This window comes from Lipomyces doorenjongii (genome assembly GCF_038497915.1).
Source record: "Lipomyces doorenjongii strain NRRL Y-27504 unplaced genomic scaffold V1508scaffold_50, whole genome shotgun sequence".
Lineage (NCBI taxonomy): Eukaryota > Fungi > Ascomycota > Lipomycetes > Lipomycetales > Lipomycetaceae > Lipomyces > Lipomyces doorenjongii.
In genome coordinates, this window is record NW_027118117.1 from 1 (window position 1) to 67,594 (window position 67,594).

The 67,594-nt window shown below is 47.3% G+C and overlaps 17 protein-coding genes across 17 annotated transcripts in view; 12 read left to right on the forward strand and 5 right to left on the reverse strand.

Moving 5' to 3' along the window:
- The first annotated feature begins 4,279 nt into the window (after nt 1-4,279).
- On the forward strand, nt 4,280-6,257 carry V1508DRAFT_224527 (aspartic peptidase domain-containing protein). Its single transcript, XM_066936276.1, has 2 exons — nt 4,280-5,609; nt 5,662-6,257. Exons 1-2 carry the CDS (start codon nt 4,385-4,387, stop codon nt 6,081-6,083), a joined length of 1,647 nt encoding a protein of 548 aa, XP_066794142.1. The 5' UTR covers nt 4,280-4,384; the 3' UTR covers nt 6,084-6,257.
- A 1,946-nt stretch (nt 6,258-8,203) lies between these two features.
- V1508DRAFT_434142 (Alpha/Beta hydrolase protein) lies at nt 8,204-9,430 on the forward strand (the record flags this gene model as incomplete). The annotated part of the gene is made up of 4 exons (XM_066942011.1): nt 8,204-8,270; nt 8,319-8,448; nt 8,502-9,240; nt 9,293-9,430. 4 exons carry the CDS (start codon nt 8,204-8,206, stop codon nt 9,428-9,430), a joined length of 1,074 nt encoding a protein of 357 aa, XP_066794143.1.
- Nucleotides 9,431-10,416: 986 nt separating this feature from the next.
- Nucleotides 10,417-11,312, forward strand: V1508DRAFT_422442 (uncharacterized protein). Its single transcript, XM_066941030.1, has one exon. It carries the CDS (start codon nt 10,523-10,525, stop codon nt 10,880-10,882), a length of 360 nt encoding a protein of 119 aa, XP_066794144.1. The 5' UTR covers nt 10,417-10,522; the 3' UTR covers nt 10,883-11,312.
- A 12-nt stretch (nt 11,313-11,324) lies between these two features.
- Nucleotides 11,325-13,176, forward strand: V1508DRAFT_422443 (P-loop containing nucleoside triphosphate hydrolase protein). Its single transcript, XM_066941031.1, has one exon. It carries the CDS (start codon nt 11,442-11,444, stop codon nt 12,942-12,944), a length of 1,503 nt encoding a protein of 500 aa, XP_066794145.1. The 5' UTR covers nt 11,325-11,441; the 3' UTR covers nt 12,945-13,176.
- Nucleotides 13,177-18,289: 5,113 nt separating this feature from the next.
- On the forward strand, nt 18,290-21,332 carry V1508DRAFT_422451 (phosphoenolpyruvate synthase). Its single transcript, XM_066941032.1, has one exon. It carries the CDS (start codon nt 18,564-18,566, stop codon nt 21,060-21,062), a length of 2,499 nt encoding a protein of 832 aa, XP_066794146.1. The 5' UTR covers nt 18,290-18,563; the 3' UTR covers nt 21,063-21,332.
- Nucleotides 21,333-22,172: 840 nt separating this feature from the next.
- V1508DRAFT_224592 (uncharacterized protein) lies at nt 22,173-23,802 on the reverse strand. The gene is made up of 2 exons (XM_066936277.1): nt 23,677-23,802; nt 22,173-23,616 (listed from the first exon to the last, which is right to left on the reverse strand). The coding sequence occupies exon 2, from the start codon at nt 23,571-23,573 to the stop codon at nt 22,554-22,556; it is 1,020 nt and encodes a 339-aa protein (XP_066794147.1). The 5' UTR covers nt 23,574-23,616; nt 23,677-23,802; the 3' UTR covers nt 22,173-22,553.
- Nucleotides 23,803-24,793: 991 nt separating this feature from the next.
- Nucleotides 24,794-26,955, reverse strand: V1508DRAFT_422455 (P-loop containing nucleoside triphosphate hydrolase protein). The gene has a single exon (XM_066941033.1). The coding sequence runs from the start codon at nt 26,776-26,778 to the stop codon at nt 24,916-24,918; it is 1,863 nt and encodes a 620-aa protein (XP_066794148.1). The 5' UTR covers nt 26,779-26,955; the 3' UTR covers nt 24,794-24,915.
- A 640-nt stretch (nt 26,956-27,595) lies between these two features.
- On the forward strand, nt 27,596-29,828 carry V1508DRAFT_434148 (uncharacterized protein; the record flags this gene model as incomplete). The annotated part of the gene is made up of 4 exons (XM_066942012.1): nt 27,596-27,796; nt 27,875-28,027; nt 28,079-28,192; nt 28,236-29,828. 4 exons carry the CDS (start codon nt 27,596-27,598, stop codon nt 29,826-29,828), a joined length of 2,061 nt encoding a protein of 686 aa, XP_066794149.1.
- A 1,463-nt stretch (nt 29,829-31,291) lies between these two features.
- V1508DRAFT_358465 (permease for cytosine/purines, uracil, thiamine, allantoin-domain-containing protein) lies at nt 31,292-33,022 on the forward strand (the record flags this gene model as incomplete). Its single annotated transcript, XM_066937063.1, has 2 exons — nt 31,292-31,505; nt 31,557-33,022. The coding sequence occupies 2 exons, from the start codon at nt 31,292-31,294 to the stop codon at nt 33,020-33,022; spliced, it is 1,680 nt and encodes a 559-aa protein (XP_066794150.1).
- Nucleotides 33,023-33,875: 853 nt separating this feature from the next.
- Nucleotides 33,876-35,491, forward strand: V1508DRAFT_405722 (uncharacterized protein; the record flags this gene model as incomplete). Its single annotated transcript, XM_066938715.1, has 10 exons — nt 33,876-33,926; nt 33,987-34,070; nt 34,108-34,228; nt 34,270-34,311; nt 34,378-34,506; nt 34,581-34,747; nt 34,790-34,931; nt 35,096-35,331; nt 35,373-35,404; nt 35,425-35,491. The coding sequence occupies 10 exons, from the start codon at nt 33,876-33,878 to the stop codon at nt 35,489-35,491; spliced, it is 1,071 nt and encodes a 356-aa protein (XP_066794151.1).
- A 2,948-nt stretch (nt 35,492-38,439) lies between these two features.
- On the forward strand, nt 38,440-40,487 carry V1508DRAFT_390098 (uncharacterized protein). Its single transcript, XM_066937909.1, has 2 exons — nt 38,440-39,304; nt 39,355-40,487. Exons 1-2 carry the CDS (start codon nt 38,747-38,749, stop codon nt 40,318-40,320), a joined length of 1,524 nt encoding a protein of 507 aa, XP_066794152.1. The 5' UTR covers nt 38,440-38,746; the 3' UTR covers nt 40,321-40,487.
- A 3,524-nt stretch (nt 40,488-44,011) lies between these two features.
- On the forward strand, nt 44,012-44,792 carry V1508DRAFT_224798 (uncharacterized protein; the record flags this gene model as incomplete). Its single annotated transcript, XM_066936278.1, has 3 exons — nt 44,012-44,085; nt 44,140-44,583; nt 44,654-44,792. Coding segments are annotated over 2 exons (363 nt in total), but the record flags the coding sequence as incomplete, so codon positions are not given.
- A 1,220-nt stretch (nt 44,793-46,012) lies between these two features.
- Nucleotides 46,013-47,178, forward strand: V1508DRAFT_450408 (uncharacterized protein; the record flags this gene model as incomplete). Its single annotated transcript, XM_066942486.1, has 4 exons — nt 46,013-46,158; nt 46,212-46,618; nt 46,648-46,823; nt 46,875-47,178. The coding sequence occupies 4 exons, from the start codon at nt 46,013-46,015 to the stop codon at nt 47,091-47,093; spliced, it is 948 nt and encodes a 315-aa protein (XP_066794154.1). The 3' UTR covers nt 47,094-47,178.
- Nucleotides 47,179-50,312: 3,134 nt separating this feature from the next.
- Nucleotides 50,313-53,357, reverse strand: V1508DRAFT_224829 (fungal-specific transcription factor domain-containing protein). Its single transcript, XM_066936279.1, has 2 exons — nt 52,760-53,357; nt 50,313-52,708 (listed from the first exon to the last, which is right to left on the reverse strand). The coding sequence occupies exons 1-2, from the start codon at nt 53,195-53,197 to the stop codon at nt 50,357-50,359; spliced, it is 2,790 nt and encodes a 929-aa protein (XP_066794155.1). The 5' UTR covers nt 53,198-53,357; the 3' UTR covers nt 50,313-50,356.
- A 317-nt stretch (nt 53,358-53,674) lies between these two features.
- V1508DRAFT_224854 (uncharacterized protein) lies at nt 53,675-55,915 on the reverse strand. The gene is made up of 3 exons (XM_066936280.1): nt 55,511-55,915; nt 55,022-55,462; nt 53,675-54,975 (listed from the first exon to the last, which is right to left on the reverse strand). Exons 1-3 carry the CDS (start codon nt 55,814-55,816, stop codon nt 53,785-53,787), a joined length of 1,938 nt encoding a protein of 645 aa, XP_066794156.1. The 5' UTR covers nt 55,817-55,915; the 3' UTR covers nt 53,675-53,784.
- A 6,189-nt stretch (nt 55,916-62,104) lies between these two features.
- Nucleotides 62,105-63,377, forward strand: V1508DRAFT_422492 (uncharacterized protein). Its single transcript, XM_066941034.1, has 2 exons — nt 62,105-62,598; nt 62,660-63,377. Exons 1-2 carry the CDS (start codon nt 62,148-62,150, stop codon nt 62,929-62,931), a joined length of 723 nt encoding a protein of 240 aa, XP_066794157.1. The 5' UTR covers nt 62,105-62,147; the 3' UTR covers nt 62,932-63,377.
- A 3,760-nt stretch (nt 63,378-67,137) lies between these two features.
- V1508DRAFT_422500 (uncharacterized protein) overlaps nt 67,138-67,594 on the reverse strand; it is a 492-nt gene continuing 35 nt past the window's right edge. The window contains exon 1 of the mRNA XM_066941035.1: nt 67,138-67,594. This exon is cut by the window's right edge and continues 35 nt beyond it. Coding sequence (XP_066794158.1) covers nt 67,188-67,370 — 183 coding nt within the window. The 5' untranslated portion in view covers nt 67,371-67,594 and the 3' untranslated portion in view covers nt 67,138-67,187.

A 67,594-nucleotide genomic window follows, 5' to 3' on the forward strand; every position in this document is an offset into this window, starting at 1 on the left:
AACGTAATGTATGGGGAACTGGGTCATATGGGGAACCTGGTCACCAAATACCCCACTCTACTTTGGGAACTCTATAACTTATAACATGGGCTATATCCAACCTTCTAAAAGCGATCAATCTGAAGAAAAGACCTAAAAGGCTATTGAGGCCTTAGAAAAGAATGAATTTTCGTCAATTAGAAGTGCTGCCCACCACTTTGAAGTTTGTAAGTCAACTCTCATCAATCGAATGGCTGGAGCTAAATCGCGTACTCAGTCTCACGAAACCTATCAGGTCCTCTCGAACGCAGAAGGAAAGACACTAGTACGATGAGTCACACGTCTAACGGCGACAGGATACCCTGCAACACCGGCGTTGTTGAAAGAAACGGCTGAAGAGATTCGTACTCGACGCGTTCAAGTCGCGTCGTGTCGAAATAACGAAGCTACCGATTCTACTCCTATTGGCCAGGAATGGCTCTACCGATTCCTAAATCGATATCCAAACTTGAAAGGAACTTACTGACGCCAATTGGAATCTGCACGGCATAAAGAAGCAACGTCAGGCAAGATTACAGCCTGGTTTGACGCGTTTCAACTACGACTCGAAGAACAGAAGTGCGGACCCTGCGATATATACAATATGGATGAGACAGGATTTGCAGTTGGCGACACTCAATCTAGGCGTATAATTGTCGATTCGACTCAGAAATCAAATTGGAAGGTTACTGCAGGGAAGCAAGAGTGGGTGACGGTGTTGGAATATGTCGACGGAGCCGGCGGCGGTTTACCACCAATGATTATTTTTAAGGCCCAGAACACCAACTCTGCATGGATTCCGCAGAATACTCCTACCGATTGGCGGTTCTCAACGAGTACTAGCGGCTGGACATCTAATAACCGTGGTTATGAGTGGTTACGAAAGTACTAGAGCCAGAGTCGCGCAAGAAGTCTAAAAATCGCCCCCAGTTACTGATTATGGATGGCCATTCTAGCCACATCACGGGCAATATGATTGCGCTATGTATGGAGAGTGGTATTGACCTTCTTATTTTACCTACCCATTGTTCGCATTTACTTCAGCCACTTGATGTTGGGGTGTATGGGCCATTAAGGAGATATCATGCGCAAGAAGTGGATCGGTAGGGCCGGTGTACAGCGAATAAAACGGTCTGATTGGATTGAACTTTTTCAGCGCATTAGAGAGAAAGCTCTTACACCTCAGAACTAAAGCACGCAAATTCGGTCCTTAATACAGCTCTAGCAAGCAATGAATCCCCTGCATCGCCAACTCGGCGATATGCGAAGCGAATGACCCAGCTGGTCGAAGTCAGAATGCTAACTAACGATTCTAGGGAAGGAGCTTCAAGAGTATAGGGAGTTGCTTCAGACCCCGTAAGAAACGAACAAAGGGCGAGAGGATCAAATTAGAGGGCGAATTTGTGTTTAGTACAGAGGAAGCGTTGAAAATCGTTCGCGAGGCGGAGGAGAAGCCTAAGGCAAAACGACGTAAGCGTCCAATTGTAGAAGAAGATAAAATGGAAGAAGAGGAAGAAGTAGAGAGTGGTTCGAGCGAGTCGGAGTTGGATTTGGTCAATTGCGTGGCGCGTAGGACAACGTCAAAGTCAGAAGTTCGAATTTTGTGACCAGGTTCCCCATATGACCCGGTTCCCCATACATTACGTTACTGATGATGTATATGTATAACGAGCGGCGCATCCAAACGAGTGGCGCACTTACCCACACAGTCTGGTCGAAGTTATAGATATCCGTATCCTGGATGCCATACTTCGCGATTATATTGCGTACAAGCTCAAACTAGCCCCGAATAATCACTGGATCTTCGCATTTGGCTCTCTGTTAGTCGTACTTACGCTGGAAACGCGTCCGGAGCAATGGGCGGTGCTTGACGAAGTCGAAGCCCAACGCGTCCCGTGCCGCGAGAAGTCGATTTGCCATATCTCCCACAATAGGAAGCCGAGGAGGAAATCCTTTGGCAGTCAAGTCGAGGATATATGGAACCAAGGACTGATTCTTCTATGTCGGTCAATTTCCGCAAATTGGCTGGAACATCGCGTCGTGGTTGTCGCCCCGCACGTCGGTGACGTAGTGTCGTTTCACTAATGCCATATATCTTTGCTGCCGCCCTAACGCTTATTTTTTGGATTTTTTGGAGTGCTTCTATGGCAAGGATGATCTTACTTTCATTAGAAGAAGATTCCATGTTTGGATATGGAGGGAAAAACTGTCAAGTAGGGAGGGGGGCGTCGCGTGGAAAATGCGCCGTACATGTACGTTACGTTAATTTTCATTAGATTTATAGATAGTTACCTTTCTTCATAACATAACTTATTTAATGACATAAGTAATGATAAATAATATTCGCCCGATCTGGTTCATTGCCTCGACAAATGCAGGACGCTCATTGATCGAATATGCGTCTGGGAAATTCCAAATTTTGTCGACTCATTATTATAAAAGAGAATAGCAACTCGTTCATCCACATCATAATGTCGGCGTTGAGTTGGGTATACTTTCTGAGCCTCCTATCTCCATGACTACTCCGATCAAAACCGTGCCTAATAGTGTAGGAGTCCGGCATCCGGAGTTTTTGTCGATCGTCTCTACCTTGGTCTTTCAAATACTGTAAGTAGATTCTCCGACGGCAACGACGCGTTCGAATCAACGTCAATATCGTATAGTTATGGCAACGCCTAATTTGAAATTAAGGCAATATTATCGCCAGGAATTTTCCTCTGGCAATATCGTATCGTATTATCGTTGCAGATACGATATGGCGATATCGCCTTATAGACGATATCGGGTCCAGCCCTAACGTAATAGCTATATATACGGATCTGTGCGGATAATATCCGGGCCAATCTTTTTCTTATCCGTATCCGTATCCGTACCGGTGGTATCCATATCTATCCAGCGCTATATAATATTATAAGAACGGAAAGTGTTTCGTCGACAAGCTCGATCAATCCATTTGAATCAGCTCGCGTTATTCAGTACTTAGTTACCGAATGCCTACATCTGATCTACTGATTTACATATCCTAAATCCTTCTTGTGAATGAATATATCCGTTATCTGTCTGTCCGTGCCGATCCTATGAAAAGGTCTACAAATTACGAAACTAACTTGGAATACTCGTGATACAAAATAATGGGACAATAAAATATCACGCCAACTGACTTGCTTCAACTTGACGGATAACCTTGCCTTGGTTGAGAAATATCGCAACAGTACGCTGCGGCCAGTCCAATTTGAAATGTGTGGCAGATAATAAACAGCTGTCTTTTTTTTCGCGTTCGCTTGATTATCTCAATCACCACATATTATCAAGATTAATTATTACGTCATGAATGCCGTATACGGAGGGTACGAACCGAAAGAAATTCAGAGGGAAGAGCCACGAGAACATCGGTTGGCCACGGTTCAGCAAAATCTCTCGAGATTGGTGGTGCCACACGCAAGATTAATCCCACCACCCCTCAGTTAGTTACTAAAAGCCTTAAATCCACTTGAGGAGCGCCGATGCCAGTTGTGGAGTCGACGTTTCAACAGCATGGCCTGGATGTGAACTACAACAGCGCACTTAACCTCCAGAAGAGTAACCCTCCGGAGCAGAGACTAGATTTAGCTACCTCATTCAAAGTATTTGCAACTAGAAAAAGCATTTTGAAATTATATCCGGAGTCCCTGGAACCTCGGTTTAATACACGATTGCATATTTTGTTTAGATATAGCTGACCGTTTTCGCTGTTCTAGGTACCCGTCGTTGTCATATGATATTTTCACGGAGACGGTGACTGTGGTGATGTATCCCGGTAATATCCATGAATCTGCAGCATGGGACATCAGTTGTGCAATCTGGGTACATTCGCTTGTGTGGCGCACTCGCCTATGACGTACACTAATAAATTTGTTCTGATATTTCCAATAATACTTCTCGCGTGCAGCCTAAAATTAAACCTTATCCAAGTCATGACTCCGGGTCGCGTATTCCGAACCGGCGAGTTTTAGCTTAAGCGATGGGCAAAACTCCGGGTTGTTCGACGACTGACAAATGGAAACCTGGTTATTCGAGGTCTTGGACAAAAGAACAGAACGCCAGACCAATGAGAATATTGAGTGGCAGAGAGTGCCCTCTGTCCAGTGATCCTGTACAAATGACGGTGCTGACTTAAGGTTTTAGTGTGCCTTAATAATAGAAAAATATCTTCGCAAGGCACCAAAATGCCCCTCCTTGGCTATACTCTGACTGTTTTCAGCGTCGCGCCTGATCTTAACCCTCTCTTTCAAATACGGTTGACGACATTGTACACTACATATATTATAGAGACAGCTTATCTTATACGTCCGACTTTTTTTGTTTTCACAACTGAACGGCAGGCTCAATGAAAGGCAGCACCATCCCCTCGCTCGTTGCTCTCGCCAGCAGTTTGGCCCTCCTACCTGTCGCTCATTCCTTTGTCGCTCCCGACCTTGAATCCCGCAATTATGGCAGCATGCTCCAGCTGGGCGTCGAACGAGTCAAGCACTCTGATGCCGACCTGATGCGCCGAGACCTCGTTCCTGTTGCGATCGATAACTACTACGGCGTTGCATACATCGCAACCATCAATCTTGGTAGCCCGGCCCAGACAGTCAAGGTACAGCTGGACACCGGATCGTCCGATTTGTGGGTGCAGGCCGCCACGAACCCTTTCTGCGCCGCGAAAAAGACTAATTGTGAGGAATCCGGCACTTTCGACGCAGCTAAATCGAGTACTTTCTCCCAGCTCCAGAATGATCCATTCAACATTTCCTACGTGGACACTACCGGTGCGGAAGGCATCTATGCAACAGACACTCTCGAGATTGGTAACGCGACAATCGACAACTTTGTCTTTGGCTACGCTGAAAACTCAAACTCAACGCTCGGAGTTCTCGGTGTCTCATTTACGCTCGGTGAGCAGTCCAACCAATCCTACCCGAATCTTCCCTATCGTCTCAAACAGGACAGCATCATTGATCTTGTTGCATACTCTCTCTGGCTTAACGATCTTGAAGCCAACGTTGGCTCGATCCTCTTTGGCGGTATCGACAAGGGCAAGTTCACTGGCGAACTGTCCGTCATTCCCATCTACCCCGAAGTGACTATACAGAATACTGAGTACTTTGCTGACTTCAACGTCACACTTACTGGCATCACCGTCAGTTCCAGCAGCGATGCCAACAATAAAAGCATCGTGTACGGCCCTTCCGATGCCCTAGTGACAGGCTACGATACGATCTACACCATTCTCGACTCTGGCACCTCTCTCGGCACATTCCCCCTTCCTATCATTACAGGGATTGTCGATGCGCTTGGGCTATCCGACGCCGCTCAATACCAGGACCAATACGCAGTATACCAAGTTGATTGCACCTTGATGACTTCTGACGCGCTGGTAGAGTTTGAGTTTGGTGGGAAAGCATCTGTTGTGGTGACCATGGACCAATTCATCCAAGTACTGACCACCGATGCTTTCGGTCAGGATCTTTGCGGGATTGCTATGCAGGCGTCTGAGTCACTCAACCCGTACTCTGAGTCGTATATAATTGGGGACACTGTTTTGCGGTCAGCTTATGTCGTTTACGGTATGTAATTTGTTCATATGGCTTGCTGATACGACCCACGCTAATGACACAGACTTGGAAAACCGAATGATTGGTCTAGCCCAGACGTCGTTCAATTCCTCTGTCACGGATCTGTATAGTCTTTCGAGCGCCGGCATTCCAAATGGCCTTACTGGCACAGGTACAAACAACTCTGAGAATGAGGACAACCCATCTTTCACCTTTGCTTCGACATTTACCGACACTGCGAGCGTGATCGGAACGGGAATCACTACGGACCCTGGTTCCCCCAGCCTAACGGCTGCCAGTGTCACGGCGTCGCTCACATCGCCGACTCCGCGCTCCCATGGCTCAACGACGACTAGCGCACGTACGACACAAAATACAAGTTCAGGATCGAACGCAAGCGGGGCCAGCACTCTTGCTTCTCACCCTGCTTCTGCGGCAGTGATAATAGTTGCGTTTGTGCTTGGTGTTGGCGCAATTTTGATGTAGATTAATTGCATGACGAGCGGAAGGTAATAAAATTGGGTCTTCAATGCGTGTATGTACTATCTGTATTTCTGGTCTCGGCATTTGCTACAGCTGAGCGTCTACGCTAATATTTTGGGAATATGAGAGAATCAAAAATTTTACGGACCTCGCAAAAAGGAGAGAAGTATCTGCAGGTAAGACTGGCTCCATATATGTCGATAGAAATATACAGTGTACATTTTTATACGTGCTTTATCAGGGCAACCAACCACCCGAGTCTGATATTTAACGACGTGAAACCAAGTGCATTGAATACTTCGGAAGCCTGCCGATAAACTAGCGAACAGCTACAGCGTTGAAATATTTCTATGAAGGCACAATATATCCTGAAATCAGCGGTGATTGTGCAAAAGTATACATATCTTTACCGAAGATCTCCTCATATCTCCAACTTGGGGATTCTCTCTAGGATCGTCACAGTAACGGCATTTACTTTGATGGCCATGAGAGAGAGGATGTGTCCACTATCGGCAACGTTGGCCTTATCGATCTCAGATGAGAGAATACGACGGCGAAGAATGCGAGGTTGTGATCCAGCCTACTCTGGCTCCTGGCAGCAGAGAGATTGTGCTTGTCACCCATGACGCGTGTTGCTTCAACAGTAACGATGACAAAGCCGGAACTTGGACAGAAACGGGCGAGTCAATAATCAAGAAAAAGGGACGAGGCCTTTGATTAATGGTCTCTGATTTCTATTGCGCTTGCCATGGACCATTGCGCTTCGAAGAAGAATTCTACAGACAGATTATTGAACCTGGCAAAATCGTGATGGATATTGGACATCCGATAATATGGTTAACCAACTCACAACTGCCTTAACCATTTTTGAGAAATTGCATCCCGGATGTGTCTGCCTCATTTGCTTTGAGCAGTCTTCGAACCATAAAGCTCTGCCATCTGATGCCCTGCTGACCTCGAAGCTAACAATGCGTGACAAGTCCAGTATCTCACCTATTGTTGATGGTTATTATGAGCGCGATGGCCAGATTGTTTATCAAGCCATCGTTCATCCTCACGATCATGTGAAAGCTGGACACCGGAAGGCCATGACGACCATATTGCAAGAACGAGGGCTTTGGAGAGACGGGTTGGCCATCAGATGCAAAGGGAAGTCCGGCACTGTTGACCTCTCGCAGCCCGTGTTGTGCTGTGCAACGCATATCCTCGCTTGGTAGCCGGACTTCGCATCCCAGTCATCGCGGCTTGGAAGAGGCGGTCCGTGCATCATGGCACTTCTTCGAAATATATCCCAAATTCTACTGCGAATGTAATTTCATCGAACGTGTCTGGGGAGATGCGAAGCAAGAGGCAGGGCTAAGTGCGATTATTCATACGCAGAGCTCAAAGTCCGCGTTCCCAAGATTCTAATACCAATCGGACGCTTGTGGAGGTTTGCGAGGCATGCATGGCGGCATACAGAAGCCTACGCACACAATTTAGATGGGAAAACTGCTATTTTCGTCGCGAAGAGGTACATGTCCCACCGAAGGCTTCCTCAGTTTCTCGACTAAGATTAATCGTGCACAAATTAACGATGGTGATTTACTTAAGTTATGTTACTGCAACCTGCTTTCTTATGTGTTTTATGACAATGCGCTCAGTTCTGTTTCCGATTTATGTACTTAGTCCGTCAGACGCGGTTAGGCATCTTGTTACAACGAACATATATTTGCCTATATATCCCCCCAAAAACAGAGAGGAGAGAAAAACCACTTATATACATGGGGGTTTGCCCCTGAACGCAATGCATCAAAAAGAACCAAAATAAACTTTTACCAATACCAGCTAAGCGTCTACTAAATATCCACGTGTAGTCCAAGCTTCGGTCCAACTGCGGTCCATGCTCAGAAATACGCTGGCGGTACAAATATTACCCTAAGGGTTAGGGATTATAGCCGCTCGGGTTGGGTCTAGCCTTTAAGCAGCATACGTGACGTTTAGACAATCTCTAAAGTTCGGGCACTGTGCGCATCTTAGCCACGCAGACGGTACAATACACATTTATATCTGCCTTGACAATCTTAAACAACCGATACAGATATCAACAAAAAAGGCATCCCAGCAATCAGAAATAGATGCCAATGGCTTCTGCAAGCAGGATTTCTTTTTGGCAGAAGTTAGACTTTTTACCCGCAATCTTCCAAATTGGTATGTTATCTATGCAGTCCTTCCAAAGCTCTGAGTAACCAAACTTAGGTTGCGAGACCCTCGCTGCTGCAATATGGTGGCCGTTGAGAGGAGAGAAGGCACCAAGAACGTTTAAGCGTCATATATTGTTGACGCTCATGCGTAAGACTTTCGCACGCTTGTCGACGGAGCAATTGCAGTAAGACTAACAGCTTGACATGCTTTGCAACGCGTGTTAACAGTGATCGTTAGGTTCATAGCCGGTTCTACCGAGTTAAATTATATTGCATGGACTCGGGCACAGAAGCTTCCCGTTCGAAGCATTGAAATATCACATCTCAACACGAAAGCCTTTTGGATCGGTGATGATCAAGCGGACACCGTCGTGCTGTACTTTCACGGTGGAGGGTATGCGATGCCTGGCTCCGAAGCACACTTCACGCTTCTTTCACAACTCATATCAAGCGCTACTCAGTTAGAAAGATCGGTCGCAGCTCTCGTCCTCCAATATGATCTCGCTCCAGCTGAGCAGTACCCGCGCCAAATCACGCAGTGTGTTGAGCTGCTCCGCTACGCCATCACAGACTTGCAAAAGTCGCCAGGGCAGATCCTGCTTGGAGGGGACTCTGCAGGTGGAACTATGGTCTTCAGCGTTCTCTCGCACATTCTGCACCCGCATCCATCCATAACGCCAATAAAGCTCTCAACTCCTCTCCGAGCGGTATTCGTGTCAAGTCCTGTTGTCAGATTCGGCTTCACTGCCGAGAGGTTTCGCCTTAACGAGATTTTCGAACCAGCACCAGTTAGCACGTTGAAAGAATGGATAGCCAATTATCTCGGTACAAGTGGGAAAGATGGGTGGAATGAGCCAGGGCAAAACGATGTAGAATGGTGGAAAGGACTGACAGATGTAGTGAAGGAGATATTGATAACCATCGCGACAGACGAAGTTATGGCAGACGATGTACAGGCGATGGCAAATAAGATCACTGTAAGCCAGCTGTCTCTGTGAAAGCAGAGATAAAGATGCTAATAATTTCTAGACGGTCTATCCTGAGCTTACCTTATTCTCGTCTAAGAATGACTTTCATGCCGAGCCGGGGATTGGTTTTGCAGTTGGCTTAGAAGAAAGTGAGTCTGCGCGGCTTATCAAATCTTGGGTGGTGGAGAGGTTACTGTAACGTACGGGTATGTACAAGTGGGATGCTGTAGACGGGTGTATTGTGGATTGGGTAGGATGCAGGCACTTGACAGAACGATGACAAATGTCATACGATGGATGGGTCGTTTACGGGGGAAGGATAGGGCAGGGGTTATTTGCCGTAAATTTGCCCTAAAAATGGTAACTACAATAATTGCACACAAACCCGCACCCTATTGGGTTCTTTTCCGGAGTTTCTATGTGGACTTTTCAGTTGTGCAATTATCGGGGGCTAGCTTGTCTGCCATTGTAATGCACTCACTCCTTGAGATACTGTACCTGTAATCTCAGTTGCCAAGGTCTGAAAGATGTGCATTTGTCATTTGTCATTTGTGGACTGCTAACGTCCGAAGAATGAGTCGGAGACTATCTAACTGGCTGTCCACTTCATACTGTTAGGATGTTCATGTATGAGTTCCGAATTGCGACCACGACTCTTCCACTACACTCAGCGATCTTAATACCGCCTCTTGCTTAAGAAGAATGACGGCGAGTCTCCATAGGGAGGAAGTCCCTCATTGCTCTGTGCATGCCTCACGTATTGTGCAAATCCATGCTAGCGTTGCAGACTGATAAAATCTAGAGCGTTCTTCGCTTGGTGTACGGTGCAAAAAGTCACTACTTCACTCTCACGGGTGGTGATCGATCTGCCCTTGGGAAGAGGACAATTGGTCCAGCGCATCCAATTTGTTGACTACCGCACTCTCAACCCCTATATATTCCACATCTATTTCATCCCCAATTACGTTGCAATCCCCCGCATCTACTTGATACCGTTTCCTTACATTTCTGCATTTCTAGAACGCTTAGATCGAGGAGGCATGCTGCAATATTAAAATCCCAAGTAGCGATGTTATTGTAAGAAGATAGCCCAGTTCTCGAACCCCATTCGAACGCAAACCAAGTGTTACAAAGTTGCGAGTCTTTGGCTGTCTCGCTTAGTGACGAACCAAAACCGCAAAAGAAGACGGCAATGGCTCACTTTGTGAGATTTCCCAAAGAGCAGCAGTCTGGGTATCGCCTATACGATCCGAAGCTCCGAAAGTTGATAGTATAAAGAAACGTCACTTCAATGAAAAGCGTTTGTATAAGGATTTACTTGGTTCTCATATTGAACAGCCTTCTAATTCACTATAAGTATACTCGTCAAAAGTCTGTAACACGCTCTACGGCTGAGGCAGAGTATGTAGCCCCCCTGCGAAAGTTTCTGGGGGAGCTGCGTTATTTACAGTCGGAGCCTACGAAAATATATGGGGATAACCAAAGCTGGATAGCTATGGTCACAAACCCTGTCCATCATGAACGCGTCCAGCCTAGCGCAAGTAGCCAAGAACGAGTTGAAGATAGAATACTGTCCGACGAAAGAGATGGTGGCAGACTTGTTAACAAAGCCACTGGCAAGACTGCGTTCGAACATTTAAGAAGTCAGTAAGTCTCTTGTTGGCGTTATGCCACAAGAAAATTGACCTTGGAACGCCAAACGCATTACACTATCTAGCAAGTATGTAGTTGTGGGGGAGCAACTATGTGATAATCACATGCGTATCTCATTGTTCACGATAGGGAACTGCAAGTGTAGCCAAAACTAAGGTAGACATTGTAAGACATGACGACAAGAAATGACTAACAGACGACATGCGCCACAGCGTCATGTCCATCGTCATCATGTCGACACCTCTTCGAAGTAGAGTATGAGTGATTTACTGAGAATATGACTCACTGTCTGATATTTCTACTCCTTGGAATACCCTCGTAAAGGGATGTGATGTCACAATGAGAGTCTCTATGTCTCAAACTGACCCTACGTCTGAATAGACTAGAGAATTAGGATGCAGAAACTCACGCATATAAGTAGACGTCGTAATCACCTTGGATACTATATCAATTGATTCAAGTCAACTGAATTCAGATATCCACCAACTCATTACTTCGACAAGTTCCAATCGAACTGTCATCTATCACTGCTATTAAATTCATCCATTTACAAACTTATGGCATATCCAAACATACAAGGCTTGTGGCAGTTTTTACTGTCGCTATCGGTTTTGCCTCTATTTTCACTCGCTGCTGCACCGCAGCCGCATTCAGAGGCGCCTTTCAATTGGATGGATGTGGCCCTTGACGATGCTTACGGTGGCCGATCGGTAAACACGCACTATCGGCTATTTGAGTTGGTGAAGAAGCGGCATCCTAACAGTCAGATACTTGCCCTTGAAGATCTAAATTTCGACTTGTCTGGATTCTTCGCCTCAAAGAATTTCACCGAAGATGTACTGATCGGAGCGCAGGCCCCAAAGCAGCATGTCATGCTGACTCGTAGTGACAATGCAAGGAACTTCAGGCGCTTCGGCCCCTTCCATGATGAGGAAGAGACGTACCAACGGCACACGATCGAGAAATCGCTCCGAAACGGCGTATTTGAAGTAGACTACGCCTCCACGCATTTCAATATCTACCTCTTTCATTGGACAGATTCTCATTCACCCATGAGAGCGATTTTTTTGGTGTTTGAAAGTGAAGACGAAACGGCTGGAACGCAACTCGTGCAAGATGTATATCACTGGATGGACAATTTAAAGAACGAAATCTGGGTGTTCGATCAAGGTTGGAGAAAAGACAAGGATATGTACGAAGTTATCCAAAGCGGAGATTGGAACGGCATTATCTTGGAGGCAGATGTGCTTCACAACCTACGCCGAGATACTTCCGTCTTTTTCGAGAGCGAAGACGCATACAAATCCCTGAACGTGGCGTGGAAGCGCGGAATTCTCTTGATCGGATCTCCCGGGAACGGTAAAACAGAAGCCATTAAGGCGATCATAAAAGGCGCGTCTGTCAGTTGTCTCTACGTGAAATCGTTCAGGTCGCCCAGAGGTCCCGAATACGGGATTCGGACTATTTTCAAAAAGGCGCGGCAATCGGCCCCGTGCATTCTCGTTCTCGAAGATCTTGATTCGCTCCTCGAGCCCATGAGCCGCTCATTTTTCCTCAATGAACTCGACGGCCTTGAGAGCAACCATGGCATCCTAACTGTGGCAACTACTAACCACCCTGAGAAAATTGATCAAGCCATCCTCAACCGGCCATCCCGATTCGATACAAAATATGTCTTTAATCTGCCTTCGCCATATCTGCGGAAGAAATACATCGATATGTGGCTCGTGAAACTCGAAAGTCTAGGAATAGTCGTCAATGGCGATCAGTACGCAAGTATAGAAGAATTTGGCCAGGAGCTTTCTTTACGGACAGAGGGATGGTCGTTCGCGTATCTCAAGGAGTTATTTGTGTCTTTTCAATTATCGCGTGCTGCATTGAAATATACGGGCGTTGCAGCTGGCGAGACCACCCAGGAGATCTTTCAACACGTAGAGACTCTCGGTAAACAGGTTGTCATGGGGGCGTCATCGTCAGCCGACGAGCCCGATACCGCGCTATCGGACGCATCATCATTGAGGGCTATGCGACTTTTGCATATGGGGCGTATGATGCATTAGATTGCACACTACACCTCAAAGTTGTGCCCCCGGAGTTTCCACAATGGACTGCATACTTGACAGCGCGGACTATATAGCTAAGCAATAGTCTACTGAAACTAGAAAATGTTTAATGGAAGAGCGGAGAGAAACCGATGAACAAATATACCTCGTATTAGCTTCAAGTTATTAATATTTAGTCAAAAAGAATGTAATTTTCCAACTGGTCGCAAATCTAAAAGTTAAAGGTCGAGACTGTCAGGCGTAGGTAAGGGGAGTGAGTACGACTGGTTGTCGACAAAATACGCCACAATATTCTACCGATCGAATGGCTGAGTTACACGTAAGAACTGGCAAGTTAAAAATGGAGATGATACAGTTGACATGACGCATCTCTCGTCAGAGAATACGATAGCGGACATAATTAACAGCTGTGGTTTGTAAACGTCATCCAAACTCTTTAAGTTGCGAAATTAGAGATGGGAACTTTCGAGTCGAAATTCACTCGAGTGGACTTCAAGTCGAGCCCAAACTCCATTTCACGGAGCTTAGTGAGGCAATCTTTGCCCCACTCGGGTTCTGTCCAAGTCGACTCGAGTGAAACTTCACGTCACTTAAGTTGCCACCAAAAAACTTTACCGCAAAAAAATTAGATGTATGGGAGGCAGACAATTCGGCCGAGAAGAAGCAAGGTAGATTAACAAGCAACTTGATCCACTGCTTTCTTTTCCAAAAAGCTCTCCCCTGCCGAAGTAAATTATGGCATTCATGATCGAGAGCTCCGATTGCTTTCATATATGGCGACATTATCTAGAGGCGCTACAGACCCCATTCTTATACTTACCGACGATAAGATTATTACCAGTAACCTTTCTTAACTGCCTCAGGCCCATTGATCTCTCTTCTCATTTAACCCCGGAATCCATGACAGTGAAATAGAACAGAGTATAGATCGGTTGAACGATCAGTAAAAGGACAGAAACGTGTTATATTGGGAAACTATGGAAACTCCTGCTAAAATAAATTGCACATTAACAAGTACACAATCACTAGAGGTTTATTTGATATCTTGAACCAATGAAGAAGAATTACAAATCCATCGGAAAGGGCGAAGCAGAGCCAAACGCGGATAAAGAAAGCGAGAAAATTAAGGCGAAATCGAACTAAAGCGAAATAGTGGAACGGAAGGATGAGCAACATAGAGAATCACGAAAAGTGAGGCTCTTCAAAAAATTGCGATCCTCCACTGAACTTCGGGTTGGAGCAGCTCTGTTCCGAATGGTCAAGGAGCGGGTCCTGCACAGAGCGTCAGTCGCTAGTTTTGTGGTTTGCGTCTTTCGTTTTGCGGTTTATGCCTCCGCCTTCATTTGCTTGTCGCTTTGTGCCTTAATGCCTTTGCTTCTTCTTGTGTTGGAACCGTAATAAAATATGAGCACTGCTTGTGATTTTCAGGGTTTCAGGGGTTGGGAATAAATATGCTCGCAATTTATTCATTGCGTGGACATCTTGCGAATAATATTTGTTATTCGCAACAATATTCGGAGCAGCCCTAGTTGGACGGGTCATTTATGGCCAGACTGACCCTCAAATTTAGTGTACACCATAAAACGCTTGGTCCGACGATTTGGAGATCCTTGGCAAGTCCACACTGAACTTCTATTTTATATTTCTTTCTTATCGCTTAACCCGTTGGCATAAGAATAGTGATCTAGAGGGGCCTACTAGATTCTAGAACGTTTGATGGACATGATCCGCAGGAGTTGGCTGCCAGGCAGCTACAGCTAATGTCATTTTTCAAGAGGTGGAAAGGACATCATTATTTTACAACCCATGAAGAAGAATTGAATGCACTGTAGTCATTGTTATGGGTCTTGCTAACGATTTAAGCAATTACTTCTTAGATTTGTTAGGACCAAAACTTTTCTGCAGCCCAATAGCAACGACGGGGACGTTCAGAGTCAGCAAGCACATTGTCGCCAAGAGAACATCGCTTTCGTTCTTCTGGGGTTACGTCTCAGCGGCTTGTCATGGAAGGGTCCACACAGTTCGCACTGGTTTTCGTCGCTCTGATGCTGCATAATCTGACGCTCGATGGCCAAGTAACCGCAGTCTGCCTCCCATGTCTTCACTGCTCGTCAAAGCGGTTGTAGCATTGGGCGTTGAAAAAGTAGCCTCTGTATTCAAACCAGTCCCTTACTTGGTGGAAGTGGAAGAACTGTCTCGATTTCAACAGGCCGCCTATTACCATAGGGGCCAGGTTAACAAAGGTCTACTCCAGGCAGGTGACGTAGTAACATCGGTTCGCAGGGAGACGGTTGAGAAAGCCCACAAATGGAGAGCACAACCAGACAGTCACTATATCCCCGGTCTGATATATCCTTCAGGTTGAATCGATAGACAGACTCGATATTTGGCCTGCCAGTCAGACTTTTCGGTAGGCGATTTGAGCTCGGCAGCATCTTTGATAGGGTTGGGCGTGTGCTCAATGAGAAAAGTATGTGTTCTGAATGCCAATTCCATCTCGATGCGCTTCTTGTCTGCGAACGCCTTCTCTATCTGGTTCTTACATATTTTCTCGGACATCTTGGCCAAGTCATCTCCGTCGGCGACAATGGGATCCTTACCACCGGAATCCGATGCGGGTGATTTTGATCTCATGTTTGCGAAGAGTCCATCACCCTTGTCTTGAGAGAGGTATCAGTGAGAGGTCGAGCAGAGCTTGCTTGGTGAGGTGAGGTACCGCACATATATAGAAAGTTGAGCACGATCGCTGTTGGGCAAAATCCTTAGTGAGTCACAACAATAATGTCATATATGCCAAAGACCTGGTCTGCCATTATTGTTTCCATTGAGGAAGGGGGATACAGGGGAGTCGTTGTCCTTCGGAATTGTAACGATGTCCAAAACATTTTATACAATATCCGGGTCGCTAGCTTCAACTGCATCAACTAAAGAATTTCCATGTAGACCTTTGGAGTCGCTGCCCCGCTGTTGAGGAGAAGATTAGAACTTCGATCACCTCACCCACCTAAGGATTTGCTCACCCTCCCTTATACTCACTCCACCTCACCCATCTACCAGACGGCAGAGGCGGTAACGTCCACATTCGCTTCCATCGACTCCTTATCCATCCTAGTTGGAATCCCATTGATACACTCAACTGCCGTTGTTTCATAGCACAATGCCGTCTTATAAAGTCCCATCGGAAGGCATCATACCACTACCATCCTCTGCTGTGTAATTCTTTAAGCGACTGTAGCGGCCATTATGCAAGCACGGCGCTGTCAAGACCGTTGACGTGCGGCTCGTGCGGCGGTGGCCAGGGACGAAGCCGATTCTTCTACATGTATTTTTAGAGTTTGCTTAGATACTGCCATGACGTACCAGTGCTCACTCTGTAGTCATTCACCATTCGATTCGCAATCGAAGTTGGACAACCACCTTTCCAGTAGCAACCGGAAGTCAACAGCGATGAATTCGATCGTCCGATCGCAGTGATGGCGCTTGTATTGTGCCCGCATCACACATCGGGGCTTCATTGCACATTCATACGGCTGGCCGAAACCCATCATCAACGAAAATGTGTAACGGCACAAGCCGAGGCGCAGGTGGTCCTGGTGCCTGTGCAACCAGTTGAATTGACCCAGCGTGTGAGGGTTAAGCAACTCGATGTTTTTGAGTCCGGCTTTGGAAAATTACCTGCATTTTCGTCGCAGTTCAAGACTTTTGTGGAATTGTCGAATTCCCAACGACCCCAGTACATTCTTGAAGAGCTACTTACATGGCGCAGCGTTCCTATGGGTTATCCCGATTTTCGACCAGCGGGAGCATTACGCGTAGTACGCTGATGATTTCGACCTTTTCCGGTCGGACTTCCAAAAGACATTTAGAGATCCGGACCAGGCAGGAACAGGCGAACAGCAGTCCGACGAATCGGCTGATTTATCCAGAAGACTTCCGTATCCGTATACAAGGAAAGATTTATGTCGCTCGGATTTCATCGATCCTGGAATGACAGTGCCTTGGGTGATCAGTAATATGAGGGACTCTAGGCCAATATGAATATTGACCTTGATCAAAACGACAAACCCCAGGACCTCGAATCTATGACGAATTTAGCTCTGGAACTAGACTCTCGCTACATCGAACGGGTAATGGAAAGTTCTCTATGCCGATAGACAGACGGAATGGACCGAAAGCAATCCAGCTGGATAGTATACTGACGAAATGATAAGTCTCAAGAGCGGAACAGTTGTGTCGTCGAAGGGGAATTATGGTGTCGTTGCGGCATGAAAGGTTATCTCGCAGTAGTAAGTCCGGACAAGAAGAATAAGCGACGGGGACTCAGTGATTTTGTACGGACAACTGAGTAGAGAATCGAAATCGCCCACAAATTGGTTTTGCCATCTGTGGCATTGAACAATCAGACCGGTCCAATGCCCAGCTAGACCACGGAGCAACAGATTCTTTCATTCTAAAGTTTCTCGTTGACGAAAAGGGGTTTACAGACCAAGGCAACGGAAACAACGCAAATCGAATTGGCAGACAAAACTGGAAATTTCGAGGATTGTGGTGGCTAGCGGATAAAGGAGCATGTCCACAAGTTGTAAATGATAGTTGCACAAATCAGGCACGCTGATTCGATCCTGGGAATGTCCTGGCGGACGAAGTATAACCCGAAGGGGACCGAGAGGATATTGGCTTTCCGGTCCTCGGCAGGCAGAGTGTATGCAATGGAGCCAATGGCTGAACTCCGCGATGTACCTATTGGGTACTATGACCTCAAAATCCATCTTCTTGAAGTCCAACGCTGATCACTTGTGGAAGTACGACCCGAACCGCCGAATTGGCATACATCGATCAAAACCTAGCAAGAGGTTCATTGGGCCTTTCACATCAGTTTTTGTCCCCAAGAAGGATCAGAGATTCTTTCTAGTTTTGATGATCGCGGGCTAAATAAGATCATAATCAGGGATTGATATCCTCTACCGCTCATCAGTGAACGTGGAATCCATCAACCTAAAGTAAAACGCGAGGGATTTCTGGGTCTTGCTTCACGTCGATATTCCCGTTGCGATCGGTAGTTCCATTTTCGTCAAAGTACCACTGCATTCACGATAATAGATATTTACCCGGAGATGCCGAGATGATATATAACTTTTTTCGTTAGTTTAATATCTTCCATTTATTTATTTCATTTTTTATATTTACTTATGGAATTTTTTGATCTTCCTTTATGCGCGCGCAGAATTATGTTCGGCGAGTATCACACAAAGGACGAACAGAGTACTGTGACATCAGCACAGCGATTGCCCTACAACCAAAGTGGACGTCAACGTCGCGTGCTAAAGCAACTGAACCCGTGACGCGTAATCCATTGCCTAGGGTTAAGAACACAGTTCGCAGTTGTAAATCCCGGAGGCGCCTTCGAACCGGTCATATGTTCTCCTCACAGCAGTTGGGCGGGAGTTTTGCACAGCGGGACTCCGCGGGGGGGCCTGGCTGAGTTTCCCCGTGGAACCACCAAAGGCATTTAACTGGTCTCGCGTAGATTGCCCTCGTCAGTCTTGCGCCTAATCCGGTCGGTCCACGCGGCTAAATCATGGCCCAGGGGGTTGCGTAAGTCGCGGTGTGAAGGAGATGACAACCTTGAACCCCACCAATGTGCATCGTGCCCTTCTTCCATCCAGACAAATTTCCAAACAATTCACAGTCTCAGCGCAGTATCCCTTCACTATGGCGGCGTCTTCTGACTTTCTTCGGTGGTTCAAGGATATTGGACTAGAGGATCTCCCTTTGGTTGGCGGAAAGAACGCTTCTCTTGGCGAGATGTACCGGACCCTGACGACGCAAGGCATACTCGTTCCCAACGGTTTCGTCTTGACCACGAATGTATATTACGACGCCCTGCAAGATGCATGTGCCTGGCCAGAACTGCATGAATTGTTAGATCGCCTCGATGTCACCGACGTGACCCTGCTGGAAAAGCAGGCGGCCAAGGCGCGCAAACTGGTATATGCCTCAACGGGGACGGAAAAACTACGCAGTCTGGTCGCCGACGCCTATCTCAGTCTCGAAGCGCAATATGGTCGAGGAGTAGCAGTCGCTGTCCGAAGTTCAGCTACCGCAGAAGATCTGCCCGGTGCCAGTTTCGCCGGTCAGCACGAATCGTACCTGAATATCACTGGCATCGACAATATCTTCGACGCATGCCGTCATTGCTTTGCATCGCTTTTCACAGACCGAGCCATAGTGTACCGTATCAATAATCGATTCGATCACTTCAAGGTTGGACTGTCGGTCGGAGTCATGAAACTAGTTCGATCCGATCGCGCAGCGAGCGGGGTAACTTTTACGCTTGATACAGAGTCAGGATTCCGCGACGTCGTCCTTACTACAGGAGCATATGGACTGGGAGAAAACATCGTCCAAGGCATTGTCGATCCGGACGAATTCTACGTACACAAGCCTACTTTCCGACAAGGGTACCGCACCGTATTGCGACGTGTCCTTGGTAAGAAGCAGCTAACGATGGCTCTCGGAAACAACAAAGACGGATCGACAACTCAGAATGAGCCAACACCAGAAGACCAGCAAATGCGCTTCTGCCTCAGCGACGAAGAGGTTCTACTCCTCACAGATCACGCTCTCTTGACTGAGGACCATTATTCGCAACTTGCGGGGCACCATATGCCAATGGATATCGAATGGGCAAAGGATGGCGATGACGGCCGACTCTATATCGTGCAAGCCCGTCCAGAAACTGTGGCCTCCCGCAAGAAGTCAGCCATGTTGGAGACCTACTCGCTGCACGGAAAAGGCACAGTCCTCACGCATGGACGGGCTGTTGGTGAAAAGATCAGCGGCGGTATTACGCACGTGATCTTGAGTCACGACGAGCTGGCACTTTTCCAGCCTGGCGAAGTTCTGGTGGCGCCGTCAACAAATCCGGATTGGGAGGCGGTAATGAAGATGGCTGCCGCGATCGTGACGGACCATGGGGGCCGCACCTGCCATGCAGCAATAATCGCGCGCGAACTGGGGGTGCCTGCAGTCATTGGAACCGAAACTGGTACACAAACTCTCAAGTCTGGCCAGTGTGTCACTGTCTCTTGTGCTGCAGGCGAGATTGGAACCGTATATGAGGGCGACATTCCATTTGAAGTCACCACTATCGACGCCGATCGTCTGCCGCACACGCGGACTCCGCTCATGGTCAATCTTGGCAATCCGGACCTGGCTTTCCATACGGCCATGATGCCCAGTGCTGGTGTGGGGCTGGCCCGTATAGAGTTCATTATCAGCGAGTATATCGGAATCCATCCTATGGCACTGGCACATCCTGAACGTCTGGCACTCGCAGATCGGCAACGAATAGCAGAGATCACGGCCGGCAACCCATCGCCGAGTGACTATTTTGTCCGTAACCTCTCGGAAGGGATCGGCACGATCGCAGCTGCCTTTTATCCCAAGCCAGTTATCGTTCGACTATCGGATTTCAAAACTAACGAATATGCGGCACTGATAGGGGGCACCACATTCGAACCACAAGAGGCGAACCCCATGATCGGTTTTCGGGGCGCATCACGTTATGCCCACCCGGCCTACGCAGACGGATTCGCATTGGAATGTGCGGCCCTGGCTCGAGCACGTGATGCAATGGGACTAACCAATATAATTGTCATGATTCCGTTCTGCCGTCGTGTGGAAGAAGCCGAACGTGTCGTCGCTGCAATGGGAAAAAACGGCCTGGTACGGGGAAAAAACGGTCTCGAAATCTATATGATGTGCGAGATCCCCAATAATGTTATCCAGATCGACGCGTTTGCGGCCAAGTTCGACGGGATTTCCATCGGATCTAACGATCTGACGCAACTCACACTGGGCGTAGATCGTGATTCCGACATCGTCTCGTTTGACTTTGATGAACGGGATAAGGGCATGCTCGAAATGCTGCGTCTTGCGGTCGCCGGTGCCAAGCGCAACGGTCGCAAGGTCGGCATCTGTGGCGAGGCGCCGGCGAATTATCCGGACATCGCCCGTTATCTTGTCAAACTTGGGATCGATTCTATCAGTGTGAATCCGTCAAGTTTGTTACGCACCATGGGTGCTGTACACGAGGCGGAGGGTTCTCACTGAATGTTGAACCCAGTCTGAATTTCATACATGCCTTCTGCCATACCGCCGCCGCGCAGGTCTTGACCTTCGATTTTGCGTAACGTTGGGACCTGCTGAGAGTGAGCATGCCGTCCTTTGAGGTTCGTTGACAATTTTCGGTTTCTCTTTGAGCCACACCGTCATCACTGTCATGCGAAGCAATGTGTGGAGAACCCTGTGCGGAGTTGTAACGAGGACGCACTGAACGAGACAAGACTTGAACGTACAATGCTATGTTGCAAAACACGAGACTTTGAGCTGAGGGAGCCGGCGGCTTGGCTTGTGCCAGGACCGGCTCCCGAAGAAAAACTATAGAACAAAGTAGAACCACAAGTAAAAAACTCGAACGAGCACACGGCACGACACACTCAAAGAAGCCCAAAGAATAAACCCCAACAATAGTGCAAGCAATGACGAGGCGGCGCCGGCGCCGACTTGCGCTCATGCCCGTTCGCGACACGCCGCGCAGCCTTAAGTCCCCTAACCGCATGGCGCCGTCGCCCGAGCTCCGACGTCCATTACCCCCCTCTTCCTTCACTCTCTCTTTTTTTTGTCTTTCTTTTAGGACAACTCTCCACAGAAATATCCCGGCCAATTTTGCTCCGCATCCGTATCCAGGTGAAATGTCTATATCCGTATCTGTATTCACATCCAGATATATTTGCTTTATCCGTATCCATATCCGCAGATTCTCTATCGTATCCGTATCCACGACGGATATCCACGAATATATCCGTTATCCGTCTATCAGTGCCGATCCCTAAGTCTGTTGCCTGATCCATAGCTACAGATCACAGTATCTAAACTTCTAGCCGCTATACTGAATTTCACTATAAATGATTCTGTCAGTGAATCACTGGGAAGAACAGCAGACATGTTTCCCAACATTATTAGCGCCACTTGAACAAACACGGGTATGCTCATGCTGCTGACAAGAAGGCAGGTATTGTTCTCAAACTTGCAACGGAATTTAGCTAGCAGGGAAATTATTGCGACGGCCATTTTGCCCTAACAATGTGGGATCTGGTGCAGTCACATCACGACAAAAGCCAATGAACCTCAGAATTCATTAACCTTCAATTATAAATAATAATAATATAACTAATTACTGTATATTTTGCACTAAAATACATGTATACTTTAAACACACTAACAAATACTGAAAACAATGATTATACGTACAACAATCTCTTTTGTCTATGACAATTACTGCTTAAACAACACCCAAAATACATAGTCACATACATAGCGTATAAATACAAATCAATAAGCGAGACTTTTTGCCTACAGGAAAAGTACACATAAAAAACAGAGGCAAGACAAAAACAACAACAACTACACCGAGGTCATAATGTATACGCGATCCTGTAAGTCTTACATAACATAACTAAAATTTCTTAATAGTTGTAGTGACGAACGAAAGCAAGTCTAACTTTTGTCAATTATTGTACTTAATCAGTCAAGTACTAGAGGTTATTCGAGAAATGACGATTCTGATGGGCGCATGCCTGTACTTGATTCCGACGCTGCAGACACCGGTACAGGCACCACAGGCACAGCTACTGGTACTGCTACCGGGACAGCGGTCTCCTTCTTTGTCCTGACTCGTCTGTCCGCGGACGAGCTGCCATCGGACGCCGTCTGCTCGGCAGCACTGACTGGCTGCTCCGCGCTCGCGCTCGCGATACTCAGCGCGCGTTTCTTACCGCCGCGTTTAGGCTGATAGTCGTCGGGGTGCAGCCGTCGGATGTGCTGTTGTTTGTGTGTAGACGATTTTGGCCCACGGAAGATGCGGCCGCAGATATGGCATTCCTCGCTCCGCAATTCTGGCGGGATGGCTGACGAAGATGAAGATGCTGGTGGAGTGTGTGACACGCTGGGCTTGGTACTTGAAGCAGTCGAGGCCGGCTTTTGTCGTTTTGACTGCGGTACTCGTTGTGGGGATTGTGACGCAGCAAAGAGCGCTTCAGACGGGAATAGAGAAGGAGGGGATGTAGTATACTCGCCCTTAACCTCTTCGGATTCTGCTCGAGATGAGCCATCTGAATCAGGCACCGCGATAGCGGGATCGATCGGAAGGAAGGCAGGGTCGATGGCCGGAGCCATGGATATCGGGGACTCACTCTCGCTCAGACCGTCCATGTCGAGACTGCTTAGATCACCGGCGGAAATATGGCGACGATGATGGTCCATTGGGAGCTTACTGATACTGCTCGCTGGTGGGCCACGGGGATGATGTGAGAGGTGGGAGTGATGGTGGTGGATGTGGCTCGAGTGGGAGGAATGGGAGTGTATGTGGTGAGCGTGGATATGGGCGTGGTGCGAGTGCGAGTGCGAGTGAGAGTGATGGTACGCAGTTCGGAGAGTCTTATGGGCCAGACCAGGAGGTGGAGGCGAAGGCGAAGCAGACGAGTTGGATGCAGAGGAGGCGGCTTCGACAGTTTCAATGGCGTCGCAGATGGCGAGCAGGCCCACGGCGTCGTAGTAGGACATGGGCAGGCAAACACGATTCAGCAGCGGGCGGCGGACATGGAGACTGGCAAGGAGTTAGCAAACAGCGGTACCAAAAGCGTCGATACAGATTGGGAGCGCATACTTCCACGGCCAAGGAGAACAGGTCGAGTCTGGGTGGGCAGGACGCGAGCGGCGATGGAGGAATTGCGCAAACGCGACTGGCCGATAGGACGGACAAAGCGCAAATATTGACTGTCAGCTGGCGATCTAGTCAGTTGAATGGTATCGGCTCACACACAGGTCGTTTATATCAGGAACAGCGTTGGAAGCTTTGCGAACCGGGTGGAGGCTAGTTGTGAGTCCAGGGGGGACTGTTAAGATGAGCTGAACTTGGAAGATAAGCAGTAGCAGCAGTGCAATGCGAGCGGTCAATAGTGATGGAGCGCGTAGACCGACAGAGACGTAGTAATTTGGAAGCAGGATCCGATCAGGAGAACAGGCGATGGGTGAAATGGATTATTGACCTGATGCTGTTAAGTGGAGCCCGACGGGGACGGGGCGCGAAATGGTACAGACAGTGCAGCTCCCACAGCCGTTGTTGTGGGGGCAGATTAGAGCAGACCCTAGGCCTGTCTTAGTTTTTCTAAGTGCGCCGAGTAGGGAGCACTTACGTAGAACGCGCCCCAGTTTAACGCGGGACGAAAGCGCTGGGAGTTGAACGCAGAGCTCATTGGGCCTTTTTGGTCCCAACTCCCAACGAACCCCACCTGAGATGGTCTGAAGCAGCAGCAGCCAGCAGAATCCACACGCACTATCTGCAACCAGTTCCGATGGTCAGTGTGCAATCCTGCCGAAGTGTGACTGCGGTGCGAATCGCATCCTCCATTACTAGTGCGGTAATAGCAATTGCATTGCGATCAGCGTTTCTATCATCGCTTGTCGGTTTCCACTACGTCATCAGACCTACGTCGCATGCAATACGGCCAATTCGCTATTGTAAACTGAGAGCACTACAGTATAGTGTACAATTGAATGTCTCCGCGTATTGCACGCCTAATTATATAATAATCGAATATAATTCATGCATCACTTGCGCCAACTTATTCTCTGTTGCTGTTCCGAGCCGGGTACTTTTGCCCGTTATGAGTTGTCATCTGCGCGTGTTGGGACATTTGCGTGACTGCTCTTTTCCCAACTCACCAAACTGATCGACGACACGATCACAGAGTAACCCTACGTCGTCTAGGGCCTAAATTTTAAGTAACAGACCCTTGCACTTACGTCACAAAATCAAAGTATATGCAATTTACAACCCAAACGATACAATACGATCATATAAATACACGATGCGCAACTTTTAACCCAATTTGATCAATTCATATTACTCCGTGCGAATCCTCTTGCCATTCCCACCGCGTCCATGCTGTCTATATTTCTTCCTCTCGCTCTTCTCCTTACCTTTCATTCCGGCCCCTACTAACAAGTTCACTCTCGGCGGCACTTTAAACCCAAATGCCCTGCCGACCTTTGCCAGATCAAGCTTGTCAACCTGGTAGACAGTCTTGAGATGATGACTCGCATACGCTTGCACATACGCACGGTACCCGTCCTTCGCGCTCTCATGCAGCCAGTGGTTCCCCGCAACAAGTTTCTCCAATTGGCCTTGCACGTTCGCGATCTTGTTCGTCGGGAACTCGTACTCATTCAATGGCACCTTCGCAGCTTTAAGGTATCTCAAGAACCCGAGCTCGGATGGGAGCAAGAACATAAGTGACTTACCCTTGCCCTGTGTCCCTCGCGCGGTTCGGCCCACACGGTGGATGTAGTCGCGCGGATCATCCGGCGGGTCGTATTGGATGATCCAATCGACAGCCGGAATATCGAGACCCCGTGCAGCAACGTCCGTGCAGATCAAAATACCCTGCTTGGCATTGCAAAACTCGAAAAACGTGTTAGTCCGCTTCTGCTGTTTCTGTTTGCCGTGGAGATCGAGAACGGGCAGGTCGATGTAATTTAGCAACTCGCCGAAATACTTGACGCAGTTGCAGGACGACAAAAACACAATGATTTTCTTCTTGACATTGCGTTTCAAGAACGAAAACAGAAGCAAGAACCGCTTGTCCGAGTCGCATACAACGTACCCCTGTTCCAAACCCTCTACCGTAGATGTCTCGCGCCCTTCGTCGACATTAATATACAGCGGGCCCGGACGCAGTGAAATGCGCGCCAAATCCTCAACCTTAGTCGTCTGCGTGGCGGAAAACAACATGCTCTGACGATCTTCCTTTGGTATGATTTTGATGATTTGCCGCATTTCATCCTCGAAACCGATTTCCAAAATCCGGTCAGCTTCATCGATAATAAGTGCTTTCAAGTTCCGGAAGACAAAACCTTGGGTGTTTTGCAAATGGTCGAGTAGTCGTCCAGGAGTCGCTATCAACAAATTGACACCCTTCGCCAGCTTGTCCGCTTCTGCACGTCGGTTTGCACCACCAATAACGATGCCAAATGTTTGGGAATGATGTTTCATTAATTCCCGGGCCACTCCGAATATCTGCAACGCGAGTTCTCGCGTTGGCGAAACAACTATCACACCCGTGCCGTTACGTGGCTTGAATCTGAGCGACCGGAGCATTTCGACGGCTGGGATCAAGAATGCGAGAGTCTTGCCCGATCCTGTTTGGGCAGCACCTAAAACGTCCCGGCCCGCAAGGAGGGGAGGGATTGTGCGTGCTTGCACACTCGTCATAGTTGTGAACTTCATGTCTTCTGTCAGTGCTTGTAGAGTTGGTTCCGAGAGCTTCAGGTCTGTAAATAGAGTTGGTGTGCTGTTCTCGGAGGGTGACGGAATAACGGTCGATCGGGAAGCAATTTCACTTGACTCTTTCTCTTGGTTATCCTCGTCGTCGCTCACTTCAGGCACGTTATCATCGTCGAACTCGTCCTCGCCACCCGCATTACCGTCCTCCTCATTATCCTCATCTTGCACACCTGCGTCCAGCACCTTCTCAATCTCGTCAAATTCAGCATCCAAATCCGCAACAAGCTTCTCATCAATATCATTATCAACCTCCTCATCTCCACTTTCCACAACAGGCCGCTTCTTATTCTTAACTCTCATGTCGTTAACTTGCTTGTGGCCGTTCTCCTTGGATCTCGAAATCTGGTTTGTCTTCGGTGATGGCTTTGACTTTGCTGGTTTTTCCGAATGTTTCCGTTTTCGGGAAAATCCTGCGTCCGGCATTTTCCTCTTTACTATAGCTATGGCTTTGTCGCGAAAGAATTTTCAAATCGGCTAGCAATTGTCAAAGAGATATGAGGGCGACAGGTGAGAAAAGTTTCTCAAACTTAGTGTGTTCGTTGGGAGCAAAAAACTTCGACAGGTTAAATCTGGTGGGTTAGGGGTGTGGTGCGGCGCTATCGGAGGTTTTAAATTATGTTGGGCTTAGGACTTGCAAAATGTCTGGAGCAAGTTGTAGTGGAGGACGTCGATCTTGTGTGCCCAAAACCGGTTGCAAGATTCGTTGTATCGAGGTGGTTATGAAGTGGTTTAACGGAAATTTCTTGGAATCATCACTTCGTATTAAATGTCTTCTCGTCATACTCACTTCAATAATAAGAGTATGTACGTAATAACCAAGTGCTAGCCGATCCAGAAACCACAACTATTAAAGAAGTGTAACCTTCTCCCAGAACGAACCAGTTCACTAGAGGGTAATAATTTGTCTCGTAGCAGTTAAACTAAAACAGCAAAATATGCTCTACTATTGTTAGATGTCTACCTTATCTTCAGAGTTAAGCTGACTTATCTGGAGCCGCTCTCACCTTTTGAATTTCATAACCTGTGTGTGCGTTGTTGATCGGAGTTGTGTGGCACGCGATGGCGGTTATATTGGGACCATGACCAACCAATCCACGTGAACACTCTTCACATTTGCACCGAATACTAATATGAGTCTGTGAATAATGATGTATAATACCGTTTGGTTCTTATAGAATTGGCTTTATGGCGCTACCGACCGTAGCCATCTTAACTACCCTGCCAGGCCGCCCTCGAAGCAATGACTGACACCACCGACCCGTTCGCGCCCATCGACGACTGGAACGAATACCTACACCACTCCGCAAGACAACTGCAATGGGAAACAGTTCACGACCTCGCTCTGGAACGTGGGTTCAATGCGACAACGTATATGGCGCTGGCCGAGTATGTTCTTGACAAGTTTTCATATTGCGAGAGTGCATATGGGCTTTTCACTCGTGTATGTTATATTATGCATGAAATGTGGATCCGGGAGCAATGTAGATGATGTGGAGAGAGGCTGATGGGACAGTTTCAGGCACTAGAATTAATGACGATAGATAATGGGCCATGGGGTCTTGAATTGGACATTCTCGCTCGGCGGTCGTCCGTGGCTGTGAAGTCTGGGCATTTACATCTCGCGCTACGGGACGCGATTGAGATGATTCGAACGTGGCCTAGTCGTGATTTGGTGCGTATATTTCAAGTCTTTGAGGAATGGAGTCAATGTTGACAGGTATAGGGATACGTTTGTGCGGCGAAGATTTGTGGAATTATGAAAGATCGGAATGCGTTGGAGTTTGTGCATCATTTTTATATGACAGTTGGGAAGGGGGATGATCCCGAGATGCAGAAGGTACGCAGTATTGCTCTCTCATTGACCTTGCTAACAAGTGCAGATCCTCAAGCCATCGTGGCCGCCACAAGAAACTGATGGTAATAGTTTTCCGAAAAGTGATCGAATCCACGATCCACTCACAAGACTGCCGCCAGAACTTGTTGACCATATTCTCGGGTATCTGCCGTACTTCCGTCTTTACCGTCTCAAGTCCGTGTCCAAATCGTGGCAAGATGTGGTAGCCGCATCACTCGCCCGCCGTGTGTCTGTCGATTTCACACAACTCAGCTGGCCGATCCCGTTCTTTCGCGCGCAAATTATTTTAAAGCAACTGCGCCGGGTGCGAAGCATAGTTCTCTGTAATATAATGTACTGGGGTGTCAACGACTGCGTGACGCATGTCCTTGGGCTCGACGGCGACTCACAACGGTATGCGTATCCGGACCTTGAAAAACTTGACATTCAAATGCGCACGTCCGTGTTTCGGAATACCGTCGGCGTCGAGATTCCAGTTTTCAAGAACCTCAAGTCGCTAGAAATTTGCATGGCAGATTCAGTGGAAGTCGTCCAGAGATTAGCAGATGGTGATCTTCCAATGCTCAAAATCTTATCTTTCTACAATCGGCATGATATCGTTGTGCCGGACAATGAGATTGTGTATTTAAACGACAGTAACGCATACGCGCCACATTCTAGCCTGCGCGTACTTTCCATCGGCACGTTTATATTCAATCCGGAGAATCCGGCGACCGACTACAGGTATCTTCAGGCACCGCAACGGCACCGTCTTTCGCCTCGAGGTTTGTCTAGGTTGTTACAAATTTTGCCGCATCTCTCGTCACTGTCATGCGTGATGGTGAATACTTCTGTGGGTGACAGCCATTTCGTGGGAGGAATCAACCAGCAGTGCAAGAAATTCGAATTTAGCAAGTGGACACCGAAACTCAAGATTATTAATTTCTTTCAATCAGTTATACCGCAAGCCCTACGGTTCACAAAATCCCTAAATTGGGTCGACGTGTCGTACTGCACACCGATTACATTGCCGACATGCGTGATGCAAAACGGCGTGTTGTCGTATGCCGACATGAATCCAGGCAACGATTTGGGACTAGTAGAGACTGATGAGTTGAGTTCTGTGTCGTCGATGCGATTGTCAGCTGTGAATCTCCGGGGTCCGAAGCTGATTGATTTCGTCGCGAGATTGAATCCGATGGTGTTGACGCATTTATACGTCAACAGCATCCCGCCGCTGAATTTCGGGGAGCAAATAGATCCGTCGGAAGCCGAGAACGGCGGATCGGATTTTCTTGCTCATCCAACGTCGTATAGACCGGGAAGTAATATTTCGTACGCCGGCCGCCCGCTGAAACTAATCGCACAACTCTGCCCGAACCTCAGACTTCTCAACATCTCCAACTCGCGCTCAATTACTGACAGCACAATCCGGGATCTCGAATCAATGAAGTCCTTAGAAAAAGTTTCTATATACCGCACCAGTGTCACCGCGGCTGGTGTGTCGTATTTACTGCGGACGTTGCCGAAATTGCTAAGAGTGGAGGCTAGTTTGAATGAGATTAATATGGACGATGTAGAATTACGGGAGGGTGTTGACATTGTGGACGGGGATACGGAGCTCGTATATTACCGTTGAATAGTAGACTTATATCTCGATCTATACTGTGGAAATGGACTTGCTATGTCATGTAATCACTATAATGCTCTAGCGCAACAATAATAATGACGGCACAGTATCATACTAAGTGAGACAAATTTCACTCTAGCTAATCTTAAATAAAAGTCCATATCTGGATTCCTTATGACTTATTGCCCGTGCAGCGTCTGTATATATTTAGATGTGCCACAGCTTGAACTATGATCAACTTGCTTTTCCCTGTGGGCCGGTAGTCTATCTTTCGATCGCGCCGCCACCAGCCACACGGAATACAGTGCGGAATCTAGAACTCAATGTGGTCACCTGTCTCTCTGACCACATTTAGCGCACAGAGTCACGTTTCTCTATATATGAGTTATTCTCACCTAATGGTTTAAGCTATCTCTCGATTGCTACGCCAGTAGCGGGACAGCAGAGTAGATCATGAGCCCAGGGGGGAATAAGGCATTTGGGGCTACAGTAACTGCACCCCGCTTAAGGCGATTCACTGTAAGTCGATAACCCCTGTCGTCGAATTGCATGATACTCCCTGCCAACTTCGGCCTATCCACTTCAACAAAACGTTAATCTCGATATGCCGCTGCGTAATATAATGGGGCTTGTACTGTATTGGCTTCGCAGATACTCTTGGACAAAGCTTAACTCGAAACCTTAAAGAGGAGAAGCATACGTTAAGCGAGTTTTGCGCAGCACATCACACACGCTATTTAGATTGCGTACCCTTTTCCTGCATCCAATCTGGCACTAGCTAGATAGCAGAAGATAATGATGAGTGATTGCACCTCAGATTAGGTGGACATAGAAGATAGATCTCTCACTGCATTCGCCATGTCCCAGTCCATTTCACCCTGTTCGGTTTGAGAGTCGTACGAACTGTATTGAAACCCAATAATGGTCATCGTGTTGTTTCGACCAATTGATTAGCTTCTAGAGAGTCGCGCTTTAAATCGCGAAATGGGTAACACTCGATTTCTCATCAAATCTTGCATGATATTTCTGATCAAGTTATTTCTGTGATAGTCGTGTATATCCAACAGTTTCCGTGACTGGGCGTGCGCCATATGCTTAGACCACTTATCGTAGTGCAGGGACCAAACGCAGTAAATTTTCTCGTCGATCCTATAAATTGACGCGATTTTGATAGTTTATCGCCATTGTTACGGCAAAACAGCAATTCGCCAAGCTTCTTATCACTGTTGTATACAGTTTCTGGCTCGGCATCTGCCAACTTGCCAACATATACTTATGAGTCGCCATTGAGCTTAGCGGGACTTGACTGTCAGCTTATCTCGGTCGCCACCATGTCCAAACACGCGGCTCGCCGAATCCAAGATTCCGTGCTGCCTCGTGGCACAGCCACGCGATAAGCAGATACTCCATCAACTCACTTATATTGCTTCACAAAGCTCTTTGTTCTTGTTAATCCCCAACAGGACAATCCGATGGACGCGAAGGGAAATTACGACGTGCACGTCAAAGCCGCAGACTACGACAGTAACGGCACGGTCGCGAGCGACGCCCAGCCTGTCGGGCCGGTCGGTTTCTGGACCAAGTTGGACAAATGGATTCAGCTCGACTCGGCTTCTGAAGGCCGGTACTCGAACCATGATCTTGATCCTGTGCCGGTTGAAGAGCGGACATGGCTTGGTCGACACTGTGAGACTATTCGGATCAATTGCCAATAATTCATACTGACGCATCATACAGACGCGCTCTTCTGGATCTCCGACCACTTATCAGTGTCCGGGTTCCGTACGGCTGCTTCGGTCATGGCCATCGGCTTGTCATGGAAACTCTCGCTTGTCTGCATTGCTCTCGCCAATATCATCCAAGGTGTTGTCATCACGGCCAATGGCATCGGCGGGACAAAGTTCCACATCCCTTTCTCGATCCAGAGCCGCGCGTCGTACGGGTACTATCTGTCGTATCTCATGATCGTCATGCGCATGATTGTCGGTATCTTCTGGTATGGCGTCCAGACATACACCGGCGCAGAGTGCGTGCAGTCCATGATCTACGCCATCTGGCCGTCCTTCCACAATGTCAAGAACACACTTCCCCTGTCTGCGAACATCACGACGCAGTTCATGATCTCATACGTCATCTACTTCATTAGCTGTCTACCCTTCCACTACGTCGGCGTACACAAAGTCAAGTGGCTCTTCCTTCTTAAGTCTATTACGACTCCCATTGTTGCCTTCGCAATCATGGGCTGGACCATCAAAGAAGCTGGTCTAGGTCAAACATCGCTGTTCAAGCAAGGCAACACTCTGTCCGGCACAGCGCTCGCGTGGGCATTCATGTCAGGGTTAAACTCCAACATCGGTGGCGGTACCACGCTCATGGTCAACGCGCCCGACTACTCCCGTTATGCCCGACGAAGAAGCGACACTTATGTAACCGCGGTCGCAATCCCGTTGACTGCCACAGTAATGACCTTTATTGGCGTCGTCGTCGCCTCAGGCTCGAAAATTCTCTACGGCAAAATCCTATGGGATCCCCTCCTCGTCATCAACCACTGGACCTCCAAAGGAGGCCGCGCGGCCGCGTTCTTCTGTGCTCTTTCATTCTACTTCTCCCAGCTCGGCCTCAACATCGCTGCAAACTCCCTAGCGTCGGCGAACGACATGAACTGTCTCCTCCCGAAATACATTAATATCCGCCGTGGACAATTTATATCGGCGGTCGTCGGAGCGTGGGTGTTGACGCCATGGAATATCCTCACTTCCGCACCAGCGTTCTTGAATTTTATGTCAGGCTACTCCGTGTGGCTCGGGCCACTTTGTGGAATCCTAGTCTCGGATTACTACTTCGTTCATAAACAAAAATACGATGTCTATGAACTCTACAACTTCAACGGCATATACAGATACAAATACGGAGTCAATTGGCGTGCATTCGCGGCGTTCACAATCGGATGGGTGCCGCTCTTGCCCGGATTCATCCCGACGGTGTCGTCAGCAAAAGCGACGACTGGGATGGTACATCTCTACAAAGTCGGCTTTCTCTATGGTTTCGGTGCAGCGGTGTTGTCGTATTTCGTGATATGTAAGCTTTGGCCTGCGAAGGAAACATATGTCGAACGTGCGGTTACTACTGACGATGAGACGAGTGACGTCGTCGACGTTGTTGAGAGTAGCGCATCGTTTGGAGAGAAGCGCCTATCGGTGTAGGAGATATATATTTTGTTTTCCTTTCTAATGAATTGTAGCTAATGTTTGAGTCTGTTGGCTTAACTTGAGCGCAGTATACATCGAGCACACGCATGACCAGGACTGAATTCCAGTTCATTAAAGAGTAACCCCGAGTAACAAGCAGAATTGTATTAAGAGTTCGTAAAGAGTGTTATACGTGTCATTAGATATCATTGAGAAACTGAGTAACGTAGCTGCACACTTCATAAGGAAAACATAAGCTTATCAACATGGTGACAAATAAGTCTGATCTCGGCTGACTTACATATGACATGCTCACATTCCACTTTCATCGCAATCGTCTGTTCCAACTCTGCTGTGTTATCAATGTAAAAATTTAACAACGTAGGGTACGGGGGGCCTTGACCCAGCTACCACCAGTATACTGCTACAATCCATTGTTTTTGCTAATAGAGCAATTCGTATCTGTTCTTCGCGATCACGGCTTTTTTGCTTCTGCGATATCCCATTGCTGGAGAAGAATATGTTGTAGTTGGAAGACCGGTATTAGCTGGATCAAGCTCGATATGATGAGGCAAACGCCCATGCCATACTTTATATTTGCATTTTCTGTTCCAATCTACATGTGACCAGGCTCTAGTAGAGATATTCTGCCTTAATTTTGTGCAGCTGGGAGGGAAACTACGCTTACCCTTGCCTTGACATGTACTTGTGGACGGTACCGTATCAGTCTTCAATATTACACTATTCCGCCGCTTCACGAGCTTCAGCAAATGTACTCCGGCATGAACGGCCGCGTTTTCAAGACCTGCAAAAAAATGTCATGACAGAGTGCGTCGAGGAAATAATTTTGATAGTTCGGGAGTAGGCAATGGCTGGTAATAGGTTGTTGCAGAAAACGTCGAAGGAGGACAGGTGTAACGTGAAGCCTTCCGGGATTGGTCTTGATGGGTGCTACCACACACATGAAGAATTTGTGGAGGCTGTGACTTCATTTCTAGAACAGCATGACAGCCACGTGTTCGATTCTTCTCTTCCATCTCTGAGAACAAAGGCGACGCTTACCGTCAACCTTCCTTATCGACAACGACATCTCAGTGAAGACTTGCACTCAAACCTCTGATCAAGTCCTACAAAAACGCGCAGCGGTACTTCTTCGGAATGTCATGTTTGACTGCACTGGTTACTTCTTTCACATGCGACGCGTCAATGTGAAACCTGAGGGTCAATTACTTTTACATTGACTTGTTCACGATCTAGTGAAGCAAAACTTGAGCGGGATCCTTTTCGCGTTCAGCGGTACACAGGTAAGACTTTTTACGTATCACAATAATTGAATCCTCCGTTTATCGCTGACATTATATCCCCTTTAGTCCCAACGGAAGTTTTTGACTGTCAGGGAGATCTTCATATCACAATGTCTAAGGTGTACGAATCTAGAACGATGGTTTCAGAACACAAGTGCCATATGGAAACCGATAAGTTCCCATATGACCGAAGAGGTAAGAAACTATATCACTTGCCCCACGGCATATATACCAAAATTTAATACAAATGGCAAACGACTCGGAATTAGAAAAGACAGACCTGCACACTATCACAAGGCAACAAGTGTATAATTTCTGGCTTTCTATTACAAAATCCGAGTGGGAAAGAGATGCCGCCAACGATTTTAGATCTGCCCAGCTCGTCGTGCGTGAACAGGGTGGATTCCAACTTATTGAGGGACTCCAAGAACCAGGAGTCTAGTTGGCCTTCGTGACCCTATGTTTTATTAATCACGAGAAGTATAGCCGCGCCAAAATGACAGAAGTCTTCGTGGACTCCACATTTGGTACAAACAAACACGGATACGAGCTCTACTGCGTGCTCACCGAGTACGACTTAGTATCTCCACCCCTATCCTACCTTCTATTGGACACGCGCAGTCTCCATGAAGAAGCAAGAGGGGACGCAGACTGACGAAGTGTTTCACGGCATTGCGAAATGCAGGCTTGACGCCAAATACTGTTCATACCGACAAAAATTTCGCAGGTACTGCATAATTTCATAGGGATACTTTACCGATTTGAAACTCACAGTTGGTGATAGAAGTGACAGCGGCCAGTATCGCGTTCCGAACCAACAACAGTAAGTATAATCATCACCTCTGTCTGTGGCAGAGCTTGCGAGCTATCGATCAGTATATAACAGGGAAAGCCCGAGGCAGAGGTCTTGATTCAGCCGATACTGTTAGAACCTCTACGCGCTCGACAGTTTCCCCATCCTATCTGCACTTTTTGACGGAAAAATCCAATTGGATGCTTTCAAAAGGAGAGACAAAAAATGTACTGCAGATCAGGCGCGAATCCTTCGCAGCATGATCAAGCGCCATCTTCTCAGGCACCCATTGTTGCGAAGGTTGTCTGCGACAAGAACAGCGTGCCGGCGAGTCTCGTGTACGAGTCTTATGATGAAATTAATGCGTCGTCGGATAAAGATGCTTGAATACTGCATATTCATTGGCCATTCGAGACTCTTCGGTTATTTCTGGGCCAACTGTACAGGCCTAGTTGTGGCAATGTTGGCTCTCGGTGGAAGATCGCCTCCCTCTCTGGCAGGCCAGGATCGTCTGATGCTATACCAATTTCACGTACTACCATGCGATTGGAAAGCCATTGGCGAATCCTGAAATGGGACTACGCTTCGCGTCTGATTAGACCAAGGCTTGATGTACTGACTTACATCATTTGCACTGGTCTAGTTCCGTCTCGCATCGACCTGTACTTCTGCTTTCAACAGTAATAACTACTGTAGAACGCACACCATAGGGTACGCATTATCAGCTTCAATGACACTACTCTTTAGCTGATCGCATTGATATTGGCTCCAACATGTATCTATAATGCGTAGAATGTCTTGGTCAAACCTGCGTACGCAAAACTCTTCTGGATCTCATTTGTCATTCGCTACAATAGCACAAACTTCTAAAACTGTTCACCCACCTCCTCTTACAGTCATAGAACAACGGTTCGTAGTACAGGTGGCCTAGTATCCATTCCTCCTCAACGGTGCAATCCCACCGATATGCTCCATGACTACTATGACATGCCCCGCTATATCTTTTCTCTGACGTGTAAGATGAGCTAATGCTTGTAGTACTTGCTGTCTCATCTGCGTGGTTCGCGCGCACTCGTCGACTAAGTGCTGGACCAGATGCACGCCATAATACCTTGCAGGATGTAGTATCATATCTAATAATGCTTGCGAACAATTCGATATCGGCATGGTCGCGTTACTCCACGAGATCTGCCCATTGACTATTCGTTTGAGAAACGTCGATTCTGGATCGTAGCAGACTGCAATGCAACGCTGCCGCGACATCTCCCCTATTCAAAAATAATTGTACACGTCAATGCTGCTCTATCATGGGGTTCTCTGACGTGCCAATTTCAGGTCTGTAGTCAACGGTTCCTCCCTCGTTTCTGGGCATAAATGGATAGCCGAAGATCCCGTCAGGACAAGTGACGTCGTACGATTCCCCAGCCATAGACGCAGTAGTATTTGCAGACCTCGTTACTGTTTGTAGTGTCATGATCTCACACAACACACGCTGATCTATCATTAGCAAGATCAAAGCCACCCCTTAAACATTTTACTTATAGTACTTGGTGCAATATGACTGAGTTTCTGTGGCAAGTCCAAGATATTCGCCGGGTGCCTAACACGATTACATAATTTCGTGCCAAGCCAAACGCAAGCGCCAAATAATCAAGCCAGTACAAGGGATTATCAGATCGATATATATACACAGACATATCCTGATGCTTGCGTATTTATGTCTGTTAGCCATAACGTTGTGCAAATCGGCATGGCAATCGGGATCGTCGCACTTTATGTCTGCCGATGCTTATCGTCTATTATATCGGCCGACGATAGAAGCTTGACGACACGATATCGTCAAATCGTATCATCACCGATGATTAAATGTCTAGTAGTTGATACCCTGAACACGAACTTTCTTTGAGCACGACATTTGTAGTATTATGGTCCGTTTAACAATTAATGTCATATTGCCACAATGCCTCTCTTTGAGAGGATGACAACTCGCTGTAAGCCCCTAGACTACAGAGCCCCCACGATGCTCATGGGAGATATTACGAATGATTATGGTTGGGCACAACGCAATTGTGTATACATAGCAGATGCAGTGGTCGATCCAAAAATGTTACATAGTTATTCTGCCGATTTGCCGATATCGCGAGGTTTCTGCGATATAGTATCGGCGGACCAGGGCCTCGACGATAAATATCGTCAATCGGCAATCGTCAGACATTATGAATGCCGATATCGTATCGCCAAATATCGCAAACCGGCAACAGCCCTACGGTATCGGGCAATGTCACGGTGAGACTTTCTCGTGACTTAGATCCAGAAAAAAAAAGATCTGCTGGAGTCTGTGGCTGCATGACTTCGGCGAAAGCATGCGTCGAATCCGTTACCCTGATAATGCGTGAATTAAATTTCGTATTCGTCGTGTGTATTGCGACTGGCGCGCTACGCTAATGGACTTTAAGGCAACATTCGTAAATTACTGACGGGGCGTGCAATACTCCTTTAGAATTGACTTAATACATTATTTCCTGAGAATAGGAAACTGTAGACGGTGCAAAATCATGACACTGGCGTTGCCTTGACGAAAGAGAGTTGACAGAATTTTTTTTCTCAGCAAAGTGGGACGCGTTCAGTGTGATGCAGAAGTCACAGTTGAGCAATGGCGCATTTAAGATGATACTGTCAGAAAACTCCAATAGACTTGCGACGGCAGGATTGAATCGACAATCAGTTGATCGCTGCACAGACCTGCCCTCGACAGTCGACAGTGGTCACTAATTTGAGATGGGCGACAATGAATACAAAGTAACATAACTAAGCTGCTAGCGACCGTTGACACGCGAGAAAATATATCTTGACTCAGCGTTCGCGTTCGCGTGCTCAGTTCCCAATACCGATATTGAATGAGGAGGTCAAGCTGTCTGTTAGTGGACATGAGGAATATTTTGCTGTCCAAGCTAGATAAGGTCAAATTTGTCAGCGATCTCACAGTTTGCGCGGACTGAGGCGCTGCTTTTTGACTAACTATGTGCACCGCACTACCCGCTGATTAATTCATATAATCATAGCTAATGTTCGGCCAAAGTCAACTAATGGACGCAGCGTGGACCAATTGCAGCAGTTAGGTTGGACTAGTGCACCGCTGGCATATCTGGCAGCTAAGAGTACCGCGGAAACACGTGCTAACGCACGCTAATGCGGAAGGGCACCATGGCCGCCTGACCTAACCACCGGTCAATTAGACGCAGGTCAGAAAGACCCCCGGGGGCTCGACACGGTACCTTGCTTAAGGTTCAGGGCCTCTGCTCGCGCGTCCAGTTGCTGCTTCGACGAGATGTCATCAGCAAACGACGGAGCTGCTACAGCATGCTGAAGCGGTCGAAATGACTACGTACATACTCTTGCATTGCTAATACTCTGAGTTTCTCTGCTTGCCTGTCAGTTAAGTATACCTGGCAGGTGGCTGCGCGCAGTACACTGTGTCTAAATGAGCTTTGTGCTCTGCAACATGCAGGCGTAACTCCCTCTACATTCAATAGCCTCCTGTATGCTGGCCCTCGGGCACTGTGGTAACATGGGTATATATATAGTCCTCTATTTACTTGTGCCAATTCCCCCTCTGCCAATCTCCAATCAGTACTGATCACGATGTCCTCTGCCTACGCTCCTCCAGCTCCCTCCTCATCGCCTGGTAGACCAGTGAGCCCGGCCAGCGTAATCTCGCCTCCCCAATCACCGACGCCATCGATCACGATCCAGCTCCCGGCGTGGACGAACTCGCTTCCTACGTGGAAGACGCAGCTGCCGGCATGGAAACGACCTGTTGCTGTCTTGAGCAAGAACCAAAAGATACTTATCGGCATCCAAGTCTTTGTTGCTCTGTACCTCCTCTCGCTGCTCGCGAAATTCCACTACTACGGCATAATAGCTCATGGTCAATTGTTTTCGCTTGAGACGCCACTCAGCGAATCGATTGGATCTGGCAATGCGGTAACGACCGAGGATGCCTGGAAGAATAATTTGCCAATCAAGGGACATTCCGAATATCCCCTGAATGTTTTCTTGGTCAACACTCCCAACTATCATTTTGAGGTCTTCGTGCCAATTATTGAGACGTTTAAGCACATTGATAACATCAACATCACTCTTTTCTCGACTGAAGACGGCATGAGCAAGTGGGGTCTTCGCAATGCCATGGAGATTGAGGTGAGTCTTGCAAGGGTGCGTTGTTGTATGTGTCACTAATGCCACCCCAGCGCGACGGTTTAACTCTCCTCGATGCAGGAGTCACACCCGTCGACCGAACCGGAGTCAATCCAGAATTTATTTTCCTGACTACTTGCCCGGAGGACATGCGCACGCTTGGCAAGTCGCTCCATGTAGCGCTCGCGCATGGCGCCCACGTGATGTGCATCGTCCACCAAGCCCATCTCTGGGACTACCGCAATGTTAAGCAGTACGCCAACGAGATCGCGTTCATGCGACCGTGGGTCGAGCGCGGACAATGGCATTTTGCCGCGCTGTCGCAACACGTACATACCTACATCCGGTCCAATTTCCCACAATATCTGGAGACACCTGGGCGAGAGTACCGCCCGCTATTGTTCCATCCAGTGTTCAACTTTACCGCGCCGCAAAATCTCGACTTCAACTCTGCTGCACCGTTTGCCATTATTCCGGGGAAGTTTGAGGCCGAGCGACGCAACTATGAGTCCATCTTTGCAGAATACGGCAAACTCGATTGTGACATCAATCTCCGCCTTGTCGGTTCCGGCCTGATTCCACGAATTGCAGACGTTCTAAGCCATAAGATTGGATTTATTACCAACCTCAACTTTTTCGAGTTCTTCCAGGAGATGTCAAAGGGCGTTGCAATCATCCCGACCCTTGGCAACGAACATTATCTGAAGTCCCAGGCTTCGTCTACGGTCGCTACATCGATTATAGCCGGCACCCCTTTAATCGCGTCGCAGCAATTCATCGTTGCGCATTCGCAGATCCCAGTTGAAGCCGTCTGGCTTCAAGGCGAGCACGAGACCGAATTACAAGTGCTGCAGCGGGTCGGACATTTAAATTCATCGGAATGGCAGCAAAAGAAGGACACAGTCGAGCGGCTGCGGTGGAGTTTTATTCGTGATAACGTTGCGCGAGCTGAAAGCATGTTGAATGTAATTGGTGCCAAATATCAACCTGGCATATCAACGCATATTTCGTCATCTTAGAATTCGTCTTGTTTCTGTTTGCATCTTATTTTTGGTTGTGGGATGGAGTTGCAATTCTGGTAGAAAAAGTATCTTTTTGGGCTTTTTTTTCTGTATATTACATCAATACGGTTATTCATTTTACTTTATTAGAAGCACTAGATCTGCAATTGAAATTGGTTATCTCATTTGTTTGGAATTGCTGTCGCGCAGTCTTACCACTTTCAGACCTTGCTTTTACAGACGTTGGTGTATATGTGAAGTGTGTGTAGTCGATGTGCATAAGCGAATGTCTTTGGTCGCCTCGGACTACCCAAACGAAACTGACAGCTCCCACTTACCCTTCTCCGCTGTCTATATGCACTATGTACCAATAAGGTCACAGTCTATGACGGTTGTCCGAGAGACGGCGCAAACAAGGCTAGATTGCACTTACTGCTCCTAGGTAAGACCTCCCAGGTACAGGAACCTTATTTTTGAAAGAAAGGAACTTGTAATCTTGATCAATTGAGTTTGAAGATGCAGCACAGACATGAGTGCGCAAATCGAAACTATATGCCAGAGGCTAAGAATTCACTCCGACATCCAATTGGTCTTCTTTACCGGCAACGCTTAACGGGTCTGAAGGAAAATGACACTATTTTACCAAGCGAGTTTGTCCTAACCAGTTCGCCCGATGGGATCGCTCCGCGCCCCACCACACCCAAAGTGTAAATCGCAGCACACCCCGTAAGCAACAGTACATGCAAACGGCACTGGTAACGGCAGCTGCCAAACCATTTACTGCGACAGACATTCGTAAGTCATAGGAACTCGGTCAAATAATGAGCAGTATCTTACATTTAATAAATGTGAAATAAAGTGGTTGACTTCACCGCGGGACTTAATTCACTCCATTCCGTCCTCCGTTTGACCCCTACGCGGCCAATTGATGGACACGAAAAGTTTTCATATGTCGTCAAGCGATTGCGGCTGAGGCAATTACTTTGCAGAATACGGAAATCTTAAAGAAGCATGCACGGAACAACTAGGTGACCTCCAACTTCAAATATGACGAAGGTATCTGCGCTGTCGAGTGTCGTATGTCGAACTTTCAGTTTCAGGTCCGGGTAATGTCTCGCTCGGGAAGTCTAAGAAATGGCGGAGGACTCTGGACATGTGTCTTCAAACTTTATTTTCCACACGCTTCTTATTGCCAGTTTGCATCGTGGCAAGCCACTCACTTAACGCACAAGTGCTAACTACAAACTAGTATTTGCAAACTAAGCTTTTCTGCTATCTAACAGACGACTGTGCCCATGTTCCGGCCTTTCTGAGCATGTCAATGATAATGAGAACTCTTGTGCGTTTAGATTAGTCAATAGCACTCGAGCGTCTCGTTGAGCTCGTTTTGCTGCTAGAAGCTCTGTAGTCAGGTTACCAAAAAATGATATTGCAATCACGATCCTTAGTCACCAACAAAATTTTAGTTCAATCTGTCATGAAATACGCTGACGTAATTGTACTTATTCGGCACAATCCGTAAGCTACAGTACCATCAGCCCTACCCTACTACTGGTTGCCTATGTGCCTTTTTTTTCCACATTGAACTTTGTCTACAACACCGTCATGAGACGAGATAATTCATTTCCCGATTTTACATGTAAGTCCGCTTAGCGCGCGATCGGCTATCTTTGGACGTTCCAGCCTTTTGATGGGTCTCATCCACTTCCCTGTCTACTACTTGCCGCACAACCTAATTAGCAATGGTTTGATAGGCCATTCGCCCTGTATCCAATTTGTGTGAACATCAGAGCCGCAAGGAGTTCCCACTCAGGCCGCGTCTCCACTCTATTCGGTCAAATTACGGTCAAGAATGAAAATGATCCACCTGTCTGTATCTTCAAGGTTTTCTACACCTCACAGGTTTTTCCAAGATATACGTTGTCGGAATACTTAAACTATCGCTCGCCAAATTATGCCGAAATAGGTGTGCGTATAAGTAAGTCAAAAGAGGCGTTTTGAGAATGTTTGATTTTCACTAGTCGCTCTCTAAAACTTTTTTAGTCCATTTTCTGAATGGCGTGCAAATATAAATGGATTTTATGTAACATTTTATATTACGTTCACCAAATACCTTAACAAATTGTGACACTAAATTCTTATCATTGACGATTCACTCTTATCAATACGCAACTTGTGGGTTTGCATAGTCAAGACTTAATTAAAAGAACCCAGTGGGACTCACATGCTAACTGTATCACTGAATTATTCTCCTCCTCGCGAGAATATCATGAATCAGGTCGCCTTGAACCCAATCGCCAACTACAGAACTCAATGACCGTATAGGGATGGTATTTGGGCGGATACAGCGAGAGTCTGCGTAAACGCGTGTGCTGAACAATCTAATTCACGGTTAGGAGACGATCAGACTCTATTGCTTGTCTGCTAATGCCACAACACACTAGAAGTCTTCAAATAGCAGTAGCTTAGCTTTGTTGATCAACATGAAAGTTAAAGCCGTCACTCCTGTAGCTTGTCCCGCGTGCAGCTGTGCCAGTGCGACGAATTTGGGCCCTGTGCCATAGATCAGCATTCGGCCGGTTGTACTGTGGAATAATTTTGGCTGAATCCCGAGGGGTCGCCGAGCGTGCCACGTGGCAATGGAAGTCCCTGGGGAGCGAGATATCCTGTAATCGGGAATGACGGAGTGGCAAGAGCATACGCAGGCGATGACGGTGTGGCGCAATTAAGCGAGGGCCTTGTTGCGGGTCATTTGCTCGATAAGGTAACAATGACTCCGATGTCCCTGCGTCGGTGTCGGCAGCGTACGCTCCGAATGCGGGTGTTAAATTTCTATCTGATTTCAGAGCAGCCCCTGGGTCTAATCTGATCTTCGCCACGAAACCCTAGTATGATGAGACATAAACGACTCTTGATCGTGGCGATTTGATCTGCGTTCTGCTACCAATTGTCGGAATCCTTATTAGATGGCTGAACGAAATCTTCGTACGCGGAAACCGCAGACGCGACAGAGGCCGCAGAAGTAGAGTTTCAGGAATTTAATTCGGGAAATCGTGAGTGTTCTTCAATCGTGCTTGTGATTTATGACATTGATTCTGATGACGATACCTCAGATGCGAGGACCAAGCTAGACGCATGCAGAGCTCATTTCTTTCTCTCACAATGATCTAAAAGAATCCGTTCGACTTTCCAAAAGGCGTCAAATGGTTAACAACAACTACCACTTTGCTGTCGTATCTTCAAAATGGGGCGTGAATATTGACGAGAATTGGCCGGTCCATTGTTACTGGTTTCCCTCTGGCGAATACGGTGCCGGCGAGTCCCAGCGGGAACTTTGGAGCTGGTGTTTTCCCTTGCCATTGGTTCCATTAACTGAAATTCTGAAAAGATCTACAGGGTTCTTGGTAAGTGGATGATCCTGAGGCAAGGTTTTACGTCGGCAATAGAGTAGTCGTAGTTTCATGCTATTCTTGGTTGCTTTCGTCGCCGTCATGGCACCAGCTGCAAGTGTAAACATTAGATTGGCTACGCTGCGTCATCTCATTGTTGTTTGGATCGGCTTTGGCTCAGAACTTTCAGACCATCATAATCACCCGTTTTTTTTGGCGGCGGTGCGTCGAGCGTAACTATCAACAAAGTTGGTGGCACCATCTCCGACATATGAAAAGGACCGGCACAGCGAAGTCTTCGAATATAACTTTATACACCCTCTGTCATCGGAATTACGCTTGGCCCATTTGTCGGCGCCGCTATTATATCCACCGGCAAACTCGGATGGCGCTGGTACAGATTTTGCTTTTCTTGTGACTCTTTTAAGTTATATTAACTGAGTTTTAGGATATACTATGTCCAGATAATTTTAACTCTGGCCTTCTTCCAATATTCTGGTTCCTGCACCGGGAAACTCGTGGCGATGTCATTCTCGATAACTGGGCAAAGAAGATTCGGCAACAAACCGGTAGGTCTGTATACGCAAGTTAGAACTTCACAGGTCCGCCTCGCCAGGTCACCGAAGGTATCATTTATGCGACCAACAAAGATGTTTGTCACTGAGCCGGTCGTCGTTTCTTTACTCTCTGGGTTAGCTTTGCATGGGGCATTCTCTTCCTCTTCACCCAAAGTGTAGCTCAGACGTTCACGACCAACCATGGATTCAATACCTTCCAAGTCAGCTTGGTGCAACTATCCATCTCCGTCGGTGCCATCATCGGCACGTTTGTCAATCCTTTTCCAGACCGCTTGTACCTCAACTCGGCTAAAAGGAAGGAAGAGCGGTCAGGGGTAAGCAGCTCACTGGATTTTGTTTTCCTTCTCATCCGCCTTCGGGCACGAGGACTAACTAGTTAAACAGAAACCAATTGCGGATGCCCGCCTCTACAGTGCAATCCCTGGACGTCGCATATTCTCCGTAGGCCTGTTCACGTATGGCTGGACTTCGTATCCGTACGTGCATTGGATACCCCACAATAGGCATCGGTCTCGTCGGCTTCGGATTTGCAGCATCTACCTAGGCGTCATAAACTATCTGTCCGATGCGTATGAGCTCTACGCCGTCTCCGCGCTCTCAGCCGCATCTCTAAGCCGGAACTCTTGCGGCGCTCTTCTGACCCTGGCTTCTCACTACATGTTTGCGAATCTGGGTTTCCAATGGGCAAGCTCGCTTCTGGGCTTCATTGGCTTGTGCTGTGTGCAGTGCTGGTAGTATTGGTCTTGAATGGACTAGAAATTAGAAGTAGAAGTCCGTTCATGCGAGAGTATCTATGACGACGATGAGACAAAGGACAGAGCGAACAAATGAGAAAGCGTCAGAGAAGAGAAGGCGATGTGAATCTGTCAATCTGAGCAACTCAATCTTGGCAATTCTGAGAGCAGAACGATTTCCCATGAGCTGTATGCCGAATACGCAATCAACCAAGGTTAGAAGCTCGGAGTAGCAAGTAAGCAGTATAAAGCCAAGTCTAGCATTACATGAGGAAGGGATTCCGCATTTTATCCGGTCCTATGTTCAAATCCTTGCAAAGTTGTTGAGTTTTATATATCTATTGGTTAATATATTTGGTCTTTCAGAACTCTCAACGAAAATATATCATCTAGAGCTCTAATCACCGTCTTACCATCCGCCATCATATTCGGAAGATATTATGCGCTTCATTTCCAAAAGATAGCCTAGTTTGCTTCTAGGATTGAACTATTCACTTCGACGTCTTCTTTCGATCCGTATAGGTACCCACACTTTGAGTCCCCATATGCGAAGGTGTGAGACGTCCGGCAATATGCGTAAACTGTAATACCTCAGTGGCGACGTTCGAGTCTGTGTAACACCATTTGCTTCCCTGCGTGATGCTGTTGTCGGTCAAAATCGTAATATCTCGCAGACCAATATGACTCAGCCAGTCTGGTTAAAAGCTATTCTCACCCAACTTTCCTTAGGTGCACCCGCATATCTCGACTTTCCATCACAATATTATTCATTACGTCATGAGTCTCCTTTACGGTGAGCCCGAGCCACAATTCAGGGGCGCTCGCCCGACGTGACTCACAGATCGTCATTTCCACGGGCACTGAGCACTCAGAAACCGGTCAGCAGAGTGACCGAAAGACAGTAGGAAATGCTCAGAGAGTTACAGCTAAAAGAAGGGGCGAGGACAGCGAACCGGCGATCCATGTCGTGAGTGAGACCAGCACCAGCAGTTCCACAAGCGACTTGTCTATGTCCAGTGATGAGGAAGTTCGCATTCATGAAATACGCCAACTTGTGTTAGCAAATGAGCCAGACAAGGAGTACGAATTCGAGCTCAGTTTGAGTTCGTATGAGAAACTAAAGGCTGAATTCGTCAGAGATGAAGAAAATGAGGAGTACGGTCTGCAATTGCGGAAGTCGTTTTCCAGCTTGCTGACAATCAGTACAGTTATCCAAGACTATTCTACGACTGGACCCGCCATGAAGTCACTATTGTGACTGTTCCAAGCAGTTTACATGAAGACACGTCGCGCGCGATACTTGACAGCATATACAACCGTGCACAGTCCATAATAGAACGCGAGCAGATCCATTTGCCTGCCAACGAGATGCTGGGCGTAACGAGTAGCCCTAGGACGTTGGCGAACAGCAGAACCTCAAGATTTCACATCGAGCCGGATGGTCTGATCTTCTTTGAAACCGTAGATTCAAGAGAGTTTAACGTTGTCATTGAAGTTGGCATCTCGCAGACATATGAAAGTCTTCTGAAGAAGGCCAAGAAATGGATTTTTGAAATGAATTGCAATATTGTTATTCTAATTGCATTCAACGAGAAGCGCAGCTATTCCTCCCCGCGTAAACGTCTCTCGTTAACCTCGCACCAGGCGATGATCAGGTAGTACAGATGCGACGGCACTGGCTTTCCCCAAGTGTCTCCGAGTTCGGCCCCTTAGGACTTCAAGGACGCGCCTACTTCAATGAAATCCAGGAGGGCTTCATTGAGATAGTGCGAATGGGAAAGGACACTAGCGGAATGGACAATCTCTCCAAAGACAAATACGTGAGTCTCGCTTACTCTAGCTGATTGAATTCTAATGTGTATGTGTCACAGGTTCTAGTACGTGACGGCGTGAATGAAAGCCATAGTGTCCCACGGTCAGCTGGTCACATACTACTGCCTGAATTGATACCTCCATCGTCGCTTGGCAGTGAAGCAGCCAGTGATCTTATCGATTTTTTTAGTGCTGACAATTATATGCGTATTGTTAGGCATACCATGGTCCAAACCGCCGTGGAGCGTTTCAAGGATAGTGTCTACTTCATGGATTGATGTTTATTTGCCACCCCGTTATGCTCTTGTTTTTCTGTAATAATCCCCACCTGTATATAGATATTCCCGTCCTTTTATCTCAGATATGTTTCAAATAATATGCGAGACTAGGTACTCTGATGTCATGTGCCACATGGTGGCGTCGCTCGTTCTCGTTGCCTCGTATTGGGGACCCCACAGACTGTTGGCTGTGACAAAAGCTTGATCATCATGACTTTCATTGGTTTAAATTAGGTCTTCACAGCACTACGTAGCTATGCCACCAATGTGCTTCAAGCTGCGCATGTTGTACCGTCCAGTGACATAAATATGCGGTAAACGAAGAGGGGCGGAAAGGAATGGTCGCCTACGATTCCCTGACCGAGCTTTCGTTGTATTATTAGGCATTGCATTGCAGAGATGTTTATTCTATTCATTGTTATTTTGTGTTCAAACTTGCCCTATTTATCTAACATTTGGTGGCAAGAGCAGGTTACTTGCAGCTCAATAGCCAAGAACCGGAGGTTTTAAATAAGCACCGGTCTCGTCGGCTCCGGAATTTTAGTATCTACCTAGGTGTTGCAAACTATCTCTCCGATATGTATGAGCTCTACGGTGCATCCGCTGTCTCAGCCGCATCTCTGGGCCGGCACTCTTTCGGCGCTTTTCTGACCCTGGCTTCTCAGTCCATGTATACGAATCTGGGTTTCCAACGGGCAAGCTCGCTTCTGGCTTATTGGCTTAGTGCCGTGTGCAGCGTCGGTGTATTGGTCTTGATCAGAATTAGTAGTTGAAGTCAGTTCATGGCCGAGAGTACTTATCACGATGATGAGAATAAGGAATGCGATGTGAATGCGTCCGTGAACCATAATGAGGATTTGGCATTGAAATCGACCCGGGGCTAACTTGCGTCCTTGATATTGTGTATCGCTAGATCAAGTGTAGTACCGACGTATCAGGGCATCTGAGACGAGTGCCTAAGTCCTGGTTTCCTAGGAAGGTTGCGAGAGTGCGTGCGTTTTACGGAGACTTAGGGCCGTTATGAGTTTCTAGACTGGTAGAACGATGAAGCATTAATTCAGTCTGCCAGGCTGACGGTGGCGCAATACTACGGATAGAGACTGAACTTTGGGCCTCAAGGCAGCGCATTGATTGGTACGACGAGGATCTGCTGGGTTACTCTCCTCTCACAACGAGATTCATAGAATGCGCCATACAATAGTGAAGGGCCATGACTGTAGGAATGCTAACGTGAACCTGCCAGTCTAGTATCAAGGTGCAATCTTTGGTGTTCTAGAACATCGAAAAAGCAATCATCTTACCCGCATCCATTTCTGCAGCATCACGACTTCCATCATGAACACGCACGTGCACATGCGTCAACATGGCGCACCTGAGAACGTTCATTCAGAAACACACTAAAAAGCAAAGAAGCCATAAGCCGTGTGCCTAGGAATACCTGCACTTCCCGTGAATAACTTTTCTTCGTGTGCTGAGTCGTGGAGTGCTCTCTTCTGCAGCTGTTTCGCCTCGAGCACGCCTCGCATTAAGACACATGCTGTGGCGCTCTAGGAAAGTATCAGATACAAAAAGTGAGCCAGAATCTACTTCCCGGGCAATAGCCTATTTGAGAACTTTAGTGCGCTCCGCATCATAATCCATTCTATTTGCCAAGCCCGCAAGCAAAAATCACGGCATTTGCTGTCGATGCTACATCGTGATATAGTATTCAGATAGTTAATTTGAATACGTACCATGCATCTACGGAATACAGAGTAATATGACGGCCCAATGCCCATCGCACAGACGCCCCAGAACAACAATATATCTATAAGAATACCGGGAAGTCACTATATTGGCAAGAAAAAACGGACTTATGCACGTCACCTATCAATCCTGTACCTTTCCCGCTAGTGCGAAAATTGACTTAGCCTAGATTAGGAAAAGAGTCCAAAAATGTTGAGACTGTAATGTTAGGGAAATTTGCTTCTCCATTTATTAGTTTAACCTGAGTACGATCGAATGATCTTTGGTCTTCTTTCCGGAATTTGAATATGTTCTTTTTCATTAGCGAAAGAACAGTCATAGAGTAGCGCAGAACAAATACGATCGCACGGAAGTTTGCAAGTTGCAGCCTCCCGACACGCACGGGGACTACGATATGTCTTGTCCACACGACTGGTTACTGCAACGGCATTGTCTAATGCATATTTCCCCCGGGGGCCGGTTCTCCGACATGCTTATTTTCCTGGCCAGTCATCTTAGCGCCAACTTGAGGCTAGTATCGATCTTTCTGCGTATTTCTGCGTAGTGTCCGTTCGACCGGGTACACAGTTGCTATTCATAGTGCATTTTATAACCGTGCGAAATTTAGAGAACGCAATTCACCTAAGAACCGACTCGTGGATGTTGCAAAAGTTATTTAACGCGTGAGTCTACCGATCTTAAACTTGTATGGGTTCGTTGCCCTGGCGCGAAAATAATGCATCGCAACTGCGTCGGCATCGTCTTCGGCGCGTTCGGCGCCGGCCAAGGCAAAAATTGAAATCCCGGGTCGGCTTCGCGAGCGTACCGTCCGCTCTACACCATTCTAGTTGTCACCTGCATCAAACGTCATTAGTTCTGCTATAGCGTTCAACATTGCCTTGCTGGGTGGCAGCAAGCTCGCATCCATTGCCGGATCGCGTTCTTGCAGTTGCTGCCTGATCTAGCTTCGCTGGCGCCAATTTACATCTCATAGACATATATTCGTCGATTTTCGAGGCATTAGTGGGAAGTTTTGATCGCTGTGAATCACTGGTTGTCGCCGTCGATTACACGTCTCTCGCCAGTTGGACCAAGCAGCACATATTTGTTCAATACCTAGAGCTAATCTCGGCTTCGCTAGTTCCATTGCCCCCAGGTAAAGAGGGTTCCTCGGCGGAACGAGAAGCTCGTTATTTCAACTTATGGTATAATATCAAAAATGCCCGTTTTGCCCCCCACCTTGAGTACGTAGAGTGGTTTGTTGATGCATGTTGGCCTGTCATCGGTTGCTTGGCTATTATGGCGCAATACAGGCGGTTCACAGAAGGAGAATAAGAGTCGCGATTTCCGCACAGAAGATCTGCTTGATTGCCGTCCAAGATACTAGAATAAATATAAGCAAATCGCACTCTTCCATTTATTTAATAATATTAAACATTAAAAACAATTAAGATCATTGCACCCCGCAAACACAGTAAAACACCAAAATATTTAACTACCAATTTATATAATACACCTATGCACTAGTCTAAATCAATCTACACCAAATCCATAAAATCCTCAAACCGAAATATTGGGCCTTGACCGTGTCCCTGTGCCTGACCATCATTTTGCATCTCCGCGCCACCGAAGCCGTTGCCGTTCGCATTTATAGCATTTTGGGCAATGCTGAAAGATCCAAATACGTCCTCCATCAGCTTCGAGTTGTATAGTTCGAATTCGCGTCGAGCGGCCATCATGTCAATGTCTTGCGCCGGCAGTTGTAGGTCTTCATGCATTTGCATCATGTCAGATGCTGTCTGCTGTTGTTGTTGTTGTTGTTGTTGTTGCGGTTGTGGGTTGTATATGGGATAGACATATTGCGCCTGATCTAGTACCTCCGGCTCCGACCGCGGAGGCGGCTGCTGTTGTACATCCACTGGCTGTGGATCCGCGTAAGCCATCAAACCACGTCCAGACAATAAGCCAGAAAATCCACTTATATCAAACGGCACGTCACCTAACAGATTCTGCACGTCGCCGACTGTAGGCGTCGCGGCATCCGCGCATGGTAATTCGGAACTGCCCGAACTAGACAGCTGCATGTTCAACCTTTCCGACTGGTCGAGTACTGCGATAAAACGGACCAGTACCTCTGCACATCGTTCGGCAAATGCCCATGACCGCGACCCAGCAGTCAAACAACGCTCTGCTGTCTCCAGAGACGTCATGATAGTCCGCGTGGAGAGTAGTTGCAGACGGTATTCCATACACGAGAAGTGTGCCCATAGTAAGGTAAGCGCCGCAGTGAACACACCGCGGCATGCAATGAACGTCGGTGGATTAGTGAATGCGCTATATAATATCGCGTATAGTTCAATAGCCGTCGATGCGCTGTTCGCGCAGATGACAGCGGCTGAGGTGGACGGTACGGGGAATAACGGTGAAGGACGGTATAGGAGCATTAAGTGTTCGTGATATTCAATCTCAACGCGCATTCTTGTGCGTTCTGGCGCAATAGTGATGCGGGGGATGTTAGACTTCCAATTATCCAAGCTCCTGTGAAGTTCCTCAAGCAGGGACTCGTCGGGGCGAGGGCACGCCCATTGGGCTGTATGGTGTACCGAAAGTAGAATTCTCGTAGTCAGCTGTCGCAACTTTACCATGTGCAACGCAATGGACACGTCCGAATGAAATGGGTTTCCATTAGACATATCGCCTGTCATTTCCGGATCATTACCGAGGTCAAGATAATGAGCAATGTCGATGTCGCGATCGTGCAATGTGATTGGTCGTCCCAATATAGTGGATAGTATGCGATCCAAGGAATATATGGTCCAGAATACGCGTTTTCGAATTTCCTGATTGATAAGATTCAAGTTTGCTGCAGACGATTGTCTATGGAAACCCAAAGCTATAGCAATCCGTAAGGCTGTGCCGAGAGCCAGCCACGCGGACGCGCCCTCGGGATCGTAGAATGAGTACACCGCTAAGAGCAACAAGGTGCGCAGCGCACGAATATTATCTTTCATCAGTGCCTTTTGTGCAGAGTGAGTTGCGAGTGCGAAATATCCTCGCTGCTTATCCCGCAGTCCCAGCGCAGCAGAGCCAATTGCACACATCATGAAAAGTGTCAACCGCCATCCTGGAATTCCACGCAGGACTTGCATAGTATCTGGCTCGTACGAATGTCGCAAATACACCATAAAAGTGTTACTGTTAAGAATTGGATAAAACACAAGTTCTTCGAAACCTGCGCGCACCAGCTTTACAGCCTCCTCATATGGCGGCCAAAATTCATCGTCCGGTCCGGGATTTAATGGCGGAACTAGTGGATCGTATTTATTCTCCTCTCCATCTGTCTTCACTCCATCTGTCGCTGGCGATTTGGTATAAGACGATCGTATTTCCGCAGTTGTTGTAGTGCGTGGCCGCTGTATACCCATTTCCTTGATTATTCTATTCACGTTCGATGCGACTGCCAGACCAGATGACGATCCGATGAACCGCGGTTCAGCAGGAGCATCTGCGGCGACACTCTGTTCCGCCGCACTGCCAAGCGACAGGAACCCAACGTGTACAGCGAGCTCATCCAGGGTCTCGGGCGGATTTCGAAACGCTTCGTAGTAATAATGCTCCGGGCCGACTCTATACCGCTGGTATGCTCTGGCTGCCTGCATCGACGGTTTGGATTGCGAGGGCGAGAGGTTGACATTAGAGCCTGTCGGGGCTTCGCTAATATTGAGCTCTGGGAACTGGTCGTGGACCGTTCGTTCCAGCCATGAAACTCGCTCTTCCAATGCAGTGACATAGCCGTGGGGGTACAGCACCGCGCCGGATCTGTTGTTCACATACTGGCATTTTACGGAAGCTTTGACGCAGGCCATGCACTCTGGGTATTTTCCGTCGCACTACCATAGTTAGTCAACTTCAACCAGGGCAAAACAATTGACATAGCGTACCTTGGTCCGTCGTTTATGACATCGTTCACAAGCCTGGATAGTCCTCCTAGCAGCCGCAGCCCGGGCGTGCTTTTGCTGCTGTGAGTGCGTGTCATGGAAATTGCTCTCGCTTGTGCCGCTTTTCTGCTGGCCGTGTGCCGACGATACTCGAAAAACATGTATCTGGTCGTTCACGTCCGCACTGAGCGACCTTGATACCGAGAGTGGCGAGGCAGATTGGAACCTTTCTCCGCTGAACGTGGGAGCATTGGTGATCGTCGGTGCTGATGACGATGTTGCAGAGTTAGACAGTGACAGCGAAGGCGATGGCGATGGCGATGGGGATATCTGCACGGACCGAGAGTCTGTAGACGCAGTCGATGAGACTGACAAGCTCGGCGTCGATGAAGCCGACCGAGGGAGAGCGGATGCTGGAATTCGAGACGGGGTAGGCGCCATTATTGTGCAAAACCCCAGTGACTTACACAAGTATCAACTGGGCACATGAGAGAGAGTCGAACCTGTTGATATTAGAGGACGGAAAGGTCTGCGATGCTTAACCCCGTGATGTTACAAATTATGTAATTGGGATATTCTGTTGGACAATGTGAAGTTAAATTTGTAGAGCGCGTAGAGGGCGTCAAACTTGGGGGCAACTTCACCAGAAATTTAGCACATTGAATTCAGAGCAGGATCTTCCGAGGTGGCCCAAACCCTGCACTTTTCTCCATCACAATAGATTGTGGTTGTTCTATTTCATTGCAAATTCAGTCTTATCTTTTTCGAACCGTATAAGGTTATAACTGCACACAACACACAACGCTGATTATAATAATACAAGTTCAATGATATAGAATATAAATATTGTAAAATGCAAGAGTCAGTTAAACTAAGCTTTTGAATCCCAAATTTGGCCCCATGCGTGTTGTTACAAAATAATAAGAATACATGGATACATACAAATAATTCCAACCCACACGCCCACCAAAACCAAAAGAATATATTAAAAATTAATTATCTCAAAAAAAGAACATATAATCATACAATCACGGCCAAATCTCAAATGGCAGTTGCTTTCTTGGCCATTCGAACCACGGCTCCCAGTCCTTCCCAAGGAATCGCGCGATCGTGCGTATGTCCTTCCTCGTAGTTAATTCCGGCCACCACTTTGGTCCGATAGCAAGACGCAGGACAGTCAGGAAATGAATATGGACTACAAGCGCCACAGAATTGCGATTTCGTAGACGTGTTATAAATTCGTTACTGCATCGGAACGGCCAAGCCAACAAGTACCGTACAATCCCACCGCCCACCATCTGTCCGAATTCTGTGCTTTGAAACGTAATCAGTTGTTCTAGCAGCTTAATCGGTTCATCATATATTTTTACTGACTCGGGATACCGATCTTCAATCATGTCGGATAGATACTGCAACTTTCGTTCCCCAAGTGGGAGGATTGTCCAATTAAGATTCCATTGAGAGAAAATCTCAGACTCCACATCCAACATCCGCCATTCCATCAAAACCGCACCAATGCCCTTATGCAGTGGAATCCACCGATCGATCGAAATAATCTGCGGTTCACTGCTCTTCATTTTCTGCTGGTGAGCTGCCGGCCGCGACGGGGAGTCCGCCTCGACGTCATTGCCAGTTCCAGGATCTTTTGCAGATGCGTCATCTTCCGGACCATTCTCCTCCTGATATGCAAACGCATCAATGGAAAGCAACACTGACGCGAAAAGTGCAGCTTGGAGATGTTCATGGGAGCGCGGCTCGTTAATGGCGGATCTGAATGCCTCTAATGCGCGCTGCCGATAGTACACGCCTAATGCTTCGTATTCTTGTCTCTTTGCCGCATGCTTCTCCTTATCTTCGTCATCGCTAAAATTTGACGCTGTCGTCGCCAGAATATGCGTAGCCGCCAGAGCGAAAATGGAATACATCAAGAACGGAAACCGGCAAGCGACCTGCGGTACAGTTTGGCTCCAGATGCTGACGTTTTCTGCACTTTGCATGTTTGACAACGAATGTGAGGTGTGGACAACATAGTGCATTAAAAGAGATAAGTGCTGCATATTTAGGTCTGGCGACACGATGGTACTGTGAGACAATCCTGGTGTAGCTCCAGCAAATGGGCCCGGCAACGACGAAAATCCGTACTCGAGGACTTCTTTCGCGTATTCGCAGTTGGCTCCATGCTTTACGCAATTACGGCATTTGGGACGAACTTCATCGCACTGCAATCAATTAGCACAGGCACGCGCAACATACGACATATCATGCCTTTATTTTCCGCTTCTTGCAAATGAGACACCCATTGCGTGACTTGAAATGTAATTTCTTCTTAGGCGGTCCATCTGAACCTGATTCAATCGAAGATACCGACGACAGTAAATTGCCAATACTGTTGCCGTCCATTACGCTATGCGACATCTGTGTCTCCGATCCAGTTGATGCCATTTCGGACGATGTTTCTTGCGGGGCCGTAAGACGAGGAGGAGGCAATTGGGCAACCTTCTGCGGAGTTACATAAGAGTGCTGATTGTAATCATCGTATGTGCGCGGGCCTGGTAGATACGGATGTCCAGCAGTCGCGACAGTGTGGGGAGAGTAATGCCCAGGGGACATGGCTGTGGTGGTTGCGCTACCAACCGGAGGCGCATTGTCAACGACATGGGTAGGATAAGAAGATAATATTGGTGGAAGAGTCAATGCTGGCTGAGCCTAGAAACGTGAGACACAATAATAAACGGAACTTCATTTCGAGCATACAGTCTTCGGTGGTTGCAAAACAGCTCCTTGCTGGAACGGCCGCAATGGAGGGACTTCTTGCGAATGCGAGGACGGAGGCCCAACGTGAGTATGAGACGGCAACTGAGGAGGCTGCATCATCCCCGGGTATGTTCCATGCTGATGTTGGTGCATCCGCTGTGCAGGCATATGCGGAGGATAGTACGGCGGAGGATTTGGCTGCCAAGGTATTGGTGACAGCTGCTGTAAATGCCCGGATCGGTGAGCTTGGGATGGATCACCACTTCCCTGACCAGTCGAAGCCGGAATCGTGTCGTTCCCACTCATGCTGTCAGCGCCGGCATTCACTATTGAAGCTGTGGCGCTCGCTATCGAGCACCTCTGCAGCAGCTGGTATTGGCGACTGAAGTAACGACACAGCTCTACTGCTCCCTCCTCAATTGTTGTGCGATATTGCTGTGAGGATATATCGTGAAGGAATCTTATTTATCATCGCAGTAGTAAGATAAAGAGACCTGAACTTCTATGTCATACTGTTGTGTGTGTGTGGGTGTACCCACAAAAGCTACACACGGACCCTTTTTCGTGTCCAGGAACCTAAACCTAGCTACCAAAGAATTCGTGCGGCTCGAAATAATTTTAGGAACCGCACAATCTAATCTGGTCTGGGAACAAAAACAATTCCTTGCACTATGTCCGGGAATTTGGCAACCTAAGAAGAGTGACATTTGAGTCACCTTGCAATCTAGTTGCGAGCACATGTTCTTAGTCAAAGTGGAAGTAGACGATTGACTGGTCTCCGTAAAGGCCGACCACCAGCTGCTCTGGCTCGCAAATTCGAAAGACGTAACAATGTGGAATTTGTGATTAGGGCTGTGACGAATGGCGATATTGGCGGATATGGATGTCGAATAAATCTCCGCCAGGTCCCAAATTGGCGGATAATTTCCTAATTAGGAAAGATCGATGTGGGAGTATATAAGGTCAGGTCCAAGGTTCACTGTAATGTAGCTGAGAAGTGTATATTCTCGAAACGCTTAGATTTCTGCAAGGATTCATTATGTCGCACTATTGGAATGAGTTATCTATGGAATTTCGAGGCTCGTATTCGAGATTTAAATGGATTAAATTCCTCGGAATTACGTACTTAAAGATTGTGCGGTTTTAACTCAGCTGAAATTACTATCTGAAAGGAAAGAAATGAAATTAAATAAAACTAGACACACTTGTCAACGGATCGTAAAACACAACCACAAAGTAACGAACGACGCACAAAAAAAAACGCACACACACACACTCTCTCCAGGGTAACCGAGACTACCATCGTCACATATCCTGTTTATACCTATCGTCTATGAGCATGAGCAGCCTCATGGTCTCCCAAATCATCTAACCTAATTAGGCTAGTGTAATCATTTAGATTTATCCTAGGAAGGCGGATTTATTGGACAAGACGGCGGATGAGGATCCGAAAAACTTGTAATGGCATATGACGGATGACGAATGTAAATCCGCCAAACTTGCGATGGCGGATGGCGGATGGCGGGTACGGTCAAATTAGGCGGATATCCGCATCCGACACAGCCCTACTTGTAGAGTGAGAACTACTTATAGCCCAAATGTGAGCATTTACAAGATGACATTTTTTTATTCTGTGGGTGAGGTACGACGGTTTGTTTGACACACAATATTCGTACCCTTCCCAGTAACAGATCATTCAGTGGCCAGAGTGTGGCGGAAACAAGGTCGCCGTCAGGCGTCAGCTCAGCGCTGATAGTATGGTGACTAACGGTTAGTCCCGACAAGGGTTAACCCTAACCCTTGCGGTCATATTTTTTGAATTGTTTTCCTAACCCTGAAACCTTAAATTATTAGGTGTGGGAATGTTGTCATAAGTTATACAATTACATTAAATCTTGAATATAGAGCAGAGACAAACGAAGCGCAAACACGAAATCAATCCAAAAATACTACATATTGGGCACGCAATCCCAGACGGACGATAAAGCCAGGAGCCGTCGCTGCTTACGTCGAGTTCGAAGCTCTCTGGAAGTCTGCGATGAGACTTATATTTCTCAGCTGCAAACATTGCGGCCCTGCCATCAAGATCGTTTGTGTACGCATGTATGTTGCGCCAGGCTAAACGAGCGAAATGACGGACGCGATTAACTGGGACCTCCGACAAAATACGGGGAACCCTTTCTCTCAACGCCGCGAAGGAATAGTCGCACTCCGCTCGTGTTTGTCTTTTGGCGTATCCCCAGACACGCTCGATAAAATTGCATTCGCAATGAAACTTCGGATACATGGAGAACAAATGCCCATGCGATCGAACAGCAATCTCGAGCCGCGATGTCTGCGACAGGAAGTCGGGCTGCTGTGTCAATAAGTGCGTAGCGCAGCACTGCGTCCGCTCGGAGAGGTTGATCTCGGCTGCCTTCCGCTGACAAAGACGAGGGAGGCTGTCATTCCAGAGTTGATGCTCTTGAAGGATGGTGCGCATGCCTTTCTGCCATCCACACAGAGCGTGTCCTTCCGGGTAGCATATGTCTTGGCTATAACGTTGCCCCTCTCGCTCGAAGTATCCTGGCCTGATAAACTCCTTCGCCTCGTTGTCTTTCAGAGTAAGTTTCCTGACAACCGCAGCATCTGGAGGAAGCGCTTGGTTGTTACTCCTCTGGTAGAAGCAAAACAAGGCAATGCACCCCGGATATGACTTCTCAAAAAGGTCAATTGCCGTGCCAAGCTGCTGAACCATGTTATCTGAAACCCAGAATCCATCGCGATTCATTGAGCCGGTGAATTCAGGATAGACAATCCGTTCGTAGTATGTCTGAAGCTTCGTCGCAGACCGCTCATTTGGAGGCAGGGCTCGAAAGTACGATAGACACTGTTCCCAAAAGTCTTCATCATCCAACGTTGATCTCCATTTAGTTGCCACGCTTGCTAAGAGGAGGCAAAGACTCAGTATGTTCCTATATATTTGCCCATCCTCTGATCACTCGAGACATATATACTCCCTTGTCAAAATTGTGAAACGCTGAGTCCATAGAAGCTTTCATGTTTCCTTTTCCTGCGAGCTGGGCCATGAAGTAGTGCTTTAGGACCATGCGCTGTAGAGCTTCGTCTGCTTCAAAACGTTCTTTCTTCTATTGACAGACCGCGGTATGGATTTTTTACTTGGACGAGCCATGGCGAAATTTAATGTCGATATGTAAGGTGATTATAAATGACGCGTTCTGTGTCGCTTACGAGTAGTCAAAGGCGCGTCTTGAACTAGCAGCCCTGACGCGCGAGGCAGTGTTTCCAAATTACCTAAACCGGCAATATCCTTAGCCTAATTATGAAAGTTGGGGGGTAATTTATTGGTAACATAGGGTAAAATACTGCGGCCATAAATTTCATTTCCCCGTAGTTAAGGCCAAATGTACCCCAGAAGTTTACTAGTTTACTGAAGCACCATATTATCAAATTTCTAGTGACGAACAAAAAATACCAAAACCTGTATTAGGCAGTCCAATGGACATTCAGTTTTATTTTAAGCCTCATAACCGCAAGGGCGGTGATGCTATTACACGGTGGCCATGGGCGAGTACGATTGTCACGACTAACCGTTAGTCACCATAGTGCACTAATCAGTTGCCCTTCAGCTAAACCCCTTCTGGCTTGTAGCCAAAGTGAAAGCTTCCATCTGCAGCAAATTTGCGTCGCCAAGCTACACTAGGAGGATATGTGAGTCCCGACTTGCGAGAGTGCCTGAATGTTTAACCATTCATCCACCTGTGATTTTAGCGAGTCGGACTGATCGGGCTCGAATTTGGTGCCGAAGATTATTTATGTTGTTAATTTAGAAGATCGGTTAATTAGTGTGGCATTTAAATTATAAATGAATCTACTATGCTGAATTAGGTTATTCTGCAAAATTAGCGTCATGAGTATGTCGTTGTCTTACGGCTTAGTTTGGCCTCGCCCTGCCCTGCGATGCCTTGTTCGGTTGTGCTTAATAACACTGGTTAGAAGTAGTCTAACTGTTCGCCACATTTACAATTATAGTAAAATAGCATTTGCTATAAAATTTTCGCCCTTATAATCGTGAGTATATTAACAGATAGGATCAGTGCCAATGATGCACCCGACTCGGTCCGCGGGTAAGCACAGATTTGGTGGCTTCCGACGAAACGCTAATGTCAGCATCCATTCGAAGATGACTTTGCTGACATGGCCCTTGTTTTTATCGCTCTCCAAATATGATCTCTGAGCTCTTGTATATATTGGTTTCCGGGCCAACTTTAGTTTATATTTCTCGGAGAGTAAGTCTTGCTACTGCTCTTTGCACTCCTGTCCGACATCGCATTTTCAAGCGATATTTGAAGATGAGACCCCTAGGCAGTCTTTTCCAAGAGGAACAACCAAAAGCAGCCGCTGTCCCCAGTCGCACAATGTCATCAACAAGCGTGGAAATGAGGAGAAGCAATCTGCAGGTCTTGACCTGAGGCTGAATCCGCCTCGTTGTCTACAAATATGAATAAGAACGACAGCCGCTGAACCAAAGATGCCGTGGATGTGGAACAGCAAGACTATCCCACTGGCATTCCTTTTCTAATTATCGTCGTTGGTTTGTGTCTCGCAGTTCTACTGGTGGCGTTGGTAGGTCCAAAAACTGCATGTCTAACTAGTTGTTGCTTTACTCATTTGACCCTAGGACAATACTATTATTGCGACAGCCATTCCGAAGATCACAGATCACTTTCCTTCGCTAGATGATGTGGATTGGTACGGTTCAAGTTATCTTTTGACCACATGCGCATTTCAGCTCATTTTCGGCAAATTTCACACCTTCTTCCCCATAAAATGGGTTTGAAGTCGGGTCTGCGGTATGCGCGGCGGCCCCAACTTCTAACGCATTGATCGTTGGCCGGAATCGCTGGATTAGGATCTGCGGGAATCTTTTCTGGAGCCCTGGTGATCATTGCTTATGCCGTTCCCTTGCACAAGTGTCCTGTGTGTAAGTGATAAGCACCCTTGTTCGCTTCAGGTCGATCGCTAACTGGACTGAGACAACGGCCTGTTTGGATTCATGTATGGTGTCGCCTCTGTCGCGGGACCGCTGATGGGAGGTGCTTTCACTGACCATATGTCCTGGCAATGGTGTTTCTATATTAATCTGCCTTTCGGAGCGGTCACGATTTTAGAGATTCTCTTGTTTTTGACCAAAGCAATCATCCACTGGCCCGAATTGGAAGGAGAGTATGAACCAGCTTGACATTATTGGAACATCTGTATTCTTACCTGCCATTGTTTCTCTTCTTTTGGCTCTCCAATGAGGTGGGAATCGCTACGCGTGGTATAGCGCTCGCATAATTGCTCTCTCCGTCATATTCGGCGTCCTCATCATCATTTCGTAGGAGTCCAGGTCTGGCAAGGAGACTATGCTACAGTACCGCCTCCGATTGTGAGCCAGCGTAGTATCCACAAAGTCCATCGTATTGGCGTCGCGGCAGAGAAGGCTTTGTTGAGTTTCTGGCAATTGCCAAAGAAATCGCAAATGTCACGACGCTCCAACAGGTAAGGAGGTTATCAAAAAGAGCGCTACAGCTCATCAACGATATCCAAGTCGGGCGTTCTTCTTATGGAAGTTTTACATTTGGTATGATACAGCTCTTGAATGAAGGACTGAAAAAGCTGACAAACATGCCAAGACTGGCAGTTGACGGGCCTTTGTTCCTGCCTTGCAACCCCTTCTGCTGCAAAACGGTTTGTTCCATAAAACCCTGACCGTGATGACAGCGCATAACTCTGACGAAGGCCTTCTTTTCTCCTCTCCATATGTACAGAATCAGACGTCATTTGAAGCCTACATTGCCAGATTATATCCCGAGGCCTCGCCATCCATGATCTGCTACATATCGGAGACATTGTATCCCCCAAACTTTGACGGAACATATTGATACCTCAACGAAGTCGAAAGAACGGCACTCTTCTATTCAGAGCCCCAGATCACTTGCAATAGAAATTTCCTCAATGAAACTTACTCTTATCTCTTCAATGTGTTTGGAGGCTAGCATGTCAGCTACACTTTCTACGATGGCCTCGGTGTTAACAGCTACGGTATACCCATCAACTCTACTGTTGCAGCTATTCTTCAGATCTACGAAGCTTTGCTCTTCGTGGTGATCCGAACGGCCCTGATATCCCGCAGTTCGGCCAGTACACTGCCAGTTCACAGGTACAGGACCTGACATCGGAAAAAAATTCCGCCCTGACAGACCCTACAGCGAATTCTAGGTGTTATCGGTGGCAGCATTTCTATGCGAGATAAATATGTCCTTCAAAATGGTTAATGAGCTTGGCGCGGTTTGCTTTGAGATCCATTTATTGAGACATTTTGTAAACTTCTTTTTATGTAGATGTAAGACAGCGACCAGCGGAATTGTTTCTATTCAAAACCAGATTTGAACCACCCTCAATGGGGTCAAAAGCTCAGTAGATCTTCCCTACTTTTAATAGGCATTCTATCACTGTTATGTTCCCTACCCGCTATTCCTCTTTTGGACTAGCGTAAGTCTTCAATCGATGTTTTTCTTGCACCTTCAAATATCCACCTGCACACCTGCACACCTGCCCATCCCACCCAGACACTTCCCAGCAGACAATAGAAATGGCTCCGTTCAATATCGTACCCTGCACCGTTGACGACGGACTGTCTCTGGCACAGAATAATATCTCCGCATTCTGGACGGATCCCACATGGGTTTTGATGTGGCCTGGCAAGACGCAAGAATATGTGACTGTCCAAGCGGCTCGCCGCATGCCGTACAATCTGTTAACCGATCGAAAGCACCGTCGCCATCAGAAAGTCGTCGACACGCAAACAGGTCGCGTAGTAGGATACGCACGCTGGGATCTTCCAGACCTCGACGATGCAGTTCCAGGAGAGTTGGAACACCTGTGGCCTGAAGCGCGCGTAGCTGCCGTTGACTCCGAGCGAGCAATTGCAGCTGAACGCGAGTTCAAAGCCGCAGATTGGGACTTCGACCATTCGTTAGATGAATTGGATGAGAAGGCACTCGCGATAAAAAGGCGGCTGATGAAGCCGAAAGAATATATACGTGAGTGCATGTCTTTTTACGTGTTGTAATCCTTTCCTGGGCAGCTGTACTGATGAGTCAGTCTTGGACTACTTGGCTGTTTCTCCAGATCAAAGGAACCAAGGTATTGCGACGATGCTGGTTCAGAGCGGCATCGCGGTTGCCGAACTACTGGGCCTGGACATCTTTGTCCATGGAATGCAAGCTGCACTAGGTGTGTATACCAGACTTGGATTTGAGTTGCTCGAACAGATTATTCTGAATGATTCGAACTATGGGGGAAAGGGAGAATACCGTTCTTACTTCTTGATTAATAAATGCGAGCCTGTACAGAACGATCGGCCTTGGCCATAGCCGCCATGATATCTGGCAAGAAAAAACTACGGTGTCCTTTGCAAAAGCTTGGAGCACTGGCAAATCATCAGATGAAGAATAAGTTCATGCAGCACAGTCATGCCGATTTTATCGAGAGAAAAGACGTTCTTATTCTAGTTAACTTGGTTAGAATCATGGCACATATGCCTCCCACATCGCAGCAAATTCTACCTCATCTTCTTCTACTCCATCGTCTATGCCATGCTATATTATAGCATTTTTAGAGCTTTTAAGATAGTGTTTAATTAAAATAACTGTAGCATATAGTTTTGGAGAATTTTGTGTAACGTGATCGGCATGCGAGCGGATCAGACAATCGAGGGGATGACGACTCAACATTGTTGAAGCGTTTTATATTTACACTTCTTATTATTTAACAACGCCATGAATCAACAAGATACTAGTAAGAAAGGAAGAGTTTTTTTCTAGCCATTCAAGCGTATAGAAGTGAAATATCAAGTATTCGAGCTGCACCGCGCTCGTACTCGTGCCTTTCTGAACTCTCCGCGCGGAACTACACGGCCGCATATCACGACGCGATTCTGTCCCACCGAAGCGTAAACTCACAGAAAAAGAAGAGGACGTTCTTCTACAGTGGATAATTTCTACCGACGAGCCAGGGTTTCCGCCGAGGGTTTCCGCCTAGGGTATCTCAGGTACGAAGAATGACCGATTTACCCTTTTATTGACTTCCCAAGATCCCCCTACAGTCGGTGAAGAATGGGTACGGAATTTTGTGAATCGATGTCCTGAACTGAAGTCAAAATACTCACTGAAGTATGGTCATCAATGCACAAAGTGTGAAGACCCTAAAATTATCAATAAACTGTTTAGTCTCGTTCACAATACGATTCAGAAATATTGAATTACCGACGAAGATATCTACAAATTTGATGAGACAGACCTTCAAATGGGCTTTATCAGGACTGCGACGTCCGAAAGAGGAGGCAAACCATTTCTTAAACAGCCAGGAAACCGTGAATGAGTTACTGTGATCGAGGCAGTCAATTCGTCCAGATGGACCATCCGACCTATGACTAGATTTCAAGGCAAAGTATACCTATACCAAACGACATGGTTTCAAGAGATCGCGCATGATTGGGTAATGGGTATAAGTAATAGATAGACTTGGCTTCCAGTGGCTTCAAGAGGTCTTTCATACACACGAAAGGTAAATGCCGACTACTCATCCTAGACGGCAATGGAAGTCATATCTTGCCTGAGGTTGATCGATGTTGTACGACAACGATAACATTCCATTCTGTATGCTCGCAAACTCTTCACAGTACGTCAGCCGCTTGATGTTGGCTGCTTTTCACCACTTAAGCAATCATACGGTCGCCAAGTTGAAGAGCTTCTTCGTAGTGGTAGGAATCATATTGATAAAGAGGATTTCCTTACGTTATATCAACTCGCGCGAGAAGCATTATCTACATCGAATATTCCGAGTGGATTAAAGACTGCCGGGATGGTTCCTTAGAATCCAAACCGAGTATTAGACCGTTTTAGACTTCTACATTGTACACCTTCTCCCCCATTTACAGCACCAGAGCAGCCCAAAACACCCAAGACCAACAATAAATTACAGCGCCAGGTCAGACAATTTGACGATATTATAAACGTCGTACGGAAAGCCCTCCAAGTCCAGCAGACACCAGCTAGTAAAGAGCACGGAATTAGCCATGTATCACGCCGTGATTTTAAGTGACCAGCTTATACAACTACAGGCCGCAGTAAAAATCCAAGGTCATGTATTAGATGTGATACAGGTTTAACTGGGGCGGAAGGCCAAACTCGGCAGAAAGAAGGTGAGGAGGTGGAAGATATAGATGCAATTGTTGTAACTACGACAAGTAATTCTAGGCGATGCGGACTTTATAAAGAGATTGGACATGAGCTTCCATTATAAAGAGAGAGCTGTGATATTGTTGTTGGGTGTTATTTTTGAAAGTCCTAATATGTTCAGTTTTAGTAATCGGCTCACATGCCGATCATGTTTATGATACACCGGCGGTGGGAGAGGGCCTAGACCATTCCGCCGTGAGTTGTGCGCAAGAAAACATCGAGACAAGAGAGGGGCCAACCTGCTCGCCGATTTCTGTCGACTGTCGTATATGAATTGCCGGTCGCCCGCTGAAGCACTGCCATTCTTGAGTCCTCGCCGTTGTTCATCTTCGGGCAGGTCCCCATTGCTTGCAAATCTACGCAGTCCGCCTCCGCTCAGCAAGGAACGACCTCACATCAGCCGATCTACCTTCACCAGCTTGTTCGAGCTGACACGCCGCAAAGAAAAGTACTGTTTGTAGCTTGATACGGGCTCGCCAACTCCGCATGAATCCCTCATGCGAAGAGTGATTAAGGTGCTGCAGCCTCTATCCAAACTTTATTCACAACGTTAATCATAACCGATGAATTCGATCTATGAATGCAACATAGCGAAGATTATCGCTATGGTATACGTTTCGCATTAAGATTGACCATCTAAAACGCGTTGGTAGTCCTACAGTATGCTCATAATGCTCCGATTTGACTGATCTAGTTGTGCGGCGCACGTTACAATTTTGAAGCCTCTGCCGGAGGAATTGCTCATGATAGTCGAGATTGAGAAGGACAGCGACAGCAGCCCCCTGACCAATGGAGATCTCGATGCAATCCATGGAAGGATAGCCTGTTGGAGCCGACTCCGCAATGAAGCCCACGGAGCCAAAATGATCTCAAACGCCGAGATGGTGGGGGCGATGGCACTATCGAAGGCGTTCTAGGTAAACGGATTGACATTAAGTATGACGAAGTCGATCAACTGACATTGAAGTCCTCTTTTCGAGCTTGGACAGATTGGAAGGCAGACTTAGAGCGCGTTTGGGAAGGAGCCCTTTGGAAGTACCAACGCGACAACCTCAGGATTATCAAGGCAGTGTCCAAAAGGACAAGGCTTGCAGGGCCCATTGGAATGCTTACGCTCGTACGCCACAACGTCAGCTTCGAAACTGCTGTTTACGAAGAATATGCGAAGGCGACGCAGCGGAATAACCAAAGCCCTGTGGATTTTGATGCCTACCTGAGCTCAATATATAAAATATCTTCGTTCAATTCACGATTTAAAATCGCTGTACTAACATCGCAGTGATGAATTTCCAAGCCGAGTTCTGTAGCTAGCGCCAAGAGGACGAGAATAGCGGGGACGAAGGTCTCATTGTAATCAACTCCTTCGACTTGGGAAAAGCCGCGGACGGCCAGCCGCGCTTTGTTGCGATAGATGGCGCCATCGGACTTGTGATTGATCTTAAAGATCCGTTTACAAGTGATAGCTTTGCGATCCGGTGGTAAAAGAGCGAGCTGAGCTGCCAGATATTGTTCTTCATAAGAGACTGTTACTCAGTATTGCAAGCAGAAATTAAGTGGTCTTTGTCGGGGCGAGATGCAATTTCCTGGTAGGTGACTGGCGATAAGTCCGCTTCCATTATGATATAGGCTGATCCCTTGGTGAAGGGCTCCGTTGATTGTGTATAATCGATTCTTAGAACTGAGTTCACCTGTCTTAATCACTTCGTCTGGCGCGGTGTGGAGAAAGGTCTGTCATGTGTGAAGTTAATTTCAGTTGTGGGCCGGTCGTGCAGAAAGGTTCGTCACAATGTAAGTTGCTAAGCTTCAGGATATGCATGTCCCCATTTTGATATGCCCTTGAATATCCACTCAGCCAAGGTGCTCAATATTACCAGTGTAACCATCACCAATTTGACTTCGATAGTGGTGGGTTATCTATCATACATTATTCTTTTGTTGTTGCAATAATTTTTGGACGCTGCAGAGTCAAGGTACCACTTTGAGGAGTCGGTGTGGCCGAAGCCGAGTTCTTGGTCGTGCATAAAGGTACTCGCTCCTTTGCTTCTCGTGCCCGAGGAATGCATGCTCAATCTTAGGGTTGGATTCGTTTGTATGATCCTTCTGTCCATTCCGTTGAGTGGCGGATAACGTCTGTTGAGTTCCGTTCTTTGGTGACCTGCAGTTCTTGGCAAGGTGGCCGACTTTCCACAATTGTAGCCAGTACCTCTCTCGGGTTGTTTGGCGACCATCGCTGCTTCCGTGTCGCCGGATGTTGCGGACAACTCCGACTTTGTGGGTTCGCCTTTTAAACCCCACAATCTGGCCGAGAGATTAAGACCGATTTCTCGGGTTGGTACGTCATTACTATCGCCCAAGACGATATCGCTACTCCATACTGAGAACGCATGTTGTTAACCATCACAACCTTCCAAAACCTTCCTGAAGGGCTTGTAAACTGAGAAACGCTTTGAACAAGTCACACCACTTCTGAAACCATCTGTTGGGTTCGCCTCATTCAGGCACTTCCAAGGAAGTAGTCTGTTGACCAATGCCAACTGCCTTACCAGCAGTGGTTGCTGGTACCTGGTCTTCATTCATGCCATTCCAGATAGGCGGGGTTTGTGGTCCTCTAAGGTGTGATAATCATGTCAAGATAGGCACTGCTATTCTTTTTGTGATAACCACTGCATCTTCGAGAATGGCTGTTATATTCCCCCAAGCCCCTGACAACATCCCAGATTCCTCGATGTACATGGAGCGCCTCCATATATATGGCCGAGTGCTTGTAGTTCTTTCCGTTGAACTTTATCATTCCTCC

Excerpts from the sequence above, each read along its gene's own strand:
- V1508DRAFT_224527 (XM_066936276.1), top strand. The coding sequence starts at position 4,385 with ATGAAAGGCAGCACCATCCCCTCGCTCGTTGCTCTCGCCAGCAGTTTG. Across the intron at positions 5,610-5,661 it reads GTCAGCTTATGTCGTTTACG|ACTTGGAAAACCGAATGATT; the intron begins GTATGTAATTTG and ends CTAATGACACAG.
- V1508DRAFT_422442 (XM_066941030.1), top strand. The coding sequence starts at position 10,523 with ATGAAAAGCGTTTGTATAAGGATTTACTTGGTTCTCATATTGAACAGC.
- V1508DRAFT_422443 (XM_066941031.1), top strand. The coding sequence starts at position 11,442 with ATGGCATATCCAAACATACAAGGCTTGTGGCAGTTTTTACTGTCGCTA.
- V1508DRAFT_422451 (XM_066941032.1), top strand. The coding sequence starts at position 18,564 with ATGACAACCTTGAACCCCACCAATGTGCATCGTGCCCTTCTTCCATCC.
- V1508DRAFT_224592 (XM_066936277.1), bottom strand. The coding sequence starts at position 23,573 with ATGTCCTACTACGACGCCGTGGGCCTGCTCGCCATCTGCGACGCCATT.
- V1508DRAFT_422455 (XM_066941033.1), bottom strand. The coding sequence starts at position 26,778 with ATGCCGGACGCAGGATTTTCCCGAAAACGGAAACATTCGGAAAAACCA.
- V1508DRAFT_390098 (XM_066937909.1), top strand. The coding sequence starts at position 38,747 with ATGTCCTCTGCCTACGCTCCTCCAGCTCCCTCCTCATCGCCTGGTAGA. Across the intron at positions 39,305-39,354 it reads GCAATGCCATGGAGATTGAG|CGCGACGGTTTAACTCTCCT; the intron begins GTGAGTCTTGCA and ends ATGCCACCCCAG.
- V1508DRAFT_224829 (XM_066936279.1), bottom strand. The coding sequence starts at position 53,197 with ATGGCGCCTACCCCGTCTCGAATTCCAGCATCCGCTCTCCCTCGGTCG. Across the intron at positions 52,709-52,759 it reads GTCATAAACGACGGACCAAG|TGCGACGGAAAATACCCAGA; the intron begins GTACGCTATGTC and ends TAACTATGGTAG.
- V1508DRAFT_224854 (XM_066936280.1), bottom strand. The coding sequence starts at position 55,816 with ATGAGTGGGAACGACACGATTCCGGCTTCGACTGGTCAGGGAAGTGGT. Across the intron at positions 55,463-55,510 it reads TTTTGCAACCACCGAAGACT|GCTCAGCCAGCATTGACTCT; the intron begins GTATGCTCGAAA and ends TCACGTTTCTAG. Across the intron at positions 54,976-55,021 it reads GCAAGAAGCGGAAAATAAAG|TGCGATGAAGTTCGTCCCAA; the intron begins GCATGATATGTC and ends AATTGATTGCAG.
- V1508DRAFT_422492 (XM_066941034.1), top strand. The coding sequence starts at position 62,148 with ATGGCTCCGTTCAATATCGTACCCTGCACCGTTGACGACGGACTGTCT. Across the intron at positions 62,599-62,659 it reads GAAGCCGAAAGAATATATAC|TCTTGGACTACTTGGCTGTT; the intron begins GTGAGTGCATGT and ends CTGATGAGTCAG.